Source organism: Pomacea canaliculata, linkage group LG8, assembly GCF_003073045.1.
Source record: "Pomacea canaliculata isolate SZHN2017 linkage group LG8, ASM307304v1, whole genome shotgun sequence".
Classification (NCBI taxonomy): domain Eukaryota; kingdom Metazoa; phylum Mollusca; class Gastropoda; order Architaenioglossa; family Ampullariidae; genus Pomacea; species Pomacea canaliculata.
Genome location: NC_037597.1, coordinates 14,181,143 through 14,245,874, shown reverse-complemented (window position 1 = coordinate 14,245,874; position 64,732 = coordinate 14,181,143). Strand labels below are relative to the sequence as shown.

Genomic DNA, 64,732 nt, shown 5'->3' with positions numbered 1-64,732 from the left:
AGAGCTCTCAAACTGCTGCTTAACTCACCTTAATGGCTTCGCAGTAGAACGTGCAGTAAGCTCTCCACCGCAGCGTCTCCCGGTACGCGTCTTCGACCTTCGACCTACAGGCCATATAGATGGCAGCTTTGCTCGCGCACAATAAACAATGTATTGATGGACTGCAGCAGTCACGGAAAGAAGATTCAGGCGGTATTTCGAACGATTCAACGTAGGCTCTGTCAGAAAAGGCCTGAAAGAGAATCGAAGACTGTCACGAAAAAGCCAGTCTTTATTTTTTTACTCATTTTGTTAGTGTTTTCTTCTTTTTTTATTCCTGACAAGTTCATGTTCTGCCATAAAGCTTCTCCACACTCAGTGCATCGGTGGAGATGCTAGTGCCAAAAGATGATGCAGGTCTTGTAGATAAAGCCATAGAGATTTGACCTCAAAGTGTGGGCTGTGGAGGCTGGTTGCTCATTCAGCCAGGCGATCACAACATTCCCCCAAGACTGAGATCTTCAATAATGCGGATCCGGTAAATCCCTCTTTTAGAAGTATTTTTTTTTAAACATTTACATAGGACGTTCAAGTCTGTTTACCATAAATATCGTCAATATGAAATGTCAGCCATGCCTTTCTTTTGTTTCATGGCTAAAACTTTAAAGGCAGTCAGGTGCAGAAAAACATTACGAACACAGCTGTTACCAAGCGTTGTCTTGACAAACAGCTGTCTTTTGTTTCTCCAGTACAAGGCTGCGTTATGTCTGCACAAAAAACTACCGAATAAACAACTTCTGATTACAGTGTATCTCGCCGGTGTCAAAAAAAATGATTTTTTTCAAAACCCATGCAGGTAAGAGTCGATTCTCTGTTTCCAGTTTTCGCCCAACAAACCTTTCTATCTTTCTTGCAGACGCCATCATCATCTTTGATTGGCACGAGGGGAAGAAGAAGGTTAGACTAAATTAGTCAATCTACACAAGCTGAGTTAAGCTCTTGCGTCATGGGTACCTTCATCATTTTACTTTCGGGACGCCATGTGCCACCTGCCGTTACAAACCGTTAAAAGCAACATGTATCAGCCCCTTTCTTCCTTTTCCTTTGCTTCGCTTATTTTGAATTCAACCGCCTGGCCCCAGGAACACAAGGACTGTTCCATGTCAGAAATACAAGGCTGATTATTTGTTTGGTGAGTAGTTTTTACCAACCATTCTCAAACAAGGGCAACGGCAGACTGCCAGAAGCTTCAATATAAGCAAAATCTGGCAAGATGTTTACTCTGGTTATTTTCATATTTGATTTTTAGAGAAACAAGTAACGTGAACGTGATGCTGCTTAAAAACCGTTTATGTGTTTCTGTTGAAAGATTTTTATACGCTTGTAATAAAAGTATGTTTATATATGGAAAAGTTTTAAGATTATTAAAACCGCTTCTTAATTTTTTCTTAGTTCGTGGAGGGTGGGGGGAGGAAAAGGGGGAGGAAGTGCCACTTGCTTTCAAGTTTTTTTGGTCATTATAGCTGCTGAAAAACCCCCTCTCTCTTTATCGTCATCATCGTCATCTTCATCATCATCATTTAGTCGTTAGATCACCTCAGACACTCCACCTCTTAGAAACCACACGAGATCTCACGTAATTCAAGTTTATTGCTATTGTACGCACGCACCCACGCACACACACACAAATACACAGACATGCGCGCGCCGTCTTCACACAGACCTCCAGAAAGGACCGCCGCCGCTCGAGGAGTTGCGGGGGCTAGGGGGTTAAGGTGATGGGAGGAAGGTTGGCGGTGATGGTAAGTTGTCAAGTGCATGACATCCACAATCGTATTTGAGACCAATCTTCCGCTACAACTCGTCGCTATTAAGAGACGCCACCTGAGGCTTGCACACCCAACTTCAAAGTTCAAATAAAACTGATCAATCTTGGTTCGCTGCGTTCTTAAATCTTATGACAGTAAATATATCTAATTCGTCTGGGTCTATATTAAGCTAGTAAACGTTGTGTGTGTGCGTGTGTGTTCGTTCGTTCGTTCCCTGACTATTCATAAGTCACCCGCTCCCAAACAGCTGACCTTCACTTTTTGACAAAGGTACCATGTCTCTCCGATTGCACGTCTTGTTCTTAGTAACTATATGATTTCTAGTTTAAATAAGATAATAATTTAGTTACAAATGAAAAAAGGTCTTCTGTTTGCGTCATATCTTTAATGAAGATAACGTTGAAGGCAGGTAGGATGTAAATAGGACCAACCACAGTTTTTACCTGCGTTGATCGTTGCATAAAGCATGGGTGTCTTTTAGCCAAGTTGCAACCCTTCGTTCACACTGTGGATTGTTCACACTACAGGTGTAGGCTTCAGTCTTATAGAAATGATTTACAGGTTTGTTTACACTTTATAATCAAGGATCTGTTGTGAATTATGAGGCCTTTTGGCAGGAAATCAGGCGAAGCAGACAAGCCCACCTATCTACACCGTCGACTCAAGTATCAGGTATCACTATGAACTCTTGTGCAAGGACGTGAGAACGTGAGATGGAAGTCGTGAGACAGAACTCACTATGTGGCGAAGCACCTTGAGAAGGTGAGATGGAACTCACTCTGACATTAACATGTCATGCGCACGAGCACGCATGAGGAGGATATGAGCACAGTCAAGAAAAACTACTTTCTTCCGCAACCACACCAGTGAATGGACCTACTGGAATACCGTATATAAAAAGAGTTCTCAAGTCGGCAATTCGTGTAAAACCTTCTATAAACCAAGTGAGGAAAACTTGCATGATTTCTATATCTTTTGTCTCTCAAAATTGTGTGTGCTTACATTGTGTGTGCGTACGTGCTTGAGAGAGAGGGGAGAGAGAGAGTGTGTTTACGCACTTGCAGTACCAAAGGTACACTTGTATATCTGGGTATAGGATCTGACGTTTGGCGGCATGCACAACTGAAGGACTGACTTCCACCCCAAACCCCAACCCACTGTCACGAGAAGTGTCAGCGACAAAAAATCTCTCATGGTCTGATGCATGCACATGCTCATAACTCCTTTTTCAGTCCGCACATTGGACATCTTGTGTCTGGACTGCGTGACATTTTTCTTTCCCATTGTCGGGAGTGAAAACATTCTGTTATGAATGAACACCGCTTCGATCGCATAGGTGCATGTGAAGACGAGCGCGCGCGTGTCGGGATGTATGGTAGGGTGAAGGGGCTGATGGCAGTGTGCATGGTACTGATCGACTGTAATATTTGCCCTTATCTAAGCGAAATTTTTTCTGAATATTCGTGGTGTCGGTGATGATCGATCGCTTCATAGCCGCACCCCGTTAATCCTACCCACATATAACAATACACTGCGTGATGGGAAGAAAAAGTCGGAGAAGGTTTTGCAACGAGTGTGGACCGGCCAGATGTCGTGACATTCGTGACATTTGGCTCAGTCACGCGATTCCCCACACACGTATCTTCCTAACTCCACCTCCTCCCCCCACCCTATAGGCACTGCCAACAATCCACCACCACCCCTACTCTCAACCCTCTCCGAAACGAATCCTCTGCTCCATTTAACATACGTTGACAACGCGGTTGGTGTTTTCGCAGGAAGCCGACGATGATAGTCAAGTATAGTCTTATTATCTTGTGATACCACGTCACACTTTCTGGTGTAAAATACATAGCAGTAGCGATAACCACACTGGTGCCGATGCAAAGAGAAATGTAAAATACCTGTGCATGCTTGTGCTTCATAGTTTGCGCAAAACTTGCTCACATCTTTCAGCTGAAATCTTCCCTTCGTCAAGGGCAAGAACTTTTAAGGTTTCTTTTTTTTGTTTGGTGTGGTTTTTTTTTTTTTTTTTGTTTGTTTGTTTGTTTTTTGTTTGGTGGTTTTTTTTTTTTTTTTGAAGCGGAGCTGATCTCGCAATAAACCGTCCATTTAATCTACCTTTTGACAAAATTCATAATTATTAACTAAAGAAATTAAAAAACAAAGACAAAAGCCAACCAATAGCTATATAGTTCACGATGACACGATGTGATAATAAGTTTGTATATATTAAAACAGGAACCCACGCCCCCCCCCCCCAACACCACCACCAACAACAACAACAACAAATCAAGAATATATAAATTAAACGCAACCAAACAAAACTCACAGCAAGGACTCTTTTCTTCATGTTGATAGTGTTAACCTCATCACACAAACTATGACATCGGAGACAAAAAAATCCGCGGTGCTGATATTGGTGCAACAATTTCACGATTGCCTTTGAACATCCGATTCATTACCGCGACCTACATTTGGATCTCTGCACAGAATGTACTATGTAGCATTGCATGACTATTGGTTCTTTACTTTAAAAGGATTTGTGTGATCTCGTGAATGTCCGGAATTTCCCGAGCCAGCTTCGCCGTCAACACACCCACATACCCGCCCAAGGTCAGGCCGCAATCAGGTCACTTGGCATATAGTACCTGGGCGTCTTCCCTGCTGAATGCTCCTGTAGTGCGTCATCTCTCTTCAAACCAGCAGCGCATTTAACCAATACCGAAATAAATATAGCGGTGCTCCGCACAAACGATCACAGACATATACACGTAAGAATTTAAGATATAAACTGTAGCTGTAGCGTCTTTGGTTACACTCCGTGCAGAGTTGTCTACCGTTTATGAGGGACGGCAACTTCCGGTTCGTGGCTTGTCTTCCGGTCGGGAAGAGTAAATAAAGCACCGTAGAATCTGCTGTCGATGCTGTATTGAACGATGGGCAGAGGTCACTGCATCAAGGAAGGCAAGCACTGACGGCCGATGATGTTGCCGGCAGCACGTTTTGCAGACAAAAATGTCCTTCCGCATTGCAAAAAAGATCAGATGGAGAAGCGCGACCGAGTCGGGCACCTGTCGTCTGCAATGTCTTCTAACATTGATTAGCATAAATCTCGACCACGCTTTGAAGGTACGATTTAGTTTATTTGCGTTCAGTAGCTCAGTAATGTGCAGGTGGTATAACTCGAAATATAGTTGTATTTGATCATTTTTGAAATAGCAATTGAAAGATAATGTCTTATGCGAAATCTGTAAAGGATATTTGCATCGTCTGCTTTTTGTCTCGAGTTTCTCCTGCGTGCCAGATCAGAAAGCTCAAAAATAGACTGATGTTATTTACTGGTGCGTACGTTTTCCATTCTGTGTTACATAAATACAGAAAGAAGAGCGAAAAGTAGTATTGTATGTAGAGTTTAGGCCTGCTTAAGGAATTCACAGTATTTTGCTATCTTTGGGACAACGGTTCTGCTCATTTTTAATCCTTCTATCCATCACCTTAAAGTTAAGATTACCACATTTTCTGTATTCTTGTATTCATAATTTAAGGGGATTAGTAGGTAAAATATTGCTCGATTTAGCTTGATTCATAGAAACGCCATAATAGAATCTATATTTTTTATTGTTTTGCAAAATCAAACAATCACTGTGACAAAGAATTTATAATGCCATTTACGTCATTTACAGAACTGTGGTGGCATTTTATTGCACTTTCACATGATAAATGATGGATTGGTTATAGATATGCATATTGAACAAAAATACATTTATCTGAAATACAAAAAAGAAATAATATATATAATCTTTTTATAAGCTTTACTACTCCATGTGAAAACCAGTACCCTATAGACATGTTTCATCTTCTGTATCTTAGTGTTTGTCAACATTTACCATTTATACTCAGCATCTGCAAGAAATGCTGGAATTTTCAGATGCAAATGGGAACAACAGGGCCCAGATAGCGTTTTCAGTAAAGATGACATTACTAGTTTTGTATCAAAGTGGTGTAACAATGTTTCTTTGGTCTTGCTATTAACTGCACAAAAAGTTGTGAACCATTTTCTGTTGTGAAACTTAATTTCATTTTGCTTAACTTTTAGCTCCAAAGATTTTTAAAAACAATGCAGCGTGAAGTTTCAAAGTATCCAAATGCAGACACAGACACATAATCCTACAATATATTTACCTATGTAAAAGTTTTAAAAAAATTGTATAAAAAAAAGCTTAACAAACCTTAGGTGTTAGGTGTTAGCTAAGTAACACCAGTCTGTGTACTGTAGTATTTTAAGTTAATTATTCATTTTAGTTTTGCATCTCAGATTTATAAGCTGAGAAGGTTGTCTTGCAACAGAGCAAAAACTTTATTACAATGGCAGTAAGAAGGGGTTGCTCATTAGTAGAATGCATGTTCAGTCTGTAAGGACCAGTGCTTTGTTTCTTTGAAATTAAAATTTTTAATTAATTTTAAATTAATCCCTAGTTTTAATCAGTGGTGCTAGTAGCAACATTGAGAAGTGTGTAGCTATGACTTTTTTTTTTTTCATGAATGGGAAAGAAGTGCACCAGATTTACTCAACGTTAGCAATGGTAGAGGTCTGACCTTCCATTATAATGGTACTGCCCATTTCCAGGTGACAGATGAGCCATTGTCTGGACAGACAAAAATTCGAATACAATCCATGGCCTGATTATTAATGACCACTACATTTCTATCAAGAACATTTTAAATAATATAGATTTTCCAAGAAATTCATATCCATAATCCATAAAATCCTTGACATATTGGCATTGTCTGTGAAATGGATTCTTAAATTTTTCTATGCAGCCCATAAGTGGAATAGTGAGACTGTCTTTCAAATAGTTTGGCACCTTGTCATTCTGATGCAGAAGGATTTTGTTGTCTGTTTGGTGACCATGGATAAAACCTAGCTCTACCATTATGATTTTGAGACCATGGAACAAGGTAGGTTATGGTGGCTGCCAGGCCCAAGTAGTTTCACATTGAAAATAAAACAAACCTTGGTTTTGTAGTCTAGACAGGGTCAGTGCAATCTTCTAAAAGCTACCTGATGAAGGTATTGCTGTAGGAAACTAATACTGTCTAATAACCAGGCAGAAAAGTAAGGATTTGGAGTCTGAATTGTTGTCCTGTTTGTGAGACCTGGCCCCTTCTGTCATCTCTTCCCCACCTTGAAGAAGCATGTGAATAGAGTGTAATCTTGTCATTTGTGCTGCAGAGGGTGACTAAGTAGTTTTTTCTGCTGGGATTCAGAAATGGGAGAACCATTGTAATAAATGTGTACAGATAGAGTGACTATTTTTATAAAATCTATTCAGTTCTTTCAATTCCCCTTTCCTTGTACTTTTAAGTAAGCCTTCTCCCTTCCACTAATGGATGCATGCATGAATACACGCACTCACACCAGTAGTAACATATTTGCAAACATGGTTGTTCAAAGACATATGATGTGCACACACACAGAGAACATCTTTTATTATGCATGTTTTGTTGGGGAAAAGTGTTGTTACTATATAGCTTGCTACTTTTTTCAGAGAAAAACTTCATCAACCCTAAAATTTGCCTAAGGACAGCCTCAAAATCAGGCAGCCATGTTTCATATACGCCATATCAAGGTGCCAGCACACCTTCGCAACACAAAGCATGGTCCTCTCTACTCTTTCTACGCAGCTTCCGGCTTTGGGCCACCCAACATGAAGGAGAACCTACGACGAGGTGTCCTTTTAGCCACTGTAGCATCTGTTCTTCTTCTAGTGGGATCACTATTAACCTGGCTAGGTTTGTACAGTATGTTTCATCTTGAAGTTATCTTATAATCTATACATTAGTACAGCTTAAATTAAAAATGGTCATTTTTTTAAAAAAAGATTAGGGAGAGTACTAGAGTAAGGTGACCAGACGTCCCGCTTTAGGCGGGACAGTCCCGCTTTTGACCTCGTGTCCCCCCTGCTCATCGGGCGGGACGTCCAATGTCCCGCTTTCTGGCTTTCTGGCAAGTCCATCAAATGTCCCGCTTGTCTTTAAAAATCACCTTTTTCGGCGTTCTTTGACGGTGATGACACCATCATCGGCGCGTCCCGCTTTCGCCCCAGAAACGTCTGGTCACCTTAACTAGAGGGAGGATAAGAAAAACACAAAGACTACAGGTGTTATTGAAAGAGGAATTGTAACACTTTGTTAATTGCTCACCCCATCATTGAGGAAGAAATGTTGCTAGACTATTAAGTTTCTTTTCTATTGGATTGGAAATATTAGTAAACATTTTCTGATTGTACTCTGTGAAGGATTTTATTCATGTTCAGCTGTCCCTAAAGAGACACTGATCAAACATTAGGTCCAACATTTTTTTTAAGTTTTTGAAAGATTTGTTTAAATATTGCACTGTTTTGAAAGTCTTGCCTTCACAAATATTTGTAATATTTCCCTAATTTCACCTGCTTTTGATGTCTGAACCTGCTATGTCTCAAGTATCTTAACTGCAATGCTTGATAGGGAGAAACTTTAAACTCTTGTATATATTGACTCCTTCGGCGTGTGTACATATGCTATATTTTTGTAAAGATCTTTTTCTTTCTTTCACACTCTTTACCTAAGAATGACATTTGGCAATTTGTCACATCAAAGTTCCCAAGGTTCTTACAGTGTACACATTCATTTAGATAAAAATCTTTTTAATCCTTGGGAAGGAACATTTTTATCATGGCTGTCTCCTCTTCCTGTCATCTGAAAAAGTGAGATAATGACTAAATTAATGAATAAATAAATGATTTTTTTTTTCAGACTTATTTAATACTTGGGAAAGAACACTTTTATTCTAGCACCTTCCCCCCCAAAAAATGAACGAGAGAAAATAAATTAATGATTGAATGGATGCTTTTTTTCTCTTCAGTAGTATTGATAAGGATGGTTCTATTATGTATCACTCTCCAAATGCAAATTGTGTGATTTATTTTTATTTTTTGCATGAAAAAAAGTGTTCACGGAGGTCTTTGGCAACAAACTACCAATCATGGGTCCACTAGTCTTGGCTGTAGGGTTACTTCTTCTTGCTTTGGCACTGCGACAGTTTTGCCTTGTTTGGAAACACAAGCGATCACAAGCAAGAAAAGAGAAGGTCTGCTAAGAGATATATTACTGATGAATTAAGACATTGTGCAAAGCAAATTATTTTCCACAGCATTTGTTGAATAACTTGTATTTAGTACATTTTCTTCATTTCATGACCTTTTCAGTAATGAGAAGTAAATATTGCCTTGTATTGTGAACTCTCCAAGAATAAAGCTTAGGTGTTACCCTTTTACTGCTGTTTGCTTTACCATTAGATTAGCATAATATCTGGTTAGTGGTATTTATTGTGTGGCATTGCCAGAGTGGACTCTGTTTCATTTCCATCATCCAGTATGCATCTCCTGTCATATTTAGTGAAGCATCACATCCTTCCCAAAGTCGCATCAATGATTGGGTGGGCTATTAGATTTATCCCCAGGCAAAATAAGACTGATTTATTGGAGTGGTAGGGTAGGGCGGTATGTGAAGTAGCAGCAACGGTTTGCAGATACTTAAATTATGACTCATTCTTTACAATGATTGATCAGGAGACAAAACGTGTCATGTCTTAATTAACAACATCTAAGGCATTCCTGTTTTATAAACATAATTGCATTGTTAGAAAAAAATAAAGTCTGCTTATGGTTTTATAATTAGATAAAGGTGCATAAAGCACTTACTTTTCTACACATAAAAGCTACACAAGGGAAGATGTGAAGAGTTAGAAAATCCATGTTTAAAAATTTCCAGTTCATCATAATTCCCTAGTCAGCTGCATTTTGAATGATATTTTGACTTCTAGGGAATAGAATGAATCTCAGAAATGGAATGGTTTTTAACAGTAACTGTTCTTGTACTTACTGTGGTTGGTATGGTCAACTGAGGTACAGAAAGTTGCTGGTTTTGATGCTTGCTTGGCCTTGTGGCTGGATAGAACTTCCTCTGTCGACCCAGCAGCTGTTCTAGATGACTTATTTGGGAAGGTGAAACACAAAAGAAGAGGGTGGGTTTTGCCTTCAGTATGTACTCTAGACATGCTGTGCCTATTGAGACCATTTAACACTTTGACCTTTACCATTTTGCACTCAGGCAGATGGTGCTAGGACCCAAAGATCTGGAGAAGAGGTAGAAGGTGAGACTGAGGAAGCTGATGCAGGTGCAGTGGAAATGGAAACATGGAGTCATAATGAGAGCAGCAACACTCCCTTCCCACAGAATAGGTATGTTATAAAACCCTATCCTTAATTTAGCCAATCAAGTCAATCATTTTTTTAAATGAAGGCAAATCCAGCATAAAAACATTTTTATTAAAATTCAGTTAATGTATTCTCATCAACTTTATTAAAGGGCATGGTTACAGCTATTTTTACTACTTCATAAATCCTGGGTTCCATTTGGAGGGTGTGGCCAGTGGAATGTTTACAAAAACTGAGAGTGTGAAGTTTTTTTATTCTGCTAAGCAATGACCTTAACAGTGTTAAGAAAACATGTTCTGCTGGTTTTATATAGTGTTTATATGTCTGTATGTGCATCTCAGAAAAAGTGCAGTCATACCAAACAATACTCAGAAATGTTCAATGTTCAGCATATTTTCTTGAAAGGGAATGTCAAGTGGTTTTGGTAATATGTAGGTGTGTGTTATTAATTTTTAGTATTTTACTTCAAATTTTGCATGTTTATCATTTGGGGATTCTTGGCAAAAACATTAATGTGTCTGAGAATTGACATGTATATCTATTTTTGTTTTTGAAAATAATGATTTTGATGTCTCTTTCAACCCACTTGTTAGTATTATATTTTTACATGTTGTAAAACAATCATTCTTGTGCAGTTATCCCGGGTGTTGTGACCCATCTGCTGGTGAAAAGTTGCACCATCAAGGTTCTGGGGTCATTGGGTCTCTTCCTTCTACAATGGTTACTACAACCCAGACTACCCTGATGAGTCTGCCTCATTCTACTACCTACCAACCAGTCTCAGCATCATGGATACCTCCACCGACACCAACGTCTCCTATCCCTGGTACAGCACCAGAAGGCAAAGTTCGCTCCTGCAGTGATCTGGCAATCATGGGTACACCTCCCAACCCACGCCCAGTCATACGCTACAGTCAGGGTCAGCTGCAGCTGCTAGATTGCCATGCTGCAGGTGCAGGGCTGGGAGGGACAGCCATCAGCCCCTCAACTATAGCCAGCACTCCCAGCCATCAGTCCTTGGGGGAGCGCAGTGGGAGTGTACAGGAGGGCAACAGTTACCATAGCTTGTCCCTGTCACTGGAGAGAACTGATGTCTTGGAGACTATTTAATGCCTATTCCAGAAGCTTCTTCCTGCACATATTTAGTGTGTTGCCACAGAGGCTGTGCACTGCACTGCCATTGATTATCAGTAAGTTTATTTGACGACAAGTGAATGACAGCATTTGGATTGTTTTCCACTTGTGTTTCATGTGGGGATGCTGTTGTGCCATTCCTGGGATGTGTTATGAATATGTTCATCAGCATCATAGCCTTTACCATAGAGACAAACTTTTCAACAATCACCACGAATACACAACATATCTGACCATTTCATTGGGAGATACTTGCAGTAAGCTTAAACAGTAATTTATCACAGTAGATGATCTTCGGGACCACTGGCTGTGATGGCTACTACTGTGTCTGTGATGCCAGAAAGGTTGTTCATGTAGCAGCTGAGCACAACAGAACTGTACATATGCTATGTTTTACTTCTAAAATTCTAGTCTGGGGTATTATGCATTTACTGATTGCTTCGAGAACATTTCTGTCTGAAACAAGAAAATTTGTTGATATGAATTATTGGAAAAGAAAACATCTATTTATATCACTTTTATACCCTATTTAGTGGGATTCCTCACCAATAGAAAATATCACAAGGACAGCATTCTGGACTCAAATTTGCATTGCTTTGAAGCTGTCGAACAAGAATGTCTTGCAGGAATATTCAACATATGAAATGGATACCATCTTGATGCAATGTGCCTGAAGTGCTGATGTGACCAACACTTTGTTGACTTTGTCAACTCAGCCTTAAGACTTCATGTGAATCCTAGCCCTGCTCTTCACAGATGTCACACCACATCATCTAGCTCCACATGCTGTTCATGGTATTATTATTTATGCATTTTTGGAAGGAGAAGGGAGGCTATAATTATAGTCTTAAAGCAAGAATCCCAGTGTGCACTTTTATCTCATCTTTGATCATCATCCCTCTGATGTATTTAAAAAAAAAGACATGGACAGATTTTTCAAACTGTGAATTGTCTGACAGTTTAGCAGCACATGGTCTCGGTGGTGAGGCTATAGTAAGTTCTTTTATCCTAAAATCAATAAACTATGGAACAATGTATGCTGTCTGCTAAATAGTCCAGTCACTGTCATGTGGTACAATAAGCTCCAATGTCTTAAAAATTCAGATTGCAGTAGCTTTTCTAGTCTTCACAAAATACATTTACATATGTTGAGGCATTAATCAGGCCATTCCTGTTTTAAAAAAAAAAATTTTGGTTAAAGCAAAAGCATATATTACACTGTACGTACCTTGTACATATACATGCATACACTCCTATATTTATATATGTACACACTGCCGTTTCATACTCTCTATATGTCCCTGATATCAAAAAGCATTTCTTAATTTATAGGAGTTTGAGCTCTATGTTTAAACTATGTCCATTTTGAAGATACAAATGAGAGGTCCAAGGTGATTTACATTATATTTTCAATGCTAAAACAGTTGGATTAGGTCCATGTTTTCACTTCAAAGTAATGCTGTCTTATGAGTGAGATATTTAATTACATCTGACAAATTGGGAGCAAGTGCTCAATTCAGATGCACCAATCAACATTAATTTCCTGTTGCTTTATATTTAAGGAAATTCTTAAGATATCACATATTTTCTATGACCTTTGATGTTACCAGTCATCATTATCTGATTTACTTAAAAGGGTTTATTTTAATTTGAAAAATAGTGTGCATTAATAAAGGGTACTTTTCCATCAATTAAAAAAAAAATAAAAAAAATAAAACCCCATCACAATATTATCATTATAATAAAATATACCAGAAGAGGTTATAGGGGACTCTGTTTTACAATGTGTTTATGAACCAAAGAAATATCAAACCATTTACTTCATGAACTGATTTTTTTGTTAAGTTAAAGCATTACTCAAAATATTTTATCATGTAATTGTTTCTATATGCATAATGTGTGTGTGCATTCTTGCCTGTGCATGTGAAATGTGTCATTAATTAATATGCATGGTTGCTAACTTTCATTCATTCTCATTATTGCTGGTTATTGCATAGGAGTATCAAAAAGACAATGAATCATTTATGACACATTAAAAACACGAATACACATTGAAATATTCTTATTTATCATTATTTTTGTATTATGAAATAATTTCTCTATGTAAAACTCGTAAAGCTTAGAAACATTCTAAAACTGAATTAAACACGTCCTTGTAAGCCATTCTATTTTTTAAAAATAGATTTCTGCATGTAAACTGATTATTAGTTTAACATTGTAAATGACTGTTTGAATGACTGAATTTAATAGCAACAGTGTTGAGAGAGGGAGGTTGGTTGATTGTCATTCATGTGAGGTTGCACTAACAACAGGGATGTTGTGACTTATGACTAAAGATAGGGAAGAAATCTTTAAAATGATTTCCATGGCATAGGCATTGTAACTTTATATTTATCACAGCTAGAAGCCTTTTTCTTCTAGCAACACTCAAAAGTTGCTCTTTTTAACTATTTTGAAATCCCTTTTTTGAATGTAGTATATTTTACAGATAGCAGTTGGTTTTGCCTCTAATGTTAAATTAAATTGTTTATATTATTTGCCCAGATTGAGTTTTTGCCCAATATTCAGTTTTGCTGGCAGATTTGAGACACAGGAAAGGGGATGCAACTCCTCACAAGAACATGATGCAGCACTAGGAAAAATGGCCTGCAGCATATTGTGCAAATGTTATTGGTGACTAGTCTTCTTTGACTTGATAAGTCTTATCATCAATTTTTTCTGCTGTCACTTCCTTATTAAAGGGAAGAAATACTAACATTAGCAGTGAAAGTCATTCCAAAAAGTACTGATGTCTGGTTGCTCAAACAGTTGTATTGATTTTGTTTTTGAGGATTATTCTTAGATGACTATTTTGCTACTAAACTGTGATGATTCTGTTAATATGTGTCTTGGGCCTTCACTGTCTCTTTTTTTTTTGCGTCGCTTTTTTAGGCATTTTCCACAATATTTTAGAGCTTTATTTATGTGGCATCGAAAGGTAACATTTGATAGGCTGTTTCTTTGGGAGAAAAGTCATAGATCTTTTTCTTTTGGATGTTTAAACTAATTAACATTTATTAATTGTATATGCTATTGCATATTTTTGGGAAAATTTTTTGCATTAAGCATTTGATGTAGTTATTGTACTTATCATTGATTGATCACACTGGTTATTCCTTCCTTTTAAAAAGTGTAGTATCGTAAAACAAGCATACGGTTGATCCTATAAAGTATTCATTTTAGTTTACTTAAAGGGTCATAGCGGTCAGATAATATTATATGGATCTTATTTATGTCATGATTTTCTAAGTTACAAACTGTGTATTGTTGTCCTCAGATTAAGATATCATATTTTGGTTTTGAGAATATAAAGTTGAAAACCAGTTACAAAAGTTTAAATAGGAAAATGTTTGAAAATATTTGAAGTTTTGAAACAGCAACAGTAAATTTAAAAATATTCATGGGCTGTGTGTTAAAAATTACAGAATATTGGCAGCTAGGGGAAGCTCTGCGTAAGATGCTCCTGCATGGTTTTATGTAAAGATCTTATCTATATCTTAGAGTTTATGTAGTTTATATGGAAAATGAATATTGGAGATAAAAGACATTAAGGAAGCTGTCATGAAATATTATTTGGTGGGTCTTAAACTAGCAAAATTTAATTTGTTAACATGTTTTGTAAGTTTTGGGGGAAACAGGTAATTTTACAAGGAGAAAATGTTTTTCTTTATAGTAAATAATCATAAGTAAGCTCTTCATTTGAAGACACAACCTGATATGGTGAGAAAGATACAGATTCAGGATTTCTGGATGATATTGTTAGAAGTATTATTATTCACATCATTTAGGCATTTTAATAAATATAAAAATAAAATATGGAAAGATATCGAATCATAATGAACTGCATAAAAAATTATGCATGTGTGTGAATAGGTTTTCTGAGAAAAGTCATAAATATGAAGAACTGTGATGTTTGCACCAGTTAAGTGATGCTTGAAAACTGGTTCAGGGGACAAGTACACTAGACTGAATAGATATTGGGGTCTCAAACAACAGACATGAGAGATAGGAAGATGTAGCAGCCACATGGATTAACATGAATTTAGCATGGATGTTCTCAGATTAAATAACCAAATTTAACACAAGCCATTCCAAATGGACATGTACCTGCATAGACTGTGGTGAACACTCCCTCCTCCCCCCCTTGCGCTCTCTCGTGGACCCACAGTTAAGGGCTTGACAAGGGTCATAATGTCACTTTGTCTTTCTTTTCAAGATTTTCTTTCCACCTGATGTGTGCAATGTCTGCTTTTGTTTTTGAGAGGTTTACTTAATGTTGATCCTTTCTTGCCTTTACTAGTGCTTTGCTGAATGGTTAGCAGTTGCCTTATGTCATTCACATAAATCTGATATTTTGCTTTTGATGAAATTCAACAGATTGCCTTGAGTGTTGGCTAAAAGTGTTGGTTACTAAACAGACATCTTAAACACAAAACTATTAGATGTTTACATTCTTTCTTGAACATGTCTGGAAATAGTATTTGGGGTCATAAGCAAATGATACATAACGGTGGTCATAAATGAATGACACAAAGCGGGCAAGCAGTGTGGGGTTACCTGACAATGACCAGTGCTGTCTGACCTTTCCCTTATTTGCATTTGCTAAGCATGTGCATTTAATATATGTTTGTTTTGTGATGCATCATGAGCTTTAAAAGAGAGTGACCCATCTTTTTCTGTCATCTTCGTGGCTGAAATGAAGTTTTATGTGTATTGCTTTGACGTCTCATTTTGAAATCATGCCATAGGTACCTTTTGTCACGGATAATAAATGTGTGCAACTTGCTGCTTTGTGTGCAACAGTTAGATTTAGTGTGAAGCATTATATACTTTTCTTTGAATTAAGCAGCTTAGTATTTATATAGTAGGATTTTTGGAACTGTGCAATCTCCATAGTAATTTCTACCATCTTTTGTTTCCAGACACTGGGTTTTTTTTTACTATGGATGTAAAGATCTTTGTATATATATATTCACACACATCTATACACATGTATTTTTGTGAGTGCAATGTTGATGTTGTGTTGTAAATTGGGTGCAATACATGTATTTTTGATCAATATTTGACCTCTATGATTTTTGAGACAGTGTATACTATACATGAAAACACAGATAATGTATTTTTATCAAAATCCACATGCCATTGTGTGGTCTGCATTTTGAATCTTTGACTGTGATGGTTTATCATTGCACTTTTGTAGATCTTATGTAACTCTTTGTATTAAAAAAAACAGCCTTGTCGCTGTTTCTCAGTATTTTGTCTTTTTTACTTTTTTTTGTAACTTGCTTAAACTAAGATTGATTTCCATTTGTTTATATACTGTTACTATTAGTTCTTCATCTGTGTATGCATTTATAATGTGTTACTAAGAAATAGTTACAATTTCCCTCAGAAACTTTCTTTGTGGTTCTGTTCATGTACTTAACACACTGGGCCCTGGCTTATGGCTATAGTCATCATGCACTTTTGGTCACTTCATGTTAATGCAAAGGCGGTCAGAATTACACAGTAAACATCCTTGGTCCAGGGAGTTAATGACAATTGATGTTTTGTGCCAGATGACACATGAGTGCCTGCCTTGTCTTCTTCTCTTGGTCACTGTCAAAGCCCTGTCTTTTCAAAATATAAACTAGATATTCACCCAGAATGTAGTAGATATGAGACCTGCTGTCAGGAATTTAGTAATATGGTTCTGTCTGCCATTCAAGAAAGTAATACTAGTTCTAGGAAAGAATATTTTTTCTCAGACACTTTTGACACCAGTATTTTGACCAGGAACAATGATAATGTACACCTGAGAAACTACTGTTGAAATTGTGATGTTTATCATCCTGACAATCATTAAATACCTTTTTCTTTCAGGTACATGGTGTCCTTTTGCTAAACAAAATACAAGAATTTATAATTACTCTAATTGATTACAATTAAAAGTATCGATCATTCCTCATTTTGGGCAATACAAGTTGCCACATATTTTATCTTTCTATGTTTATGTTATCAAGATTTCATTGTTAGTCCACAATTTAAAATACTTTGACACTTTAGGTGTCTTCAGTAAATCTTCAGATTTAGTCCATACAATACAAATGTACTTGTTTTAACCTGAGGTAGGTGTTGACATAACAGTAACACTTACAGAGAGGGATGATTCAGACATGCAGGACTAGTAGTAATGTCACATAGTGCACAGGATTGTCAAATCACGCATTCAATTTCATACAGGTATAGTTTATTAAAGTCTGTCTCACACAAAACAGCAAAGCGACAAAACAAAAAAGAAGCTGGAAAATGGCACTATATTAATAACCTTTATTAGTAGTAGTACTATTATTATATTTAAGAAAGATTGGGTAAAGAGGGGAGAAGATGATCTGTGGAAGAAATGTTTATGGTACATGGATCCTTCAGTTCTTTTGGGAGACACACCAGAAAAAAGAATGTGTGTGTGTTTGTGGGTGTGAGTGCATTTCAGTTTGTGCACGTGTACCTGTGTATGTTAGCTGTCTGCCTGATGTTGCTGTGTTGATTATATATAGTATGCTGGTACTTTTAGTAGCTTCCTAAGCAGAAAAAGTCACATTTGTCCCTGACAACCACATATTTCAGTCTGTGAAAGTAATAAAATGTCATCTTTTTCAAAATTATTTTATATTTTTGTGTGAAACTTCTATCAAAAATCATATCAAGGTTGCTTACCAATAACCTGGCCTCGTCAGACAAAATGAGTATTTTGTGGCACTAATGTACTATGAAGCAAGCCCACAGTATTGGTTTCTTTCCCCTTCTGTGTTTTATACCCAATTTTAAAACATTCAGTGTGATCTATTTAGAAACATGCAAATTCAGTCTGTGTTCAGTGCATTGTACATACACATTATCAGAAACTCAGTTGACATGGTTAGATATGTGCTTATTGGATGATCAGCCTCTTTGTAACAGAAATAGTAATGGTGACACGTACGTATAGAAACAACTTTTAAAAGTGGTCACTTGAACTGTATTCATTATTTTCTGCTTTCTTAATTTCATGATGATAAACAAGGAAGCACTGGAGGATTCTTGTTCATCATTTTTCCTGGAAGAGTGAAAAAAAGAAAAATTCTTTTAAAAAGAGTTCATGTGGTGCTGGCAGCTGCAGAAGGAGGTCACAAGAAAATGAGATCTAACCCTTGAACTTTGTATGCTGTTACTGACTTCTGGAAACTTTAATAGCAAAAACTTGGGACACATTGTTTTGTATATTTTTTTTACAGTAGAATATACTGACCATTTAAAAAGGTAAGAAATTAAATGCATATCTAATTCTTTCTGCTAGTTACACTGTAGTTTCTGTTCTGACTGTTCTGGATTTTTTGTGTCACATGGTTTATTTTTGAAATAAATCCATTGTCTCTTTTCATAACAAATAAATGAAGTGTTCTTTAAAAGAGGTTTTGGCACATTTTATGAATTTTGCATTTTTCTATAAAATTTGATAATGCCTATGCCTTGAAATATTTCAGAATGCATTTTTCTAAGCACATATTAAGAACATGCTTAGGACGATTATGGCCTAGCACTTCAGTCCGCCTGGAAACAACTTTCTACCAATGATGTTTGTGCTGGTAGATTTTGTACTGAATATTTCTGAGCATTGTGATCTCTTTAAAATAAACATCACAATCAGTATATACTTCTAAGAAAACACATAGAGTTTAAAGAAAATTTAAAAAAACATTGCCAAACATATCTGTAGAAGAAATTTCTACAGAAATTCAAGTACTCATTATGTAAAAATGTTGTTGGACACTTGACACCTGCAAAGTGCTTAGTTGTGAAAAGTTATGTGTTGTGAAATGAAATATTGTGACCAGAGAATGATTATTTTATATACAGAGAGAGAGAGACTAAGGCAGGTGAACATTACATAATTACAAAGTTGAATATGTGAAAGGTTTTCATCTATCAGGTCACAAATGTGTTGGATACCCAGTCCAAAAATTGTATATCTCCCACCCATCCACCCCATCATGATCAAAGTCAGATGTTGTTCATGAGAATAAAAAGTGCTGTTGTCATTTTCTTTTGTCATATATCCATCTGTGTTGAGTATGTTTGCTGCAAGGGGTCTGCTTCTTAGGGGGTGGGTGGAAACCTGTCCTCTCTCTGGGTGAGGGACAAATTAAGTGGGCCACACGCACACACACATAAAGAATAAAATATCCTACTTCTTTGCTACCTGTAATCTAATTTATTTTTTCATGTAAACACTACATGGACATATATGTGGGTGAAAAGGTCACTAAAAAAAATATAGAAATATAAAAACATGGGATAGGGACTCGAATCCATGTATATATATTCCAGTTGAGACAATATTAGGAGAATAGCTGTAACATGTAATTATGTAAAACTAGGCCGTAACATTAATTAATTGTTCTTTTCCTTGTTATGTTTCGAATGTGTGTCTCTCTAGTGCAGACCTGGGCAAACGCCGGCCCGCGGGCGCCTCCCGTCTCTGACCGGCCCGCCCGCTGGCCGCCCACCAGTAAATATACTATATATACAGTATTGGGTAAAACTGAGTTAACTATATTAGTCCGGCCCTCTAGAACCATCCCAGTTTCTCATCCGGCCCTCTAGAACCATCCCAGTTTCTCATCCGGCCCTCTAGAACCATTCTCATCCGGCCCCTTGGGAAAATTAATTGCCCACCCCTGCTCTAGTGTGTGGGTGGTTGAGAAAGAGGGGCAGGTTGCGCATGGCAGGGTCATAGCAGACAATGGGCAAAGTATAGTGTCATTGTCTTTTTTTCTAAGGGTTGGCAATAATCGGTAAGTGATAGACTCATGCTGGCCTCTCGCCAGCGCGTTTAACCCGCATGTACCGGCCTACACGACTACAGGGATTACTATGATAGCACCGCGCGGTTATGGTTGGGGAGAATGCTTTCTTGGAGAAAACAGGCCGCTGGGAGCTATATATATGACAAAAAAATAGTAATAATAAATAATAATCCTCATCATCACAATAAAAAAAAGAAATAATAATACAAAAGAAAAAGAGGGTGTGCGCATTGTGCAAAACTTTAAAAGAATAACGACGAGAATAAAACAAAAAGTAAAAAGAAATTATGATTTTGCCAAGGATCGAATTAAAATCGCTGTTCTAGAGCAACACTTGTTGTAGGCCTATAGTGACCCCAAACGCATATCAGAAAATGTCAGAATGGTGTAGTGTCGCAATCTGAAGATTGCCAGTTGTGTGAGTCAGCAAAATTTAACGCCAACGATTGATCCAGTTGCATACTTACACGCCCACGCTTCTGCATGCCTCGATTTTGGGAATTTCCTATCCTAATTTTAGCTCTTCACGTCACGAGAACAGCGAATGTATATAAATAAATCATCGCCACTGGAACGGGTTGTTTTGATCAGTGACATGTATAGGTAATACAAGTTAGTGAATGGATCTAATAGCATAATAAATCCACAACAGGTATGTATACCTTCGTGCTTTTTACTGTATCAGCGTAACAACTAGGTCGCATGACAGTGTCGAAGTAGTTAATTTATGTCATGTACGTACATGTTCTTTCAGCTTCTATCGATGACCTTTGTACCTGAGAAGCGCGCGTTGCTTTCTACATAACATTATAGCATGTTCTCACAGTATTTTTATGTTTTTTAACACAATTATCTTTGACTGAAGCATGCAGTTTTAACAATTCCAATAAGCTTTATACGAATCGTTGTCTATTTAAGCGTTGTTGAATAAAAACTATTTTTCACACCACACGTCTTTCAAAGAAAGCTGTAAATATAGCTCAGTGACTGATTTATCTCACTGATAGTTGTGTCTCGATCACTGATCTCACCCTAATCGTCAATACATAAGCATTTATTTTAATATATACAAAGACTTCATAGATGTAAACACGAGAAGACCACGCACGTGTTAAACAAGCTTGTGAGAAGTATTTCCTTCCCGAACCCCTTAATCACGTGACTTAATCTCGACCCCATACAGATTTACAAACATCGGCTTGTGTTGGGTTGTCGTCTCCGGAGATCAGCTGATGGGCGATGAGTAAAGGGGAACTTATACATTGGCTGGGGTGTAGCTTTATATTAACAACGCAGGCTGATAAACTTGATGATAGACGCCAATATGTTATTCCTGTCCTTCATAAGTGAATGGAAAGTTTCCACATGGAAACCTACAGTTATGTAAAAAAAATAAAAATTACTTCTGACGATGACGATGAGGGTATTTATAATCGTCCCTGTCACTAGAGGCAAGATTAGCACTGCCACAAGACAGGTAGAAAACACCAGAAGCCGAAGGTATTAAGATAAAGAATGCTAGAAGTTCGCAGAGATTCTACTATCTTTTTTGTAAACATTACTTGTTCGCTGACATATATCGTTTGACCTAACAGAAATGCTGTCATAATTATCTGATGATTCGATCAGGTTTGACCAGGCATAGCTGCTAATAGGTGATTTATTCTACAATGTTTCAGGCCTAATCGAAACCAGCTGCCGCAAACCGAGCATTGACAAGCTCATCCACTTGTCTGTCGATCCACAGCCTAAGGTAAAGGCCCAAACAAGAACTTGTAAGATCTTCCGGACATCATGGCAGACACGCCGGTGCAGCCCCCGCTGGCGAAGCACGATAGCAAGATGTTGGACCTGGCGTTCGCCATGGATACCACTGGCAGCATGGGATCCTACATCGACGCCGCCAGGGACAACGTGCGCAGAATCACGGAAGAGATCGTTGCCAAGGAGACGTGTGACGTACGTCTGGCTCTGGTCAACTATCGCGATCATCCACCCCAGGTTTGTACTGTGTCTACAACTCTGATGTCTATTGTACAGAGTTTGTTATCGTTCCGCCAGGTGCAAAGAAAAGTCTCATATCAGGAGTCAGAGATATATATATATATCATCGCTGAAAGACAGAGTGGCACGAGATATTACCATCTTACATTCTTTTGTTGTTAACTTTTTGCAGGAAATGACCTACGTGACGCAGGTGCATGACTTCACTCCTAAGATCGGCGAGATGAAGCGATGGTTAGATGACACCAGCGCAAGTGGCGGCGGCGACGCACCTGAAGCCGTGGCTGACGCTCTTCATCAGGTAAGAGCATCATTCTTCTACTGTGATTCGTTTCGATTGGCGTGTACAATTTTCTTAACCCAGTTAGGTAAAAAAAAAAAAATTGATGTGTTCTCTAAGCGGGTCAAAATGTTCCATTTCCCTATTATCATATCTTTAAAAAGCTGATTTCCTAGTAACGTTTACTGTTAATTCAGTTTGAAGCATTGGAAGTCAGTCGTGGAGCGAATGTTTAGATTACCAAATTCAGAAACAAGCATGGTTACCTATATAAACATATAAGTAAAATAGATACGTGACAGTCTTTAATTCAATGTTTTTAGACATGATTCCTCACATTTTATTTAATGACGTAAACTGCGTAAAAGGTAAAACATGCTGCATGTCTATAATATAAAATATAAAATATAATAATATAAAATTGATATCCGCCATGTAGAGAGCTGATGCCCGGACACAAGCGAAGTCTTTGTAACGACAAAGAAGAGTGCATACAACGATGAAAGAGATTCCAAAGCACTTACAGGAGGAGCTGAAGTTAAAGCACGTTTTCTTCTCTTTCCATCGCAGGTGTTGAAACTATCATGGCGGCCAGAAGCGACCAAAATCTGTGTCCTCATCTCCGACGCCCCTCCACATGGACTCCAGCCAAGCGGAGACACCTTTCCCAACGGCTGCCCTGACGGTCTTGACCCCATGATGACTGTGCGACAGATGGCGGAGAAGGCCATCACGTTGTACGTGGCTGGCTGCGAGCCCTCCATCACACCTTACAAAGACTTCTTCGCAGCTCTTGCTTACGTCACAGGGGGACAGTACGTGCCCTTGAATGCTGCCCGAGCTCTGACGTCAGTTATAGTCGGAGGGGCACAGGAGGAGCTGTCGTTGGAGCAGTGGATGGATCAGGTAAGTGTCTTCAACAGGCAGTACACATAAATGCGTGCTTAATACTCAGTGCAAACAATGGCGCGATTAAAAGAACATGGCAGTTGATTGTTTTGCCGCAACAGAACCTTAGCTGCTGGTTCGGCATTAATAAACAAATATAAATTTTCTCACCCCTCCCCAACCTTAGATTCTTATTCTCAATTTATAAAAGACCCTAAGATAGTTTTCTTTGTTTATGGGATGGTAATGTCTAAACAGACTCTGAGGACTTGCAAAATCAAGTTTATTTCAACTGGGTAACATCAGACATTTCCGAGGCTAGGAGCATGATTTAAACACTGACTTGTAATACAAGTTTGTGCTTAAGCAGAACAAAACAGACGAACGCAGCTGAAATAATTTTTTTAAAGTTCTGGAACAAAAGTTGTACGTACACCGAATGTCCATGTAAACGCACCATTGTGTAGGTACATTCATCGTTACTTGGAATCTATTCTCTTCGGCAGATACGGACGAGAAAGAGAGAGAGGTGATTGTCATTAAAAACGAGTTTTTTCCCCATATATGAAATGTGTCGAGCTAATTCGGTAACTCTTTTATTGCAGGTGAACGAGATGGTCATGGCTGAGGTAAGAGAACAAGGAGAGGCCAACGTCGACATGGATTCTTTGACTGCGCGTGTCAAGCACAAGCTCAACACGCACGGGGCGAGGTCACGGCAGCTAAAGGTCAACAATAGCCTCCTGCCCGCGGCTTCTGACTCCGTGAGGTCACTGTCCTCCTGCGTGCACATGGAGGAGGTCAGAAAGGAGTGGAGACCGGAACCTGCACCCGCAGCCTCAGCCTCATCAAGAAGCATGTTCAAGAAGGCGTCCGCGAGCAGACCGAAAAGTGGGACCTGTGAGTCGATGGCGGCCCCGAGCCCATCGAGAGGTGGGACCCGTGTGCTGATGGCGACCCCGAGCTCTTCGAGAGGTGGGACCAGTGAGTCGATGGTGGAGTCCCTGTCCCTCGACTGCGAAAAAGAGACCCTTTCCGGAGCACCTAGCTACGAAACAGCGGAGGACGAAATCAGTATGGGGCAGGCGCAACGCATGCTGCAGAAAGCACTGATGCGGAACAAAATTTCCATCCCCAAGAAATAAAGCGAAGACAAGAAATTATGACTCCAGAGGGAAGGTGTGTGTGAGGAGTAAGGGAGTATAAAGGGATGGTGCGTATGGTGAAGTGGTGGAGGGTGGGTGAAAAATACATTTCTTGACCCTTCACCTTAGAAATGTAGGACAGCAGGAAAGCCGAGTTACAGAGTTCTGTAACAGGATAGGAGGGATAAAGACAACTTCTCAGTCTAATAGTCGGGGTTACTTTTTCAGGAGTGTGCATACGAGCAGGTGAAATTTGAATGAGACCATGTGTTCACTGTAGCCGAATGCATGTAATGCCCGCTCTTTGATGTATTTGAAAAATGTAGGACTGAGATATATACTAGTGTGGTGTAGTTGTATTCTATGATGTATACCACTGTTAATAACCCTTTACCATACTAATCATATTGTCTAAAAGGATCAAATATTGCTCATAAAGGTATTATAGTTCATTATTTTGACAGTGTTTGTTCAGACTGCCTCGTCTGTTTTTGCTTGAATGTCAGGTGAGCCCATATGCTTGTGTGTGTATGTGAGAGAGAGAAACTGGTATACAGACTGAGAAAATGAGCGACAGCAAGTAACCCGGTTGTCCTTCAAGCTAATTATCCAACAGTCTGATAAAAAGGAAAGAATAAGACTTAAAAAAGACATGTACCGTATGTACTGATCATAGAACCAAGTCTCCTACTAGTCTTCACATCGCTCAGCAAATCGGACATTCCCGTTAACAAAGATATAAAATATTTTTATTTAAAAGCACGACAGAAATGCAAATTAGAAAGACAGAAACATCGAGCTTCAGATGCTGCTAGTTACAGATATCTAAACTTGTCACAAACATTAGAAACACGCCCACAATCACCTAACACTACTGCAGGTGCAACTATACAACCCTGAAAAAAAAAATCGGAAAGTCCTCTCCTTGCTCATCGATACAGCAATAGGTAGAGACTGTTGTTCCGAAGCGTCTAGTCATAGCTATTACTCGATTATATTTATAGCTCTTGATGTCACACAAGTGTGTAGACCTCAACAGCTACATAATATACAACAGGCTCCACTACCTGGTGTCGTGTTATTGTTTGGTGTTACTTTGCGAGAAGAAGACACTATCACAACAGGTATGTAGTTTTTAGTCATTAATGCGGAGAGGGGAGAGAGGGGGTGGGGCTGATGTAGGGGTGGATGTAAGCAAGAAAGATCAGGGTTAGTGATACTCTGACCCCTGGAGCAGACAGTCAGTTTACCGCCAGCGAAAGATGGATGCAGACTAAATATAGAAAGCAGAGTAGTAAGTTGATTAGACAGGTTCATTTGTACTTTACGCCTAACCGCCAATAATGGTTGTATATATATAGAAATATTACTGCAAAGCAAATTATCCTATAAATAGGTCATCCGGTGGCGCAACGGTTAGTACCTGTCACCAATACAGTAAGGTGTTGGCTGTCCTCACTCAACTCTCGTCTCGGACATGCTGTTCTTTCTTTAACATTTATTTACAGAGCTGGCTGCCTTGCCATAATATAGCCTTAGTTGCTGAGTCAGTGTAAAACACCATTTCCACCCCCTTTCCCATGCCATGTAATCGAGAAAGAGGGAGGAGTTGGTAGCAGGGGACAATGCAATTTCACCGTCTCTTGGTATTTCAGGTCTGACCATCAGCGAATCAACCAACAACCACCAAAGCCTGTTTTCCCAGTCTCTCGCCATCATCATGTCATCAGAATATTCCACTACCCTAGGGAAGACGCAGCCTCCTTTGGCGAAACAAGGAGGCAAACTGCTGGACCTGGCGTTCGCCATGGATACAACTGGCAGCATGGGATCCTACATCGACGCCGCCAGGGACAACGTGCGCAGAATCGCGGAAGAGATCGTTGCCAAGGAGACGTGTGACGTACGCCTGGCTCTGGTCAACTATCGCGACCATCCACCCCAGGTTCGAGCAGGGCCAGCAGCTCTCGTGTCAGCTTTACAGTGAAGCGGTTGTTGTTCTCGTCCCCCTAGGATGAAACCTGTTTTTGAGAAGAAAAGTGGAGGTGTGATTGAGGACGAGGAAAACTACTTTTTTCTGCTGAAGGACAAGCAGTATGATGGACGAATGCTGACAGATGAAAGAGAGTGAGAGATCGCTGAAAGACGCTGTGGTATTTAAGCTGAAAATCAGTGACTACAGACTGATACCCTTTAACCTTTTGCCTTGACCTTTCTGCAGGAGACATCGTACGTGACGGAGGTGCATGATTTCACTCCTGCAGTAGCCGAGATGAAGCGATGGCTAGAGAACACTAGCGCGAATGGTGGCGGCGACGCACCTGAAGCTGTCGCCGACGCTTTGCACCAGGTAAGAATCTCCTCCTCCAGGTGAGACAAGCATCACTATAGATCCTGTTCTTAGATGTCATTATTACTGAGTAACGTCCTTTTCTTCCTTTTTTTTTTTTTTTTTTGCAAGGCTCTTCGTGGTAAGAATGTTCTTTGCAGTAAGAAAACAGTGTATTTCTCAATACAGTGGAACCTCGGTTAGCGAACGCCTCGGATAGCGAATATTTCGGTTAACGAACAAAAATTTCGTTAAAAGTTTGTCTCGGATAGCGAACAAAATTTCGGATAACGAACAGCCACGTGAACCACACGTGACCGACCAGCATGTCATCATTCGCGTTCGAGACACAGTTACGATCAGTCGTTCCTTATCTATGCGCATCCTTCTTATTTAGTGATTTTTGTGCTTTATTTTAATAAGATAATCCTCAATCATGGCTCCAAAGAAAAGTCTGTAGAAAAGTCTTTCCCTAACAGTGCAATAGGCAATAGGAGCCTAAACATGCTCAATGATAATGTGATGTCGTATTACACAAGAGTGTTACAAAAAAGGCAGAAGCAACAGACAGTGGACAAGTTTTTTCCTTCAACCTCAAAGCGACAGAAAAAGGAAGTTACCCCCCCCCCCGTTTTTACAATGTCACGTGCTCATGGAAGGGGAATCAAAGCAGTAATTCCATCCCTTCCTCCCCCACCTCCATCCACCCACGCCGTCAAAACGACAAGTGTTCTTATGTTTAAATGCTTTCGTTAATGTTTTTATGTTTATTTAACTCCATTTATGTTGTATTATAACTGTTCTCACACACACACACACACACACGCACTACATAAACCATTGTGTGCACGTGCCACATACACTGCATTCATGTATGTACGACAACTATGACTATACAAGTGCAACACATATTCCATCTGTAAGTACTACAACTCAGCACTACCGTGTATATGCCCTAATGTACTACTGTATATGGATTAATTACCTTGTGTGTACTAATGTACTACAATATATTTATTAATTATTATGTATGGGTACTAATAGACTATTATATATACACACACTAGTGTACTGCTGTGTATATGTAGTACACATACTTCTATGCATGTGTATACACCTTGTGTTTTACAGTATATACTGCTGTACTACTGTATGAAGTTCATGTACTATTTTGTATATGCATGTATCTGGGATAGCTGGATTTTGAGCAAGAGTTCGGACAGCCAACAGCAAGAAAAATAAGAAAGTCATACAGATAGAACCTTGCTTACAAAGTCTATCTCAGTAAACTTTATGGGACCCTTGAATTTTCGGGAGAAGGAACAATCGAGAAGTGACCTCCTCTACATGATGAGGAGGAGGATACGTTTCGTGCACCCAGCAACACATTTTGACCGCCTGTTGCCTTCCAAGTGATGATAAGCATGGAGGGTTTCTTTGTGTGTGAGATGGCCGAGACCAGTAACACCTGTCGTTATGGAGCAGAATTTACCTTCTGTCAAATTCTACTTGAGGGATTTTATTTTCGTTTTAAAAGGAGTCACAAAGCTTTCTTGCTGCATAGAAAACTGTGTGGCATTTAATGATGTTGATATAGAGGAGTGTGTGGAATTTAATGATTTCAGTATAGTTGTTGGCATTGCAGGTTCAGTTTATGTCTCTTGCACGTTGAGAAATATTTCATAGCCGGAGCGCTGTTTAACGTTTGAATGACTGTAGGGGTCTTTCATACAGATTTCACATTAAAGTATATCATAGCGACGCAAATAACATTAACAGTAAAAATATTCACAGACAGAAAAAAATAAACACAGAGGCTGCCGGAGTCGGAAAGTCTTGCCCGTAAAAAGACTTTAATTTTTAAGATTTAGAAAACATCCTTACGAAGATCTTCTGTAAATTCTTCAGTTATTTGTTTGTACGTTAACTTTGGAAAGATTTACATGCAAGTAAAAAACTAATGATGGAATAATGTCTAATGATACCAGATAATGATACGTTCAAGATAAGACTTGCCGAATTCAAAGTAATCCACCCTTTCCATTCTCAAGATACACACCCACAAACATCAGCATGTACCGGTTAAGGCCACTCGCACAGACGTCAGAGTTGTTCATAGCGAGTCATTAGGGGCTGGGAACCAATTAAATCTATTTCCTTTATTTCTTATGGGAAAAACTGTTTCGGATAACGAACATTTCGGATAACGAACAACTTTACAGAACGGATTATGTTCGTTAACCGAGGTTCCACTGTAATGGGATTTGTTAAAAATAGGATTAGAAATATTTCTCACTCAAAAATGATGGAGAGCTAACAGTAGGTTTCTTTTGCGTTCCCTCTCTCTCTATATATATATAACTTGTATATATATATATCCCTTCTAGTCATATCAACTCTCCATCGGTCCATCCCATGTGGTTTTCCCCTTTTCATAGGTTGTAAAACTATCGTGGCGGCCAGAAGCTACCAAAATCTGTGTCCTCATCTCCGACGCCCCTCCACATGGACTTCAGGAAAGCGGAGACACCTTTCCAAACGGCTGCCCTGACGGTCTTGACCCCATGATGACTGCGCGACAGATGGCGGAGAAGGCCATCACGTTGTACGTGGCTGGCTGCGAGCCCTCCATCACACCTTACAAGGACTTCTTCGCCGCTCTTGCTCACATCACAGGTGGACAGTACGTGCCCCTGCAGGCTGCGTCGTCACTGACCTCAGTAATAGTCGGAAGTACTCAGGAGGAAATGTCGCTAGAAAAGCTGATGGATCAAGTAAGTTCTTTTCTCCATTTTTCCTTTCAGTCGCGTCCTTGTAGGGCTTTACTGAGATGATTTATTTTCCTTTAGAAAAAAGTAGACAATAAGTAAAAGCAATGCGGTAGCACAGAATCGGTAGTTAATAACTGGACATGAATTCTATTCCTGAATTCTTTGTTACTAACACCGTGGGGCTAAGTGCTACTCGGGTTAATCAAGCGCAGGTTTTTCTTCTAAACCTGGCATTATTTTCTCATTGATAAAATACTAAACTGGAAAAAAAATTCTTGTTTTAATAAGGGAGAATAAAAGTATGGGGCTGACAACCGTTACTCTGTCCGCCAGGTGAAGCAGATGTACGTGGCCGAAGTCAGCCAGCTAGGGGAGGCAAATGTGGACTTGAGTGCTTTGTCGGCGCGAGTCAGGGATCAGCTCAACATTCACGGGGAAAGCTCGATTCATCTGAAGGTCAACAAGAAACATCTGGAGCCACCATCTTCCCACGCGACGACACTTGCTGAGTGCACGTGCATGGAGGACGTCAGAAGGGAGTGGAAGCCAGAGTCTGCTGCCCCTGGCATTGCCGCCCCTGAGTTCGCAGCTTTCCCTGTCGCAACCGCAGCGGCACCGGAAGCATCCCTTTCTGAGGAAGCATTCGTCTTCGAGACAGAGGAAGGAGCAGTCAGTCTGGAACAAGCGCAACGAATGTTGCAGAAAACCCGCATGCGCGGTGAAGACTTCAAGCCCGAATAGTAGAGTAATTGTTGATGCTGAGAGGAGGAGTGAAGGCGATTTCAGTGAAGAAAGAGGAAGTGAATCAGGAGGGATTAGGTTAATAATACTAAGCTAGTACTCTTTTGGTTTAGGTCAATAATGTTATGCTAGAACTCTTTTAATAATGTTTTGAATTTATCTGAGAGGGAATGGCGGGGTATGGGCAATGCTAAGCAATTCTTAAGACAATTGTGTTCAAGACGGGGAAACTCTGTGACTGAAACATATACAGTTTTATTTGTGCAGTTTCCTGCCGGTTTTTTTAAAAAAAAATTGCTATAAAGCACGATCAATAAAGACTTTCAGCGTGCGATTAATCCGAAATGTCGCCCATTCTCTCTGTTTAGCAGTAATTGTTATAACATGTTCCTTTCTTGTCTGTCTTACTCCTTGATGTTTTATGTTCAAGGTGTGTTTTTATTAAATTCTTTAATCCGCTTAATGCCTTTGATTTTTTATTTTATGTTTTTTTTAAAATTTAATCGGCTCTACTGTAATTTTCTGGTGGACACTTTTTATATTTGTAAAATATTCGTATCCTGGGCTTGTTTGCACCTCTTCTTTTGAGAATAAAACTCCGTGTCCTTTTGCGGACCGACTGTGAACTTCGTCAGTCTGCAGAGGCAGTGTGCGATGTTGATATTCCTTAACCACACTGACAACAGTGGCCATGCATAAATCAGAAGAGCCTGACACAATTGTTTTCTGCTCATATCTTTCGCGCTCCTAATTACGAAAAGATTCTTATCACCGAAAGCTGAGGAGAATTTAAAGGGAGGCAAGTAGGTCAAGATTACATCTTAAACGTGTTACTTGCTTACCTCCCATAGACAATAAAATCGTGTACCGCAAAACGTTGATCTGTAGAATAATCAGATTTCTGCAATTACAGACATTATTTTCAGGATAGTCATAAAGATGTCTTTGATAAGATCCATGAGCCATAAGCCACGTGAGGTGAGTTTGGAATAAGTGTCTTTTCTACAGTACCCCTGAGTGTAGTATCTGTTGCTGAGATGTCGGTTATAATGTTAAAAGATGAATCACTAAAAGCCAAAATAAATTCTCCTGACAAAATATCTTGCTTTTGAAACGGCCTGTGAGAAGAAGGAAGCAGGTCCTAAAGTATATAATTGGATCTTCTAGTCTAAAAACAAACTGCAAGCTATAGAGAGGTCACTTTAAAAAAAAAAAAACTTTCTCCTGAACACTTCTCCACAAATATGACGAAATTAAGCATACAAAAGGCAGTGTAAACATTGGTGAATTAACAAAATTTGTTTTCAGTTAAAATTATTAATTTTAATGGGATTTTTTTCACAAAAGTATCATCTGTAAATTGAGGATAGTAAAAAGGACGAAACAGGCGACAAGAATGAGAGAGTCATGTCAGGTACAAACTGTCCCAAGAGAAAACAGAGATAGTGGGATGAAGAGGAGGCATCTGATAATGGTGCTGATTCTGATGTTGTCATCGAAATAATGCTAATTCAGTTCCTTCCTATCACTGACCACAGGTCTGATTCGCTTTGTCCAAATACCAGCTGTGAAGCTGTGAAAAGATAAGAGAGTGTGTGTGTAGGTGGAAATAAATGAAACAAAGAAAGATGAGAGTAAGGTAACATGGAGTGTAATGAGGACAGAATTTCGCAAATTTACTTGTCAGGAGGTGAAGGACATCTTGCTTCAACCTCCGGAGCTGCGGTCCTGTCATGTGACCTCCCGTGAGTCACGTTTGAGGCGCAAGAGGGGAAAGGGTAGCGGGGGTGGCGGGATAGAGACCCGGGGGACGCTGTGGGCCCTGGTGGGCCGTGTCGGGTTACCTCTTGTCACGGCGGCCCTTCTTAACCCCACGCTGTCAACAGTTCACGCACCTGGTTCCGGTTCCTGAGTCATCACTGCTCCCCATGGCAACCAAGTGCGCAGTCGCAGTGGTCTGTCCTCCCGGCCTGCACCGCGTGCAGGTTCGATGCGCGTGCGCGGAGAGACATGTGGGATGTGGGGTTCAAAACTTCGGACACTAGCATCAGTCACTCAGAACTAACTTGACAGCTCATTTAAAATGTCAAACTTCGGAACTAACACGCTTGTCATAATGTCATTACATTTCACATTCTCAGTCATCTCGCAACACACCTCCCAGTGCGGAGCCTGAAGGAAGAGGATTGATGAAAGTTTCCTTACGATAACTTAGGCAATAGGGCAACGTGCATATTTACACATCTCTTCCATATGGCTGGGTTTCTTTCTCTTTGGCAGCGAACAAGCAAGATTGTTCATATGAATCATAGCACGTAGTACAGATGTTGCCTTCTGATCTCTTTCGTTCACCGAGAGAAAAAAAAAAAAAAAAACGGTGGTAAAGGGAGAAAACTCCCTTTCGTCGGCGTTAGTCCTACCACGGTTATACCCCTTGACAAGAAACTAGGAGAGAGACGCACAAAAGTTATCTGCTTGGTCTAATGCTCTCTGGGAAAGTAGGAAAAATAGTAAAATTATTAATTTTGTTTTGATTTGTTTACAAAAGCTTCGTCTCATTCTCAAAGATGTTAAATTATTTCTACAGTATTTCCTTGTCCCTCCATTTTCTTTATTTTTTTTTTTCCTATTCCCCAATTCACTCCTGAAAAAAAGGTAATAAATATCCACACCATACATCAAGTAAGCCCAATTTGTCGGCAGGGGTCAGGGAAGAAAAGAGAATGCGAAGAAAGAATGCTGACGACAGAGGTCATGTTTTGACAGTTTATTAATCGGATCGGCAAATATTTCCCGCCGGCTGGACCGTGAGCGACACCAGAAGCGTCGCGTGTTTGCACAGACTCCAGCAGAGTGAAATCACCGCTGCCGGGTTTTTGTCGACGTCCAAATGGGAGGGGCCGAGCACAGGCCCCTAAGCCGACTTCCTACTGCAGTTAGGGGCAAACACTCTGCACGCCTTTCCTGTTCTCCTTCAGCCCTACGCCCCCCACCACCTCCCATTCACCCAACAACCTTCCCTCATCGGTCGCGGAAGTCGGGTGGCTGATGGGTGCGAAAACAGCGCTCTGTCCCATGGACAGCTGTAAGCGTGCACGACGAGCAGGAGTGTTGAAAGCCAAGGACCGCTGCAAGGCTGCAGGTCTGGTGAGAGCACGGCAGTGAGTCTGTCGGAAACTCAGCTGCAAGTCAAACAAGAGGCACACGCTGTCAAAACCACTGATATACAAGACTGCAGGAAGCTGTGAAGAGGCGCTTTGAAGCAAAGTCCCGTCCTCTCGTGTCTAGACAGAAGTTCACATGTCTGAGTGCAGAGTGATGAGTGCTGCTCACTAACCTAACAGTCGACTGAGCTGTAACCGTGTAGCCTGAAAGATTCCCAACGACGAGAAAGGCAAGAGGTTAGCGACAGCAGGCGGGCTTGGACAAACTCAGCTCGAGCTAATCCCACTTCAAACACAGGCTTCTGCAAGCATACCGTATATTAAATTTCGCATCGACGGCGTCCAACACAGGGCCACTGTTCCCAGAATTGTCGCAGCGGTAGCAGCCGTGTCCCGGAAGCAGCACATGACACTTAGGAGCTCGGCTCTCGTTACAGCTCGACTAGAAGATTCTTCCTTCTCAGAGAGAACATCGGGAAGTCTTCACAGCTTTAATGCAAGTGTTATAATTAATTATTTTTTTTTTACAAAAAAAGAAGACTTACAGGCAGACGAAATGCGTCAAGTCATCTGCCTCCAGATTGACGACAAAGTTATTGTTGATGATGATAAAACAGCATAAAGTCAGTAAAATAATGACAAAGATGACGAAGGCTGGCAACACGTGAAGGTTGTGGGAACGTTGACTGTGGATCGGGATGGAGAGAAAGAGCGGAGAGACAACTTTCCCAAACTGTCTCTCGTCAAAACCATCTCCCGACCACCAGTAACAGACCGTGCTGCTGACTGACCGATTGGAAGCTCTCAGTCGGGTCGACATGCCTTCTGCAGACGAACCGGCGCTGATGCAGCAGCTGCCTGACTGTCGGTCGCGATGTGCGCGGCACGAAGAGGGAGAAGGGGAGAAAACCTTGCGTCACCTCCCATCCCTCCATCCCCCCATCACACACGCCGCCCGTCAAGAGTGCCATGCCCCTTGTAATTACTTCCCTTGCGCCGCTCAGCATACACGGCAAGGGCAAACAACCAAGACTTCCGTTCCCTTCTGACACGGGGTAGGACGTGGTGATTATTTGTCCAACTGTCTCCCCCGCCCAACACCCACTTCTACCAACAACCCTCCTATCCCTCCCTGGCAAGAAAACGGTTGAATGCAGGTTGTGCCCAAGCTATTCCAACGGCTACTACTGGCGACATGTCGGTCGATGAGCAGGTCTCCTGTCGTCGGGTGTTACAAATATTTGCTCGCCATTGCCGAGGGTTTAGGTTTGGTGTCATCCCTCTTTGAGACGGTCTGTTATTTTAATCTGGACACCCAACACCATCGCACCCTCGCAGTACCGCACGCCGCTTCTCAACGGAGGGGGAGGGAAGCGGGTGTGGAGGGGGTTGAAGGTTCGCAAGGGACAAGAGGCTGAAAGTCCGATGGGTCCTTCCTCCGCCCAAGATGTTAATTAATTATAAGCCCCCAACACATCAGATGCAGGATAGGTTATGTGAAGGTACTTTTGAGGATCAGAGGGTATTAAAAATTCTTCTTCTTCTTCCTAGTCTTCCCTAGTGGAGCAGCTGGTGATGTATTTGTGGTTTCTGTAGCATTTTTTTTTTTTACAGGGTAGGGTTGCTAGCCCCACGCCCAACCCTCCTCCTTCATCCGGGCTTGGGACCGGCAGGTCACCCGGGGGGTTTCCAGGCAGAGTTAATATAAATTAAGTCTTAAAAATATTTTGTAGCATGTCTTGCGTTTGTTTTACATCTGTGGTACCTGAAAGGCGAGGCCATGTTATGTCGTTGTGTGTGTGAGGGGAGTAGGAGTGTGGACGGTAAAATAAAGCGTTAACTACTCGGATGCCGGCGAGCACGTTTTGGATGCAACAGTTGTAGTTTGCAACAACAAAAATACCACCCCAAACAAACAACCAAACAAACTCTTGTCACTCAGAGCCGCCGTTACTGTCATATAGGACAGCCAAACACGATGGAATTGTCAAAAGGGCAGACAGAATGCATCAGTGGATGTATTTTACAGTCACATGGAAATTTTCTTTATTCTCATTGTCTTGCTAAGATTCATTTTTCTGATGTACCTTATCGCAAAACAGAAATGCATGGATCCATTCTTCGAGTGTATTCAACTAAACGCCAGTGGCGCGGCAACGACTGCGCGATGCCGGGTAGAACAGCCATCGCCATCCGAAATAGCTTTCCTGCGCACGCAAGGGAGTCACGTCAGGTGTCTCAGAGTTGGGGTGGGTGGTAGGGTAGTCAAGTGCGCAAGGAAATGGATGGACCCACGAGAAGCAGGGTGGGGGAAGTGGGGTGGATTGGGGGTTGAGACTGTTCACAGACAACTGTCGGGTACGCAAGGCAAAAGCCTACTTTATTCTGCCAACGACAAGCAGAAGAAAAGCGCGAAGCACCTTAACACAATCCAAACTGTGAGCTATTCACGGGTGTTCGTGTCGCCAGGAAAAGGCCGACGCGGACTATTTTTTAGGGGGGTTTAAAAAATCCCGGGTATAAATCTCGGCCGAAGTAATTAATCGTGGTTTCGTGTGACGTTTGAAAAGAGTATTGTTTTCGGGTAGCAGGCTGAGGTGTCACCGGGTAGGTGGATACAATGCACCCGATCCTGCCGGCCGATCGGGGACTATAATTACAGAGACGACGTTGGCCCTTAACTCCGGTTTCGGGGTGGGTATCAGGTTAAGGACGTCGCCAGGCCCAGGCGCTTGAAGTGTTAATGTTCGGTCTGTCTTGCTCGTTTGTATCGTCTGCCACTGGCCGAAGCGTGACAGTCCTCCGTCATCCGAGCCGGCATTTTATTGTCTGATTAAAACATTTCTCTGAGTTTCGCCGCGCCACGCCGAGGCCCTCCCACACGCTAAGGCACGTAACAATGGCAGCCAAAGTTTTGTGTCCGGACGTGACGGTTAACTGCTGACTTGCGCGGGTAGGTAGTAAACTATGTCAGGTGAGTGGGATGCCTGCCAGGACAAAACGGGTGGTAGTGGCTGGGTGTTGAGGTGGAGGGTAAGGATGGCTTCTGAAAGGTACGCGGACATACATAATGACAGATAAAAAAATCTTACGACATATACTACACTGTTCACGAGGGAGAAAAAAATATAAAAGTCATTAGCTAATATATCGTAAGTAAATAGTATCATCCTTATCATCATCTATGGTATCAGGTGTGATAAAACATGCCGATTACGACTTTAGTGTCAGTAGGAAGATAAATCATAGAAATTTATCTTGATTATTAATTTAAGGCATGTCAAAATACCTCAAGGCACTGTCCCTCAAAATATAGAATTTATTTAGAAAGTACGACAGCACGAAACACATGAATAGTTTCCAGAGTTGTTCCCCTTTGACCAGGTCTGGCTCAGTGAGAGAGAGAGAAACGCTACCAGCATGCAACACACACACAAACTGTCTTAAATGCTTAAAACTCCATATATATTAATTTTTTTAAAATAAAAATAACGCAAACCCTTGGTCCGTAAACAAAGACACACACAAGCAATCGTTTAGAATTATTTGAGCTCTTCAATCGCGGAGAGCAGTAAGCTTTATTGAGGTACACGGTGTGAAGGACAATATAAGAGAAAGATGAGACTGCTGAATTCTCAATGATTCTTTCAGACAAATCCTATCTCTATAAATGTGTGTTGGGTGTTGTTTTTGCTGTTGTGGTGGTGGTGGTGGTGGGTGGGGGCAGGGTTAAGATTCTGGGTCACTTCAGGAAAAAAAAAAAGAACTTACCGGCGCAAGTCAGTGAGTGGTAGAGGCAGCTTACTAAACACTATCCATCAAAACCAGTTTTCTTTCAGCCCCCACCACGCCACACCAACCCTACCAGCTCTTACAAATGTGTGCACGTGCATGTGCAGAATATAATGAGTAGTGTTCATGAAGACGGCTACCATAACCTTGCTTCATTTGCTTCAATGTGTACCCTTCCTTGCCCTCTCTCTCCCACCCACCCCACTCCATTGTGTGCAACGCCAGCCGCGTGGGTCCTTCAACCAGAGTGTAACTAGACAACAATGACTGATCTTTTCTTCGCCCCCACCCCCCAAGCCGTGCAATTCGTAAACGTTCCTCCCTCAGCCCCCCCACAACCACCCACCCCTGTCCTTCTCCTGAGGGCGCCGCCACAGCTTACAAGAGTTATTAAGTGAAGCTGGCATTATCTGCCCATCAGCACCCAAGAAGACACTGCAAATAATTAATGCTCATTAATTCTTTTCTTCCCCTTCGTTTTGTGTGTGAGAGAGAGCGAAGGAGACAAAGTGCTTCTGCTGCAAATCAGAAACCTTCTTCACTGGACTGGTATCCGGCCCACCATGGCGGCGTTGATGTTGTTTTGCCCGAAAAAAAAAAAGACTTCAGGGAGCGGTAGAGAGACAGAGGAAGGGAAATTGGTGTTTTACGCCGAGCCAGCAACGAAGGGAACGCGTAGAGAGAGATGATGATGATGAGGAGGAGGATGATGATGGTGATGGGAAAAGGCAACCAAGTGCAGTGGGCATGCGCAAGACAGTTTAATGGAAAATGACAACCGATATTTGATTTGCCGCGCGCAGGACGAATACGGGCGCGCGTTCCGCCTCCACCCGACATAATTAGCAGGCAGGGTGGCAGGAGAAGAAGAAGGCGGCATTATTAGAGAATCGTCACCCACTGCGAAACAGAAGTCAACAGCACCGGCAGGGAAGACGCTGTGCCAGGCTCTCAACTGACGGGAGCCAACTGACGCCAACGCAGGGAAGATAACTCGCATAGAGAACTGGAAGTGGTTCTCAACGGGCAGCGGGGAGGGGGAATTGGAAGGGGGTCAATGAGGACGAAGAGGGAAGAATTGAGGAAAAGTTAGAGTTTCCCGTGTACATGCGTATTCAGCGCTGATGTTATATCACTTTTAGTTCACGTATAACCGGAAACAAGAAAAGATTAAACCCCACAGGGTTGTCAATGCCAACTTGAAAAATTTCAATATCAATTTTCCCAAAAGTGTATAAATTATTCCCTCAAGGTAGTAATGATGGTGAAACTACTAATAAAACCGAAATGTTCTACCAGATTTATTCAGACACGCTTTTCTTCCTTTGGGGTGGAAGTTATTTTTAGTGACCTTTCTTCTTGGAAAAAATGGTTCTGCTATAAAAGCCAGGTCAAATAATAATAGTCAAAGAGAGAAAGAGAGCTTGCGATTCACAGAAAAAGAATATTTTCCCAAAAATATTATTACCTTAATTATTTGATGCATGCATTGAATAATTCCATATAATTCTTTTAGCACTAAATCTGTTATTTTGCGGTCCTGATATTGTAAAATATTTTCCCTCTTCACAATGTCAGATGGATGTATTCTGGACAAACCCTATATTTATAAAGACAAGAACGATAAATCATGCTAGTTGTCTCCCATATAACCTGAAGTACACGTCCATCGTGCAACGACTGAGTCGATGACATTCTGGGATCCTGAAGGTAGAAGAAGCCTCTGTGTGGCGATGAGTAATAGGGGGAAGAAATATCGCCAGGTGACTGGCGAACACGAGCGATCTCCCTTGTAGGTCTATGACGCGACCACCCCGCCATCCCCATCAAGGCCCGTAATCAGCAAATCTCCTGTCTGGCGAAATCTCGCGAGAAGATGGCTGCGCGCCGTAAAGCATTCTTCCTTGCGCCGCGCGCAGGCGACTCGGGTTTCCTGGAAGTGCAAAACCGCATTTGCGGCTTGCAAAAGATAAACAGATGTGCAGTGGCAGGATAAGGAAGAGACCCGGCACATAATGAGTCGGAGAAGAAAAATGCTCCGCGTCTGCCGCGCATGTCACGTACGATGCTGGCGGTCTGCGCATGCGTGGCTGCTGAGACTGTTATGAGCAAACAATAGGGTCCGTTATTTACTGCTGTGCCAGAAAAATAAATAAACGAGTACATAAATAGCTGCAACAAAAGTATGGTGGGCGGGAGCGATATCAGTTAACAGTGAGATGAAAATTTTGCTTTGGATCTTCTTCTTCATCCTTTTCTTATTTTTGTTTGTTTGTTTGTTTTTGTTTTTTTTTGCTTCATTTCTTTCTTATTAATTATCTATTTCTCTCTGTCTGGCTCTCTTCCTTTCTCTTTCTGTCAGTTTGTCTTCCTGTCTCCTCCCGTCTCTTACTCTTTGTAGGGTGGGGGTGGTTTGATGATGTCACCAACACCGCGAGGTAATGAGGTTTAGATGTCGATCCTTTGAACATTTCTCTTGGATGTGCTACCTTTTAAACTGAATTAAATCCTGCGATTTGGCCTCAGTTGTTGATGTCTACATCTATAAATCGGTCTCTCGTAGGTGTGTACGTGCACCTGTGTGTGTGAGAGAAAAAGAGATTGACAAACACCAATCAACAATGCCACCAATACGCCGCAAAGTTCAACTGTTCATCGCCACTTAATTACAAAGTTAGTCGATCATAACCCGCCCTTAATTCAGCTTGCACCTGTTTATAGACCACGTAACCATAACAACGCTCATCTACTAGCATCATCCGACCATTCAGTACATCAACATGCCTCCCTACCAGCTCCCGATCCAACACACCCGTAATTCCCTCACTTACGCAATCCCTTGACACATGAGAAATGACAACACTGGCCTCGTTTTGCTTGCCTCTCCCGCCAGCTCCTATCCCATAATCCACGGCTGTCTCGCCTATGCACCTCTATCCATCACCTCTATCGTCGCCATCCTCGCCCGTCTTCCTCCGCGTCCTGCGCCATCTTGGGCCGGACCACCGTCGGGTCCGCCATCTTGTGGAAGCCATTCTACCTGCTGCCTCCTCCTCCTCCGGCACGTGTCGCCGGTTAAACCGAGGCGGAGCGCGGCACTGTTTCAACTACTTCTTCCTCATAAACTTGCCCCTGCGCGGAAAGGCTGACTAAATGCTAAATGATTCGCTGCATTACGGGGGCTCGCGGAAGATGGAAGATGGCTGGAGATGAAAGGCGGCAGACTATTTTCGCACGCGGAGATCAACCGACTCTGATGCCATTTGCCGGGAGTTCCTGCGGCGCCGGCACTTCTGGAAATGAAACATTGGCGAGACCTACACCAACGTCGCCCGCCACACACCCTCTCGCACCTCCACTTGGATCTTTCAAGGAGAGATGGGGGTTGGGGTGGTGGGGGTGGGGAGGGAGAGAAAGAAAAACGACTGTTGTATCTGTAAATTTTGTGATGATGCTTCTAACGTATGGATGTACAAAGCGGTTGTGATACTTTATCAGAAAGATTTCTTTTCTTTAAGAAAAAAAAAAAGACTGAAATTTAAAAAAAAATGGAACAGGAGAAGGAAACTACTAAATGAACCTGAGCAGGTGTCCTCATAGACATGCTCTTGGTCTACATGTATATGATGTATGCTTCTCACATGAAGTTCTGTAAAGATGCTACACCTTCCCCCACTACTTTACTAAAATCTTGTCTGTCCATACTCCTGCCCGAAACCTTGGCTCCTTATCAGACTCTTGCATTCTGTCCTCCCTGCCACAAAGACAGTCACATACGGACACTGGAGGTCCTCCCTCTGTGCTGCTAGTCAGTGAACTCTCTTCCTCATCACATTCGCCACTCAGACTCCAAGGCTTCATTCACTTTCTAAAAAGCATATCTGTTCACAAAGTACTCTCCCTGAATTATTATTGAAATACTGAAAAATTGTCTGGAATTGAGATCGAAAGCTTACTCGCAATCACAAGAAAATAATATAGAGCTGTCCATCATCATCAGCATTCATCCCTTTTCCTATTCGGAGGGAACTGACACAAGATAATACTTAAAAAACCAAATAATAATCCCTTGACAAGGAATTTAAACTTCTCGTGTTGTCGAGCAAGATACCCGGCATGTTTGCCGAGTGTCGCTATTTGAGATTTTCCTTTCCACAAGAGAGACCTCACCCTAACTACTCACTCATGATGGTGGATGGAAACAATGTTCACAAAATATTAGCAACTTAGCTGACAGATGCGATTTAGCATTTAGCTAATGGGACTGTGATCTCGGTCCCAGGCACAGTCCGTCTGGCTGCACACAATCCGTACTCATTTCAAGACACAAGCAAAACCATATTACTCACCATGGCATTTAATATATACCAAGACGTACAAAACGATTTATGTCCTTAAAACTAACCTAAATATATACATTTTAACTTACTTGTAAAAGACTTTTAGTGACACTAACCCCTTTCCCAGCATTGTGCTAACTACTTTCTTACGTCACGTGACATTAGCTCGTCTAAAAACAGAGAGATGGGGAAAATTGGAAAAAAAACCCCCGAAAGGTCAGATGTGTTAGCCTGACAAGGGTATCACCGCGGAATGTACTTTTGCCACATGCCATGTCGGTGATGTCGTAGGATCTTTTGGCCCGGTGAGCCCAGCCAACATCCAGCCACGCGATTAAAAAAAAAAAAATGCCACGCGAGATTGTGGAGACCGCGAGATTGCGTGGAGACCGCGAGCGGAACGATCACAGCCCCTCGTCATAAATCGCCGCTGCACAAACCCTATTTGTTTCGCCGGACAAGGTATCAGTACCCAGGTATCACTTGACCTTTCGGCGAGTGGGGGCAAGGTCGTGCGGGCGTGAGCGCCGCTCATTGGCTGGCTGTCGGGGAGGCTGCGCCATCTCAGCGGGGGGAAGGCGTCATTTTCAATCACATCTCGCGGGCGGGCGGCCAGGCGCCATCTTGAAAGTTGCCGCGGGACTGTTGTGAGACGAGAGTTCACGCTGGCGGTCTAAGTAAGAAAAATGGATACTTATGTGATAGGGGGAGGCGAGCCTCGGCCACACACCGCGCTTGTATGATATATCTTTGAACAGGGGGCGCTGCGGTTGAATCCACGGCAAGAAATCACCGGCAGCACTTTTGCTGGTTTATGGCCGGATCACAGCCTCGGCGTGTTAGTCATCAGCAGTCGCTCCGTTTTTGTCGCATTGAGCGAACGAAAAAAAGAAAAAAAAAATGTGCATCCCGTTTTATTTGCGTACATCTGTCTTTTTCCATGTTCAGTTCCCACTTCTTTCTTTGCTGCTTTCCTACAATTTTTTCTTTCTTTCCTTAGCTCACTTTTATCTCCTTTCCCCCCCCCCCGTTGGCCCAATGATTCGTTATATCCTTTTATCATCTTGTCAACAATAACGCATAGACACAACAGAGATTATTTTAAAGACCCTCCCAAAGTTTTTGACTGTTATTTGTTAAGACAGACATGTATTGCGACATTCGCCACGTATATTTATATAAACATAATAATTAACATAAAGCTACAACAGCGAACATTTGCTTGCTTCCGCAAGTAGAATTTACATTATATAATCTTCGGGTATTTAGGAGTGAGGTGTCAGAGACACTGAATAATTTCTGGGTTAGCTTTGTGTGAGGGTGGTGCCCATCTCCTCTCCCTCCCTGACTTACCTTCCTCAACCTTCTATAAAGTCAAGTACCCACTCCGGACTAAAGGTTAAGAAGTTCTTTCTCTGCGCCATACGGGTATCGAACTGGTTACATTTAGGTTTGGTCGCCAGAGCACTACTCACTCGGCTTTCCACTCCCCCGATTAACAAAAAAAAAAAAAAAAAGAGAGAGCTGCATCAATTCAGAGAGTAAAAGACCGAGACAAAGACTCCGGAAGGGAAGATAGGGGATGGCGGGAGAAAGTGAGAAGGAAAAATAAGAGAGAGAGACTGCGCCAGTCTGCAGGCGCCGTTGTCACATGCCAGATCGCTGGAGGATCATCATTACCAGGTGAACGGGAGGAAAAGACAATGGCCGTGTGCATTGTGTCGGCGTCAGTGCATGTGCTGGCACTGGCCTCGCTGTTGATTTTCCAAACAGCCGCCGTGCACCATGCTGGGCCCTCGACAACACGAGCTCCACACAGACACTGCCGACATCAGCAAAGACAACCTAACATTTTCTAACATCCAGCGGTCCAGTGGAGAGATTGGGGGGCATGGGGAGGGTCCTAGGGGGAGAGAGAAATAGAGAGAGAGACTCCTTTAGCTTATATATATATCTGTCGGCTTACTTCAGAAGTGGAAGCATAGCAACTAAGAGATGTATATATATATACCCACACACAAAGTTTATAGAGACATTATTCACTTCAATTATCTGCATAAAACACAATGCAAAACCTGTATAATACCATATATATACACACACATACATCAACAAATATCCAATTATCGACATGAAATCGTGAATACATATTCCCGACATAAATATTAAATCCACCAATATTAATTATTATTCTCCCTATTAACTTTAGAATTTATAATTATTATTCTGATAAATTTTTCTAGGATTGTTAAGTCTTTTTTTAGCGCCGCTAAATTAATGAGTAAACTTGTATGAGTTTTGAGTATTCTATTTTGCTATGTAAGTATTTAGGAACTATTTTAGTCCTTCTGTTTTAAAAAAGTTACATAAAAACCTGTAATTATATGCATCCCCAGTCTCATTCAGACTGCATGTTTACATTGCCATTGACACCTTGGCTTTTTATTGAATCGCCTCTTTTCAGTCAGGCTGTTATTTGTTGTTGTAAACATAGTAAGACATTAACTGGCTGTATGGTAGAACAGAAATATATTTCTCAAGCAAATGACTTCTTAAACATTCTACAATTTTTAAAGACCTTTCTGTGATCTATTTCAGAAAACCATAAATGGATATCTTAGCTAAATAAACTTCAAAATTTTTCTTTAAACCAGTTAAAATTGCGCTGATGTTTTTCTTCACTGATCCAAATCCAGACGAATTCTAAATTCTGAAGTGTCTTTAATGTCATTTATATGATTAGAGATACAATTAGAGTTCAATTTATGTATTTTTATGTAAACCAATATTCAATACTTGAAAATGAAGACAATTTAGCGAGGTATAACTTATATTATAAATTCAACATTCTACTTTTAAATAACTACATCTAAGAGATATTTATCTCCTTCCTAAAAGACCATTGCATTGGGTGAACTCCTTGTCAATTAAAAACTACTTTATAGAAATGCAATTGCATTCTTATCGGTAGGTTACAAGAGTCAAATCCAAGTCATCAGAAATGTAGAATTATATTGGTGCTAACTTATCAAACAGACCAACTTAAATGTCAGATGATAGTAACACGTTTCTACATTTCCGTAAAAATACAAACCTCTAGAAGTTCTATCATACAAAGTTTGTGAGCTGCCGAAACGTTTATTAGATAACTCATCTTAAGACCTAAATAAAGTGCCTCATAAAATACAGCAATTCATACATCACTTTAATTAAAAATAAATAATTTATGTATTTCGCATTTTGAGAATATAGTAGTTTTTTTTATTTTCTTAACATTTACAAGTAAGAATATTGCAGTGTGATAAAGAATTAAACGCTTCCCGCGTGTTTTTCTTCAGATTCTGAATAAATTACAGTGTTAAACCATCGGAATTCTGGAGTAGAAAAGACAAAAAAGCAGGGCAGAAAGCAAAGGTGAAAGATATTCTCCTTGTCTGACCCCACACTAATTAACAAAATATTCGGAATAACAGTTCTTCATCTTGACATGACTTTGACCATAAGCAATATTTTGCAAAATTAATAGGAAATCGTTTGTTTGCTGCCTCATTAATCCAGACTTCATCGAATAATTTCATAATCTATGACTGCTCAGAAAAGTCTACTTTCTATTTTAAAAGAAGTTTATGTAGAATAAATAAAGGGTTAGGTGTTGAATAAGCTCCCTTAAACCTGTTTTGTTCTTCTCAATTATTATGAATATTAAGAAAACGTAATAATCTTGCATTAAGTACAAAAGCAAAACATTTTACTAAAGAATATAATATTGTAATTTCTCTGTGGCTCTTCTGGTCGGATGAGGATCATTTATACATCTATATTTATAATGTAATAATTATGAAGGACAAAGTTGTTTTTCGAGTAAGGTAGCCACCCAACAATGATTAGTCTAGAGAAAATTCGCTCGTTATGTAGGATTGGACAGACTGGAGCGTTTTCATCAGTTGGATATCGGCTTCTCCGTTCTTTTACACTTTAGCGATATGAGAGAAGAGAGATACTGAGAGAATAGGCACACGAGGAACTGCTGATATGATATTAGAATGTAGACGAGTTACAGCTGCTAGAGTATAGACAGCTGCACCGGGCATGTGATGCACTGCTGTTGCAGAACACGCAGACGAGTTACAGCTGTCACGGTATACACAGCTGGAGATGGACTGGTCACGTGACTCAGCGGATCCACTGACACCTTCTTGACAACACATGCTCCCCTCTGTGAAGCCTTGCAACCTGACTTACAGTTGCTAAGTATTCGAAATTGGTTACTAACTTTTTTTTTAACCTTTTAGTTACTGGCGGTTTTTTGGGGGACGAGGAGGTTGGTATTCTTCGTCCTGCCATCTTGTGTCTCACAGCGCCGTCTGCCTTCAATAAGGTTACGGTGGGAAGAGTAGCATCTGGCGGATGTTTTTCTCGCGGCAAATATCATCCCATGAGAGTATGAAATCACCCGTACCCTGATGTTATTTTTTCACTCCCCTCCTCTGATTCCCCCATCCTCTCTAACGCGCTCTGTCTCTCTCTCTTCCTCCATTTATTTTCTGCTCGTCTGTCGACCACCCCGCTGTTAGCTGACACAGGGTTAACAAGATGCAAGGTGCTGTTGTAATGTGCCCGTGTAGGTAGCGATATGTTTGTGAAGAGAGTGTTAACTATCATACATTCGCCAACGACAGAAGGGCGCAGGATTCTCATGGGAGCGCGCGGGGCTCGAGATACGAACAGCTCAGCTGTAGACAATGTCTTCGGGTTACGAGAGGCGTCTGCTCTGTGCTCACAGCAGCCAGACTGCAGCAACTGAGGTGTGTACACACGTGGAGCATCACCACGAACATCTGATCTCATGTCAAGTGTGCTAAACATTACACAGGGTGCACACACAACACAGCTTTTCTCGCTTATCAACGATATTTTCCATCCAAACAAATAAACACGTGAAAGAAAACACGCATGGTGTGAAAACACAGAGACATCACCGATACACCTGTATATCGAATTGATATATATATATCTTTCATATACCTATTAGGCAGCTAAGAATGCCTTTTTCGAAGGGGGTGTCTGTGGTAGCTCTCCTGTCCTCACACGTCAGCAACCAATAACAATGAATATTTTGGGTGAGAGCAGGTCATCTGTCAGGTTGGGACCGTCCTCGTGACTTTGATCCTCAGCCAACATAACTCCAGTTTCATGGTCTACCTTTCTTCTCCCACTATTAGTTGGATTGGACCTAATCTCTGTTCCCGTAATTGTATCTTTTTACAGGAATGAATGTTAATCCATTGCTCACCCCTCTGTGACCCGAAGGACAGCTCTTCTGTCCACCATGAATGACCCCGCCAGGATAAGTGCTCCAATCCGCATAGTTGTAAGGATCATCGGGACACACAAGCTCGCTGACCACAGCAAGATGATGGCTTTAAAGTGGTTTATTGTTCACTGTTAACAGCAATACCTTTTTTATTTGCTTTTGTGTAGTAAGAGCAGCCACAAGGAGGACATCATTACAGAGATATTTCACCAAGAATCCCTCTTCAAAAAACATACCAACAACAAACAAACAAACAAACAAACCAGCAAACAAAAACAACAAAAGATTGTTCTCTTTAAATCTTAGAAATGTTCTTTTATTTTAAATACAAATGTTTAGAAGGATAGAACATACCTCTGCCCGCTACTTATAAAATGAGACACACTGGCGCCTACCCTACCTCTTTGACACACGAAAATGGTGGATTGGAGCTGAGGGGTGTAGTAACATCATACTTCCTTGATTACCCAACTCTCACATCAGTTCTCCGAGCAATTTTCTCACTTTTTGTGGGCCAGCAATTACTGGTAGCGGTGTATCGTTGGTGGGCAATGATACGTTTTGTCGCCCTCCCCTCCACCCCTTACTTTGCCCCAAGCCCTCCCCATCTGTTTCAAGGTGTAGTGTTTTTTTTTCTCCCCGATGGCGAGGCAAAACCCTTTTTACCGATGGGTTTTCGCGCAGATTCAAAGTGCTCAGAGAAATTCCTTTTTAAAAGCATCTAGTCGTTTGGGCTGCCTCGCCAATCGTCGTGTCTTGAAGCAACACGGGTAGAGGAGGTAGAGGAGGCAGGGATGAAGAAAAAATAAAAGAAAAAAGAAGAAAAAGGAAGCGTCAAAGTCTGAAGACCTCCGGCAGCTGCGCATTCTTGCTCCGTTGTCTGTGCAAGGGCCTTTAACTTGCGGCACACATCTAGGGTTACCGCCCCTGGTAAGACACACCTTCATGTAGTCTCTCGCGCGCACCACACATCAAAGGCGCCGCGGCTGGCCAGCTGTTGTCGATTTCAGGCTTCTAATTGAAGAGGCAAAACACGGGCCAGAAGTTCAGCTTCCATAACGCTTGCTCCGTCGCGGGAGGAAAAAGATAAACAGACTTCGATCTTTGCCCGCCGACTGTTGTTTACCTACGAGCTGTCCATCAAGCGTTTGATGGCGAGAGTCAAGGTCCTTGCTTTTGGCCCACAGCGCCTTTGACAACCCTAGGGTCTCGAAGATCAAACGCGCCGACAAACCGAATAAATAACAGCAACCACAGTTTTTCGCGCCCTCGACAGCCGCAGGTTTGTGGGGATCTGATGAGAGATGTTCAGTCTAAAGATGGTCCTGAGCCATCCCGATACGGATACCCGAAATTAGCGTTAAAGGAAATTTATTGTGGAATTAAGAAATAGGCATTTGTGCTTTCACCAGCTATTAGGCATCCCAAAAGATAATAGTTAACAAAGTTTACTTTTTAATTAATAAAGGCAAGGAAAAAAATTACAGAGCACCAGGGATCCCGCCCCTTTCTTTTGCTATCTTTACCTCCCTTTGATAAATCAGGTACCCATTTTCGCGGAATGAGTATGCAAACCAGCTCTGATTTCAATGAGGGTGTGACATGTCACAAGTGCCAGCAACCATCTCCACATCTTCGTTGTTGTTGTCGTTTACAATAACACCACACCGTCGCAGTTATGATTATTCTCTTCCTTATCTTTCCCCTTCTCATCTTCTCTTTCTCCTCATTATCTTCACCTCCTTTTCATCATCTTCACTTTCTCTTCATCATCCCATTCATTTCATTCATTCGGACAGGTAAGATCCGTATCAGGAACAGGAACACGGGGGAAAAATGTTACCCTAGCCAAAAGTAATATACTCTAGCAATGGCAATGCTCGCAACAAGCCAGGGAATCGCTGGAATTCCGGCATTCAAGATAAAGCCACCCTTCATTGGTGTGAAGCGATATTTTTTTCTTCCACCCCGCACCACCCTCTTCCCTCAGGCGCGCCGTATCAGCACACGTGTACCCGCAATGGCGGCCATCTGCCGGGGTGGCTTGCATGCTGCTGTCTGTACAAACATATAGTCTGTCGTGACAAACAGGAAGTGGGCCCTATAACATGCGCATATTGTTCATGAACTTTGTGTCGACTGGTGGCAACATCCTCCGCTCCCTTGTGTGGGAGCCAGGGCCTCTTGCTGCCAGGGGGGGAAACGGAAACAACTGGCATGTGTCTGTGAAAGGGGATGCCGGGAAGACAGAAGAGAATACATCAGTAAACTGTTGCAGCTGTCGCAGCCACAGCCCCACACATCAACGGATATTCATAATACTTCGGTCGCCAGGACGAAATAAATCGTTAAGCTGCACACAATCATACAAACAATTCATCCCACGATTTCTTTGAATTTATGTGAACAATCCAGTTATTTCAAACTTGTTCTTTACGGTTAAACGAATTCCGACCCAAAAATAAATGTAAATTCATCAAAAGAGCCCGTTAGACGTTCAAACATGTTCTGAAACATATTTCTATATTTAATTTCTAAAAACCAGTGCAGCTAATTATTTCCGGATTATTAAGGCATGCCAGAATGATTATGATTAGACTGTGAATGTCAGTCAAGCATGAGATGTTCTCATTATTATGTTCATGTCAAGCCGCTGAAAAGAAGACATTCATCATTCTGTCAAAAAGAATCAGGAGAGATCGGTTATCCAACATACAGCATGTGGGTGGATATCAGATAACGAAACACCTTGCTTAGGTAGGTCATTCCCTTGGTACTTGAATTCTCTGCTCTTGTCCTCCACTAAGTCTCCATCCAACGGGAGATGCACATACAGAAAAATTAATTAAATTTTTAGTTTTTGGAACAGTAAGCCATCGACAGTTATGACAACACCCTGTGATATCATGTGTGCAACTTTATAATATTTTCTATTATGTATTTATAATTGAATGTGTGTATGGGTGTGTGAATACAAGTGAATTATAAAGATAAATGGGGTACATAGCCAGATTTGAGTAGGTACCCTTGCTGTAGCAGTGTAGCCGATGGGCTCAAAGAAATAAAATATTTCTCTCTCTCTCACTCTCACTCACACACACCTGTTTAAGTGTTGTTTACATGCTTTATTCTTTATTATTTACTAAACTCAAAGTTTCCCAACATACAACCGTGTATTCGCTAATTAATATTTATCATTTTGTTAGTCACATCTGTTCTCTCATACATACACAATCTGTTCTGGAGGCACCATGTCATGCGTGAACTGAACAGTTAGTTGCTGCACATGGTGAATAGGCGCGGCCTGTTGTCCACATCACAAAGCTTTGTGTTTATTTTTGTTTCTCTTTATTTTTAATTTTGTTGTTCGAGACTTGACAACACGCTGAGACTAGTGAGACAAAAACACCAGTAGTCAATTGTTCTCATCCTGTGTTGTCGCCGATGATATATTAAGCCCATTCTGTTTCACAAACTCGTGATGTTTGCTTCCCAGCTGACACACTGGTCGTTCCCAAAAGAACCAAAAAACAAAAACAAAACAAAACAAAACAAAACACGAAGGACATTCGGTGCATTGAAAGCTTCCATTGTAAGGGTGTCACCCAAACAAATTATTAGTATAGTGAGCAGCTCTTTGTTTCCATATCTGAGGAGCATAGTTCAACCCTAAGCTACCTAAGAAATAACGAAGGGGAAGAAGATGATGATGATGATGATGATGATGAGGAGGAGGAGGAGGAGGAGGAGGAGGAGGTGGTGGTGAAGGGCCGATTTACAATTCTCCAACCGAGCAGCATCGTCTCACCTCCTTGATAGTCAGAGTCCATTGAAGCAAACGTCCCCCTCCATCACCTGGCTTCACACCTCGCCCCCTATCTCAATAATCTTACCTGTCCCTTACCCCTTCACCCCCAACCCCCCCGCTGACAAGCCTGACTCAGAGCTCCTCTAGAATTAACACTACATTCATAGTAGGTTTTTTTTTTTTTCAAAGTACCTAAGTGATAAATTTTTTCCCCCGGCGTTATTCACGGTCTTGAGATGTTGAAGACCTGAGCTGACATGTCGCCGAGTGTAATTTACCGAGGGCGCCAGCACGTAGCCGTCGTAATGACGTAGTCTTAGCGTTAGCGCTTATCGCTGGCTGCTAATGTCACGCGCCGAGCCGTAGCCATGTCACGCTGACACGGTAACTGATAGCCGTCTCGCCTGGCTGGATTAGCTTATGACAGTTACGCTTGCGCGCACTCCCCACGTCAAACATCGTCATCGTCAACGTTGTTATCTTTCTCCGCTAGGAGGAGCTGATGGAAGCGGGGTGGAGGTGGGAGCCTGTTTCTGCTTACAAGAATTTTTTTTTTTTACAGTCCTCTTGTCTTCAGATAATTCTCTCGTCTATCTCTTCCGCAAAACCCTCCCAAGAAAGGAATGGAGGAGTGTGTGGATGGGGAAGTGGTTGACACGGGATAGTATTTCAGATTTGTTTTGCCCCTGTAGCGAATTTCCCGGCCAAGTCTCGCCACCCGGCGTGGTGTCCAGTTGCACGACGCACGACGCACGACAGCGACGGACGTACCCGTTTTGGGGAGTGACAGCACGCAGGCAGGGGGTGTCTGCCGCACACGTCCAAACAGCTCGCGGAATCTACCCGGACTAGAAGCTCGGTCGGGCCCAGCCGTCACCGTGAGCGACAGGTAGGCTAACGGGACCCACCCCGACGAAAAGGAAGCAGGTCTGGGCGGCGGCTGTCAGGTCTTGAAGGGAGGAGGGAGGGAAGGGGTGCTGAGTTCATCGTCGGCAAATCAAGTCGATCCTCGCGATGACTAGTGGGAGGTCAGGGGTCAGGAGCGCTGTGTGAGGCGCGCTTGCTCATCAATACAAGAGTGGAGCCGAGACAGCACCGGACGATCGAAACTAAGTGAAGGTGACTTGACTATCGGGTGGCCTTGCACTAAGGTGAGACATGAGATTCGTTACGGCGTGGGTATTGCAAACCTGGTGGACTCCAAACTGACAAGAAAGCAAGAATAAGGAAGAGGGGAGGGTGTGGAAAAGAGTGGTCGGGTGAGTGGGTGGTATATTAAAAATTGGATATGGTAGAATCACTGTGTTTTTTTTTTGAGTCCTGAGAATGTAAAGTGAAACCCTGAACAAAGACAGCAAAACTCTGTTCAGGCGGATATACATTCTGCTCCTGCTTACAGAAGCATGAAGAACTCGCCTTCTCCTCGTTCATCACAAATAAAGTTGATTGCGACCACACGCAAAAGATAAAGGGACGTAATGCACATACTTTGCCCACTCCCCTCCCACTCAGAGTAGCCTGGTATTCAAGCAGTGTGTGCTTCTGTAAGACCTTTACCCACACACATGCACACAGACCAACTTGTGACACGCAGGATTAAAATAAAACAACAAAATAATAATAATAATAATAATAATAAAATCACCCTCCTCCATAGTTTGGTCATCCAGACGAAAAGCTGCTTGACATACGACCATAAACATGGCCTCTCGTAAATATGTTTTGCAATAAGGTTTAAACTGTCTAAAAAAATAATCTGAAATGTGAAATAACTGACTTGGAAAATAGCCAGCAAAGTGCTTAGAAATGCCGGATTTGAGAAATGGCGAGAAATAAAACTAGAATACTTTTCAAACCGAGGGTCATAAATATGGTGTGTAATATGATCAGAAATCTAGCCTCAGAAATCCATTCTGAGCAGTAAGATTCGAGGGCGCTGTCATCGGCATATCGCCTTCTGTGATCTCCTCGCCCGTGGCTGCCAAACCTCCCGGACAGACAGAAGTGAGTTTATGACGTAGTGCAGCGGGCGGGAGGTCAGCAAATATTATGATCAGGGGTCATCAACAAGGGGGGAGAACAGCTCGGCTCAATCTAGATTAGAGAGTTTCCTGTCGAGTATCATTTCTCTCCAACTGGCGTGTGGTGCCTCGTCCAACAGTCTTCACCCTTGGAAGGGACTCAATACATAATCGCTTTTTTCCACTCTCCTCTCCTTATCCTGATTTCTGTGATTCTTGACACATTCTCCCCCCTTTTCCCTAGACCAACCCTATTCTTCTAGGAAAACCACAACAACTAAGCCTTGTAGTGAAAAAAAAAAGTTTTTTTTATTAAGAAACAAATATAGAAACCCCTTTTCTAAACACTATTAGTTTTATCTGTATTTATATACAATTTCATTTGGCTCGACATTGCGTTTAAGTATATATAATATATAGTTGGGTTTGTAGATTTGTTGAACTGAGCTACCAACGATGACTAACACAATAACAACAAGACGTTCAATCCGTAAATAAAGATGGACAGGAGTCTTCCAGAACAAAGTACCACTTAAACACAATATCCAAAAGTCATAAATTTTATTAAAATAGTGTCTTACTATATTTACATGCTTTATCTTACTAAATGACCCAGATAAGTGTAATGCTCCAGAACAAGGTAAATGATTAACGATGTCCTTCACAGCAGGACGAAAACCGCTCATGACAAAAGAGCAATGGAGTCTTTTCTTCTTGGCTTCTTTTTATCTTCTGTCCTTCTCTGCCTTATACTCCGACCCATAAACTCTCCTCAACTCGCTCTTCGTCCTTCTCGATGCGTCAGCCATTTCTTCTATCCTCTTTTTTCTAAATTGTATTCTGATCTCAGTCTTGGCGAGGGCACAACCTGTGTTGAGAATTTAGTGTAAAAAGGTGATCCTCACGTGCTGGGCTTCGGAATTTATCTCTTTTTTTGAACAAGATTTGTTTTCTCTTGGTTTCTGGGGAGCTGGTCTGCGGCTGTTCGTGCCTCCGTGGTACCTCTTTAGCTAGAGATACTGTTAATCGGTGGAGAGATCAGTAGTCTAGAAAGAAGAGAGAAAAAAAGACCAATAATAATAATAATAAAAAAAGCACAACATAATGGAGGTAAAATAGCGGTGACCGCCATGATTGCAAGAAAACACCTGTTTGAAGCTGTTATTGACTTACACGCGCAAAGAAGTGGGAGGATGTACAGAAGAAAGAACAGGAAGACTAAGGAAACAAAAATAAAAGAAGTAAAGAAGGAAAAAAAAGTATTACAGAAGATAAGAATAGAAAAAAGAAAGAAAGATTAAATAAAAGTAAGAAAGAACGAACAAAAGAAAGAAAAGGCGAAGTAAAAAAAAGAGGAAAGAAAGTAATGATAAATGAATGTAAAAAGGAAACAAATGTAAGAAAGAAGTGTCTGTGTGTATATATATATAAATTGGAAGCTACTTGTCTTTGTTACATTAGAGTGAATAAATAAAGATGAAAAGATAGCAGCAGAGAACGTTTGTCACCGGGTAGCGGGGTACACAGCGACACCCACTTCTTATTCTATCTTCGTCTCCTTCTCATTCTGTAATAGTGGCGTGACTGGTCGTTTATACATTAATTATATAATTATAGACTTTTGCCTCAGCTAACCAAACACACCGAGACACAATAACAATGTTTACTCCAGACAGGACGACAAAACAACAAAATCGAACAGAATCGAACCTGACAGCAAGTAAACAAAGTGAATTCTCTCAAACTGCCACTCTGCAACTGTCCTTCTCTCGTAACGACTCGCTCTGGGCCAGGTAATGTGGCCCGCGCTTTTTATTGTCGGCCATTTTGGATCTATCTGGACTCTTCATCTCTCTCCGCGAAAAGAGCTCGAGCCGGTCGAGTGACGGGGCCCGCGGCCCGAGGACAGGCAAATGATGATGGACCGCGCCGCGATAAGACGGTCCTCGGACCTTTCGGAAATAATGCGACTGCCTGCACCACCCTATCGGCCCCTGCATCTAATGCCCGGCTACTGCGGACAAAATTGAGTTTTGATTATGAGAGGTATCATCCCCTAGCCACTGCTTATCAGATATTACAGGTCAATTGTCAGCGACGACGACACTAAATTTCTTTCTCATACCGTCAGTGGGTTGCGCCCCTTTCTCTACTTGGCGCGCAAACTAATTGGATTGCCTGCCCCTGGCGATTCCCGCTACGGCGCCTGGGCCCGCGTCCGAGCGGAAATTTTGATGGTGGCACCGATAGCCTAGAACAAATTGGGGTAAGATGGGGTCTATTTTCCCTCTTCGATTGTCATTTTCTTGCAATATATTGCTTCAGTCTGCGCGCCGCGAGATCAATCTTCGTTTTTTGTCACAGGGGCTGGCCGTTCGGAGAATAAGATGGCCTCCGAGGGCTTGATGGGGCCTTTCTCAGTGTCACATTTTACCACCAGGCCTTGATTGTCTTTCCCTGTACAGCCGGCGTGTTGACGGAAAAGCTCAACGATTTCAAGCTTCTCTCCCCACCAGGCTATTTTTTTTTTTTTTAAGCAGGATGGGGGAGAAGGGGGTCTTTCAAGATGTGTCTAGTGAGAACTGCAATAAATATTTGTCCGCGAAATGAATTGACTTCTGCATTAAGAGACGGAAATCAAACACCGCCACACCGCTTGGGCCACAGGAAAAAGTGGAACAATAAAAAAAAAGAAGAAAAACGATGGAAAAAAAAAAAACAAAAAACAAAAAATAAGATTAAAAAATGAATAGAAAGAAAGACGAATACTGTTAAAGATTCAGACCCACTCGTAGTTTCTCATTTTCTTATGTGGACCGAACTATATGACATTATTTTGCTCACATTTTTATCTCACTCTTACCAAACATGTCCTTGGTATTGCTTGAGCCTCTTATGAGACTGCCTTCCCCTCATAAAATGTCGTTCTTTGGTGTTTTTTTTTTTTTACCCAAAGAAAAAGAAGGGAAAACCACGGAGGTTTTTCACAGAAATGTGAAACTAGCTGGTGGTTTGAAAATGTGGAACAATAAATCTCTATAATCACCGTTCGGCGGAATAGGCATCCCCTGCTGTGCTTTATCAACACAGAAATAATGCTTTCTTTGCCTCGTCGGAACTGTGCCGCTTCAGAGCGAGCTGTAGCAGGAGGAAAAACCCACATATTCTGGAGATAAACAAGTCACAAATTATATTCAACTTTACCAAAAAAAAAAAAAAAAAAAAAAAAGGTTTCAGGACGACGACACAAAACTGATGCAGGCCCTATCGTTGAAGTTTGCGTGGACCGGATGTGAGGTCTGTCTGAGGCCCGGATGTACGATCTGTCTGAAGCCCGGATGTACGATCTAAGGTCCCTCAGCGGTCCTTCGCAGCTCTCGTCATCATCGCCGAGTTACTTCTAGTAGTCTAGTACAATGTACTTAGGTGCTTCTTTGGCTGATAATGAGGATGTTTCTTTGAAATAGAGACCTGCCATCTGCATCATCTATGACTTCTCTCAGTTCGAACTGGTAAACATGAATGTTGATTGAATATTTGATGACACTCCCCCCACCCTATCATGTCCTCTTTCTCTATTTATTAATGTGCTTAGTTTTGATTTTCCTCCCTGCAGTATTCCCTCCGATTCTTCCTGGGATCATTATCATCGTCATCGACGTCTCCCCTCCCCCGCCCACTTTAGCCTGCTGTCTTTGTTTTTCCTCTCCTGCTTTCCACTTTTCCATCGACTTCAATTTAAAAGGTCAAGTTTCCTTGTTTGTGAAAGTCGCAGTGTGTGTTATGTATGGAACTCTTTTTTTCCCCCTCTCTCTCTCTGTCTCTTTGCATGGTGGCGATGGAACCAGCTATTTGATGCCTGGTCAATTACTGATTAATTCATTCTTTCAGATAAAATAATGGTCAGTCCGAGCCGTGAGTGTAGACCACTTAGTCATAAATATTATATATTGGCAAAACATTGACGAGAGGCAATACGATAATTCTTCACAGAAAAATCCACTGGATTCGTGTTTCAAATTCATGTTGCAAACTAAAAACAGACATCTTTTAGCAAATTGTTTCGTGGACTTTTTTGAAAATACATTGCAAACACATTTATTTATATATTTCGAAAGAACTCCTAATTCTTTATTTTTAGTCTTGTTGTGGTGAATCCAAATTCGTAGTTACGAATGTATTCAGTGTGATGAATATTTCATGTTGTGACAGCAGTTTTGAAACACGAGTCCCGGTTATTTGTCAGCTTGTATAAGGTGTAGAGTTACACGGACATTTCCGCGTGCAGTCCACAGCGATGATAGAAATCTTTGAACATAAGTTTCCCAGATGACAAAGATGTAACTGGATGCAAACCGTTATGAGTTAAATTATTTTCTTTTCCACAAAAATGCTTCTCACTGACCCCCATTTGTTATTTCCAGAGTTGCATTAGCATGTGGCGTCCTGATAAGGAAGAAATATTTCATGTTTTTATGTTTCATATCGAGAAGTGCCGCTACCCGCGCGCCATCTGTAGTGCTGGCGCACCCGCATCTTGTATACGATGTAAGCGGCACAGCATCCAAAACATCATTTTGTAGTTAATAAAGCGGTGTTTGCACACCACCCTTAATACAGCGACATAAAAGTGAAACACCTTTTTTTAGCTGATAATTATTTTTTGTTTCCTTTCCCTTTCCTTCCATTTTTTTGAAAATTTTATTTTCCTCCCCATGATCCCGACTAAAGCGGATTTTATCACAAGAAGGTTTCAATCCTCCTGAAATCGCACAGGTGATGTGACTACTTGCAGTCATAATTAGACAGTTCCAGCATTTTCTTTCCGGATCCTGTTGGGTCACCGGTATTAACCACAACGCGCTTTCAAACTCGCAAGAACGACCACTCTTCGACCGCAAGGTTTAATGCGTGGGTAGAGCCCCCTGATTCAATCGTGACGATCAAGCACAGCGCGAGGTGCACTATCAGGCGCCATAATGATGATTTATATTTCCGTTACACACAAGGGTTAGTATTCTTGGGTTCTTCAAGGAAACCAGATCCCTTCAAACTAGTTACGGGACATCGCCATTACCTCCCGTCGTAAGCTTCGTCTACTTGACAGTCGGTAGGTAACATATGAAAACGACATTCGGAAAACAATAATAATAGGCAGGATCGTATTGATCTTCGTATTTTTCGATGGACCATTGTTCACAGAGAGGCGAGCATGACACAATTTTGTCGGTTAGCTCGTTTTAAGCAAACTGACCAAAACGAAAGTCGATATATGTATTTAGCAAATTTACGGGTAAAAATAAAAGTGGTAGCATTGTTGTTAACACGTGGGAGCTAGCTATAATAAAGCTCTGAGATGCTTATAATCTGGGAGCATTTAAGCTGTTAAATGTTACTCGTTCACCCCACGTGACACACCCCAGGTGACACACCCCATGTGACACACCCCGTACCTTGCACTTCAGGTCTCTGTGACACGCAAACTTATCAGCAAAAAACGTGACACACATTTTGACACATATTTCAAAGAAGGAATAGAAAAATAACTAATAAAAAGAAGAGTAGCCAATGCCAAGTTTTACAGATTTCTAACACCATCTTCTTCATTCTGCAGTTTGTAATTCCGGAATTGCTAAACTACTAAACTATATTTTTTCTTCCAAGTCAAAGCCTTTGTTTTTACTTTTCTTATTCCTCATTCAGCATACTGATATCGTCTAGCAATATCTTTTATGAAAAAGTTTCATTGTATGAACTATAATTGTGTTGTATTTCTTGTCGCTCCACCTTTCTTTTTTCTTATTCGAGGGGTATATGTTATACTATATGGTAGTAATAATCACGTGACTGAAAGTGAGGAGCGTACAGTGATGGTTCCAGTCTGGATGTGGCGCTTCTTTGTTAAGCTCAACTAACTCATGTGACAAAATACCATAACTTCTGACTCAGCACATAAAATATATTTTAAAAAAACCAGATATCCATCCTTTCCTCCTGTGTGTTAGTGTGCGCGCGCGTGTGCATGCAGTCTTCCTAGAACGCATTTAAAAGAACGTGTGACTAGTATTCACACAGCAGACAGAAGAGAAAGGTCTGTAGGTCTGTGAGACACGTGAACATAACACACACACACACACACACAAGCACTGTCTTTGTTGCCAGTCCTGCGCACACACGACATCGTCTAACGGCCGGCGCAGTGCACGTGCAGGCGTTATCACGCCAGTCAGTGATATCACTGTTCTGCCCGACTTGCTATATATCTCCGACGCCCACTTAGTCACGGGCAGGCCTGCTAAATCTGTCTGCTCTCCTCCGTCTTATTCTCGCATCATGACTTCATGTCAGACAGCTGTGAGACGGGCGAGCTATCTCCTCATTTTTAAATATTTTTTTTTTGTACCTTTGACCTACTTCAGCCTTTCTTTCCGCCGTTGACGATGCCAGCGTTTGGGTCTCTCTCTCTCTGTGCAGCTTTAAAGGACTAGCAGCATACAATTTTTTTTTTCTAATTCCTGGGTAGAACTCGGTGCCAGTTGCTATTCCCCAAAATCTGCACAACACATTTCAAATTTTAAACACATTTAAATATTGTTATACAACGGCTGTGAGCAGCTTAAATGCAGTTACATAAAAAGTTATTTTTAAATGTGAATCTACAAAACAGTTTTAAAGCTTACACATGTGTTGTGCAACTTGAGCCGGGGCTTATTTCTAATTTTTTAAACATTTGTATGCCTCAAATATATTTAGATTATATAAAAACCTACAATGCGCAATTTCAGAATTTTTTTTTAAAACTTAAACTGTTTTGTGTAAGAGAAAACTGATTAAACCAGACTTATGTTCCTGTCAGCACAATTTTTCATATGCGCTTGTACAATGCATCCAAGTCATAGGACCGACTAAAAACAAATTTAATTGCTTCTCCAGAACAGTTTTAAGTTTCAAAAGCACGTGATGCAACTAGCCCCAGAATTGTACATGGATACCAGGCAACAAGAATCGCTCTCTGCCTGACACTCTTGATGTTCAACATTTATACGAGTGGAGGCCATCATGACATCAAAGGAACAGCGGCCATCATGAAACGTTCACACCCACGCTCGCGCCCACCCAAAACACTCGCCCATCCGCCCACGCTTTCCGATCTCATTCAAAAACAAACAAAAAAACAAAAAGCAGGTTTGTGACAGTGATAGTTGTAGACACACGTATCTCGAGAACGGAATGGGGTTAGTTTAGTTCTGAGAAATTGTATTTCACGCTGAGCTTTACCCTGTCATTAGAAAAAAAAAATGCATCCACTGGTCTTTTATGCATTTTCTTTCCGAATTCACTCGTGCATATCTTATATGCACATGCCAGGAGGAACCACACACACAAATACGGCTTTGCAAAAGTTTTTGTCAAAAGTACAGTTTTTATGCTGTGGTAGAGCAGCTGGTGTGACAAGCAGGAAATTGTTGCTCAAACAGGGATGACATTAATATCGACATTATATATCAATTGCCATAGAGCTATATTTATTTAGCTATACATTAATAAGCCAAAATGACTATATTCACAGAAATCAATGAAGCAACAGATTTATTATGGGAATAGTAACTATTAAAAAGTATATTCCACAGACAATAGAACTTCAGCGAGACCACACGAGATAGCAAGCACCCTAGCAGAAGACGCACATTATTTTCCTTGCTACCATGGCAACGTTGTCCATCTGTTCAAATGGACTAAAACACCACCCTGTGACATAAAACTTGGAATAATAATAATTATTATTATTATTATTGTATAGCACAATATTACAACATTGATGTAAGTGCATGAACAACATGGCAGAAATCGTACAACAAATAAGAAAAGATGAAGGCTACAGAAAACATGGATTAGTAGCCAGACTGAAGCTTGTAGCCTAAAACTCCAGAAGTTTCTCAAACAAGAGTCTATTAAAAGCACTTTTCTTCAGGTTGGAGAGCAGTACCACAAACTGTCAAAGGTTCTCCCATATCCTGGAATGACGAGCCGCCTGGAGACAAAGCCGAGGTGTTACGATGCCTCCACGTCCTACCCGCCAGCGCCGGTGCGTCTTGCAGATAAAACGAGAAACATGTGTCCACATTAAGAAATTTCTGTCCCTGATTCGCGTGCGTAAATTGAGTTTTATAGAGTTACGGGCGAGCTGCTAAAGTTGTGTTTTTTACAGCCACCGCGCCATTAAGATGCGTAACGCCGAGGCCTGGCGGTCTATCTCTCAGACCGGAGATAGGGGGCCGGCGGGCAACTACAGGGGCTTGAGAGGGGCACAGTCTGCTAAGGACGCTCATTTGAAATTGAGAAGCAACAAACACGTAAAAACACCCAGAGATCTCACAACAGATCGGAGATAATCTACCGCGAGAAAGAGCTTTGCTGTAAAAGATGGAGAGAAACCAGTTTATCGCGGCGCCTGTACCCGGAAATAACCCTAAGAAAATTGTCTTTAATTTCGTTTCCACGGAAACAGATACACTTATGTACTTATTATATTAAGCTCTCTGTCTGAAGTGACCCTAAGCGTAACCTTCTCGCTATAAAACTTTCATCCATTAAGTTTTTATTCCTCCTAAAAATTGTAATTAATGCATTCCTGGTGGATTTCAGAAAAAAAAAGTGGGGTTGATATTTCGAAATAATAAATATAAGTGTATCGTTGTCGAACCCTACATCACCAGTTCCTCAACAGCTTTAGAAATCCTGTCATGTGTTGTTGTCGGGCCACACCAAAGTGTTCGAAATCCTCCAAGAAACGGCCGACCCTCCAGGACTATTAGTCTGTCAGACGAGGGACTATAAGTCAGCTAGCCTCGGGACTATCAGCTGGTCAGCTGTGGGACTATGCCGTTTCCTCCGCTAAGTGAACCCCGGTTTCCAGCGACCGTTGGTGAAACCAATCGCCTGGCCACAAGGAAACCTCTCACACTTTTGATTTTACAGCCAGGTCCCTAAAGGTCATGGCGCAAAGGATGACCAATCAAGTATGAAAGAGCGGTATCAGCTCTCTAAAATGTTTGTGAATTTAAACTTTTTTTTTTTCAAGACAGTTCACGCAGGTAATACACAAATATGTTGACTCCTGTGGTCACCGTAAATATTTAACATGTGTGCCACAAAATATTTCTCATACTCATCTGTCCCGCCACTCGACCAGCCACTGCAACTCGTGTTCATGGCGGTCCCGCTAAAGCCGATCACAGAGAATCTGAGATTATTTATCGTTGTCCTCAGGCTGCTACGAAGGCAAAGTCGATGAAAACAGCGACGACACAGTCAGATGTGAGGCCAACTCTTTCTTATCATTCTCTGGACAAGGGCTATGAACCTCATGCGATTGTTTGACAGCAAAGAAATAAGCAGCCAACCAGTTGATCAATCAGTTACCCAACTAAAATAAAAAGCAGCATAGTAAGAAAAAGAAAGCTGGACCCAGAGGAAGGAAAAACGAAAAAAAGGAGAAAAGACAAAAAAGAAAGAAAAAATAATGAAAAGAAAGTAACAAAAAAAAAAAAACAACAACAACAACAAAAAACTAAATAAATCAATAAAGAAAGAAGGATTGGGAGGACTTCATGGCCAATTATTTTTTACTCTAAGCACTCAATCTTCAAGGGAAGAATACGAGTCAGCGCCTTACGACTGAAAAGACGGGCGGACAAAGAACTTGCAGACATTTCATGTTATGTAAGTCGATCATTAAGATCAAGAACATTTTCGTATATGTGCGAGGTTTTGTATTAATCTGCTCCTGTTCTGATTTAGTGCTCTCATGCGTGTGTTGCGGATAGTAATCCAAGCATTTACATAGACTAAAGCCCAATGCCTCTCTGGAGCCTTCTTTTTTTGTGTACAGCTTTTTACATTGACATCAGCACAGTAACTTTCTGAAATAATTTGTCAACATGTGAAACTAGAAATCGCAAGATCTGACTCTCTCTACAACCTCCATTTCCTACAGCATACAGGCAAGGCTTTTTGGAGTACCTACCACCACTTACAGTCCACCAACATCGTCATCTTCACTACAACCATGACACACAAAGTGCCAGCCTTCGCCACTGTCATCAGTGGACAGACAGACTGGACACCACCACGGACAGGGTGACAAGCATGCTGCTAGCCAGTAGCCAGTTGGCTAAGTCGAAGCAGTCAGTTAAGCCTGAGAATGAAATATTAGCAATCTGTCTGTCACACGCTAACCCCGCAGTTAGCGCCTAACCCCAGGAGGCAGCCCATCGAGCAGCGAAAGCCCAATCGCACCTTTGAGACTTGTGACAGTCGGAATCTAGTGAGTGTCACTCAGTTTTTTAATTCTGTCGGTGAAGTCGCAAGCAAACAAATAATCAGACCTGCAATTGTGGCATTCCACTTTTCATTTTACAAAGATCCCTTCATTTGTTAATTATTATTTACTTCCGTTAAGCAGACCTTTAGGATTTTCTAGGACCCGCTTATCTCATGGCCGTCATATTTGCCCGGAAGTGACATTTAATCTTCCTAAATTGCATCGCGGGGTTTTCATCACTATTGCTTTAGACCCTCGAGGAAAGTATGGCAGTGTGTTTGTATGTGTGTGTGTGTTAGGAGGGGGAGGGGAGAATAGGTTTGTAAAGCAGAGGCACATTGCTTCGTGTGAGACAAGTTAAACTGATTTGAATATGGTGAGATTTGAGACTTATCCTCAAAGGCACACTGACAGATCACAGCAGTATATAACACCAGTCATCAGATACCCGAGCTGTGATTCCAATGTAACACGCTCCTTATTCAACACGCTGGCATTGTCTCCCTTTACCTACCAATCCATGTATGTGAGTATGTATAGATAAATCATGTAAAAAATAATCATAAAATTCATTTATATGAAAACCGTAACACCGCCGACGGGTATGCCCACAGACACCAAAAATATCATACAACTCACTCTATCCCAGTCAATGATAAAGACAAATAACAGAAAGATATATACTTTCACAGAATACACACCCTCACCTATGTGCGGAGCACGTGTCTTTTTTATTTATTTTATTTATTTATTTTTTTTGCAGCTATGTAGAGCATAAACATGTGCCTATGGATTAATAAAGTTTATCTCTTTAAGTACCAACCCAAGAACCTATATTTTAAGAACCCCGTTGATATAATATGCCCACCATCTTCGATCTGTCCAGCTTTCCATAAACAGGTATGTGTAGAATGAGAATATCAAGTCATAAAAACTTCGCTTTTAAAGGTAATTCCAGGCAATGAGTGTATTAGGTGAATGGAGTCGGTTCCGTTCTCGGAGTTAAGGGGGCAGGGGAAGTAAGTAGGGGGAGAGAGAGGAAGGGGGATAATAAAGGGCCACGCGGAGCGGGCTTTTATATGTGGGAGGTTTTCAGCATTTTTATTACAGCGCTTAGCACATCCCCGGTTAGACTTTCATCGGGAACAATTTGCGGTATCTGGCGCAGGGAATCTACCCGGGGACCGTGCCCTCCACGTCACGACTGTAAAACAGGGGGCGCTATCGGTCCCCGAGTTTTAAACGAAACCGAAATCTCCGTGTGGGACACTGGAAACTGCGCTCTATCACATCGTAAAGAGAAATCCTGTTAAAGGAATGGAGGGGAACGCCGAACACTTCTTTCAGCCCGCAGCCTTGAATTAGGAGTGGGATGGAGGGGAAGAGAAAGAGATGGGGAGTGGAGGAGGGGGAGGAAGGAGAAAGGACAGGCGGGGCTTGTGAGGTCGGGGAGGGGAAGGGAGAGAAGATGGAAAAAAGAGAAGACTGGATAGAACCAAGGACGGAAGACCAAGAAAATAAAGGATAAATTCAGAGTCGCGGTCTGTGTGTTTGTGTGTGTGTGTGAGTGAGAGAGGGAGCCCTCCCTCCCCCAAAAAGAAAAACTTTGGGTTTTATTTTTGTTCTCACAGAAGACCTAGTTTGGTTTGTGCTTATCTCGGTGAATGCTATTTTAACGAGCTCCCTGACTTTCTGCATGCAGGTTCCTCAATAATCGTCTCAAGTTAGAGAATATAAATAAATC

The 64,732-nt window shown here is 41.4% G+C and overlaps 3 protein-coding genes across 5 annotated transcripts; all 3 read left to right on the top strand.

Annotated features, from left to right (window-relative positions):
- Window positions 1-4,130: 4,130 nt before the first annotated feature.
- LOC112570730 lies at window positions 4,131-19,299 on the top strand. Of its 2 annotated transcripts, none has more exons than XM_025249315.1 (5): window positions 4,131-4,940; window positions 7,361-7,613; window positions 8,801-8,940; window positions 9,963-10,093; window positions 10,705-19,299. In XM_025249315.1, exons 2-5 carry the CDS (start codon window positions 7,418-7,420, stop codon window positions 11,177-11,179), a joined length of 942 nt encoding a protein of 313 aa, XP_025105100.1. In that variant the 5' UTR covers window positions 4,131-4,940; window positions 7,361-7,417; the 3' UTR covers window positions 11,180-19,299. The 2 variants fall into 2 exon arrangements, with proteins under 2 accessions (XP_025105100.1, XP_025105101.1); XM_025249316.1 differs by having other exon boundaries at window positions 4,652-4,940; window positions 7,361-7,604.
- Window positions 19,300-20,578: 1,279 nt separating this feature from the next.
- LOC112570735 lies at window positions 20,579-24,839 on the top strand. The gene is made up of 5 exons (XM_025249324.1): window positions 20,579-20,719; window positions 21,747-22,068; window positions 22,244-22,372; window positions 22,922-23,257; window positions 23,845-24,839. The coding sequence occupies exons 2-5, from the start codon at window positions 21,862-21,864 to the stop codon at window positions 24,382-24,384; spliced, it is 1,212 nt and encodes a 403-aa protein (XP_025105109.1). The 5' UTR covers window positions 20,579-20,719; window positions 21,747-21,861; the 3' UTR covers window positions 24,385-24,839.
- A 488-nt stretch (window positions 24,840-25,327) lies between these two features.
- On the top strand, window positions 25,328-30,837 carry LOC112570734. 2 transcript variants are annotated; one of them, XM_025249323.1, is made up of 5 exons: window positions 25,328-25,508; window positions 26,040-26,329; window positions 26,606-26,734; window positions 29,152-29,487; window positions 29,818-30,837. In XM_025249323.1, the coding sequence occupies exons 2-5, from the start codon at window positions 26,105-26,107 to the stop codon at window positions 30,223-30,225; spliced, it is 1,098 nt and encodes a 365-aa protein (XP_025105108.1). In that variant the 5' UTR covers window positions 25,328-25,508; window positions 26,040-26,104; the 3' UTR covers window positions 30,226-30,837. The 2 variants fall into 2 exon arrangements, with proteins under 2 accessions (XP_025105108.1, XP_025105107.1); XM_025249322.1 differs by lacking the exon at window positions 25,328-25,508 and adding an exon at window positions 25,636-25,678.
- Window positions 30,838-64,732: the final 33,895 nt, after the last annotated feature.

Excerpts from the sequence above, each read along its gene's own strand:
- LOC112570730 (XM_025249315.1), top strand. The coding sequence starts at position 7,418 with ATGTTTCATATACGCCATATCAAGGTGCCAGCACACCTTCGCAACACA. Across the intron at positions 7,614-8,800 it reads AACCTGGCTAGGTTTGTACA|TGTTCACGGAGGTCTTTGGC; the intron begins GTATGTTTCATC and ends CATGAAAAAAAG. Across the intron at positions 8,941-9,962 it reads CACAAGCAAGAAAAGAGAAG|GCAGATGGTGCTAGGACCCA; the intron begins GTCTGCTAAGAG and ends TTTTGCACTCAG.
- LOC112570735 (XM_025249324.1), top strand. The coding sequence starts at position 21,862 with ATGGCAGACACGCCGGTGCAGCCCCCGCTGGCGAAGCACGATAGCAAG. Across the intron at positions 22,069-22,243 it reads ATCGCGATCATCCACCCCAG|GAAATGACCTACGTGACGCA; the intron begins GTTTGTACTGTG and ends AACTTTTTGCAG. Across the intron at positions 22,373-22,921 it reads TGGCTGACGCTCTTCATCAG|GTGTTGAAACTATCATGGCG; the intron begins GTAAGAGCATCA and ends TTTCCATCGCAG.
- LOC112570734 (XM_025249322.1), top strand. The coding sequence starts at position 25,651 with ATGCAGACTAAATATAGAAAGCAGAGTA. Across the intron at positions 26,330-26,605 it reads ATCGCGACCATCCACCCCAG|GAGACATCGTACGTGACGGA; the intron begins GTTCGAGCAGGG and ends ACCTTTCTGCAG. Across the intron at positions 26,735-29,151 it reads TCGCCGACGCTTTGCACCAG|GTTGTAAAACTATCGTGGCG; the intron begins GTAAGAATCTCC and ends CCCTTTTCATAG.